Source organism: Lutjanus erythropterus, chromosome 14 (assembly GCF_056507025.1).
Source record: "Lutjanus erythropterus isolate fLutEry1 chromosome 14, fLutEry1.hap2, whole genome shotgun sequence".
NCBI lineage: Eukaryota > Metazoa > Chordata > Actinopteri > Lutjaniformes > Lutjanidae > Lutjanus > Lutjanus erythropterus.
The window spans coordinates 35,452,545-35,507,981 of NC_139330.1; the positions used below are offsets into that span (position 1 = coordinate 35,452,545).

Genomic DNA, 55,437 nt, shown 5'->3' on the forward strand with positions numbered 1-55,437 from the left:
AGACAGTCCCGCAGAGAAGCAATTGTGAACTCAACATGTACCAGTGGTATTATCTGACATGATCTGAGAGTGATTTTCCTCAAATATGGTCTCCCATACATGCTGTTGTTTCCAGCAGTTAAAATTACCCCAACAAGTAGCACTTACTGCATTTTAAAGTCAAGTCAGTGCTTGTGTTTGGGTAATTTTTGTGCAAAACTAATGTCTTTTGCTAGACATGTTAAAATGATGTTCACTGACAATGACCTAATTTTTCATATGATATGTCTGCAGAAGAAGTCACAACCAAGACAACCCCAAAGAGAAGCACTTATGGGTACCAAGAATCATCAGTGTCTCCATTTGAGGTGATCTGGATTTGATTCCAATGACATTTGTCTCAAGTTGCAGCCTTTTGTAGCATTAGTGACGTGCAACCGCCCCAACAAGTAGCACTTACTGAATTCAACAGCCAAGTCAATGCTCAGGTTGGGCCAATAACACAGACTTGCAGTGAGGAAGCTTGCTTTCTTCTGGTGTCCTTCACAGTGTTTATGTTTCTTTCTGATATCTTCAGCGTTGTGTCCCAGTAGCAGTGGAAGTGGTGTTTGTTGCACAGATTTGTCCCAATTTAAATCCTGAATGCCACCATTTGCACAATTCTCCATCTCCTTTGATGACAGTGGTGAGTAAACAATCAAACCATTTGTACTTGATGGATTTTCCTCAAATATGGTCTCCCATACATTCTGTTGTTTCCAGCAGTTAAAATTACCCCAACAAGTAGCACTTACTGCATTTTAAACTCAAGTCAGTGCTTGTGTTTGGGTCATTTTCGTGCAAAACTAATGTCTTTTGCTAGACATGTTGAAATGATGTTCACTGACAATGACCTCATTTTTCATATGATATGTCTGCAGAAGAAGTCACAACCAAGACAACCCCAAAGAGAAGCACTTATGGGTACCAAGAATCATCAGTGTCTCCATTTGAGGTGATCTGGATTTGATTCCAATGGCATATTTCTTCAGTTGTAGTTGCTAACATCTCTCATACAATCACCACAACAAGAAGCACTTCTTAAATTGAACAGTCAAGTAAATTTTGTGAATGGAATCCAGAGTTTCAGAGGTCACCAAAACTACCCCAACAAGTAGCACTTACTGCATTCACAAGTCAAGTTAGGGCTTGTGTTGGGATAATGTTGGTGACAAATTCATGTCTTCAGGTAGATAATAATGTCAACTGAAGTCACTCCATTTTTCAAATGATAAGCCAGTTGAAGAAGCACAACCAAGACAACCCCAATGAGAAGCACTTATGAGCACAAAAATCATCAGTGTTTCTGTTTGAGGTGATCTGAATGTGATTCCAATGACATTTGGAAATGAGTTGCAGCCTTTTGTAGCATTAGTGACGTGCAACCGCCCCAACAAGTAGCACTTACTGAATTCAACAGCCAAGTCAATGCTCAGGTTGGGCCAATAACACAGACTTGCAGTGAGGAAGCTTGCTTTCTTCTGGTGTCCTCCGCAGTGTTGATGTTTCTTTCTGATATCTTCAGCGTTGTGTCCCAGTAGCAGTGGAAGTGGTGTTTGTTGCACAGATTTGTCCAACTTAAATACTGAATGCCACCATTTGCACAATTCTCTGCCTCCTTTTAGGACAGTGGTGAGTAAACAATCAAACCATTTGTACTTGATGATCAGACGACCATCGTCTCATATACATGCATGCCATTAGCAGCCGATGAGTGGCCAAGTAGACTTGAATAAGTTTCAATCTGATCAGATTCACAGGCAACTTAAGCACTGTCATAGACAGTCAGGGAGTTACAAAAGTTCATTTGTATCTGCTGCTAAAATTTGACTCTGATTTTTAGAATCTTCAATCAGCTCTGTGGAGATACTTCCACCAGGGAACTCGTCACAACCGAGACAGTCCCGCAGAGAAGCAATTGTGAACTCAACATGTACCAGTGGTATTATCTGACATGATCTGAGAGTGATTTTCCTCAAATATGGTCTCCCATACATGCTGTTGTTTCCAGCAGTTAAAATTACCCCAACAAGTAGCACTTACTGCATTTTAAACTCAAGTCAGTGCTTGTGTTTGGGTAATTTTTGTGCAAAACTAATGTCTTTTGCTAGACATGTTAAAATGATGTTCACTGACAATGACCTAATTTTTCATATGATATGTCTGCAGAAGAAGTCACAACCAAGACAACCCCAAAGAGAAGCACTTATGGGTACCAAGAATCATCAGTGTCTCCATTTGAGGTGATCTGGATTTGATTCCAATGGCATATTTCTTCAGTTGTAGTTGCTAACATCTCTCATACAATCACCACAACAAGAAGCACTTCTTAAATTGAACAGTCAAGTAAATTTTGTGAATGGAATCCAGAGTTTCAGAGGTCACCAAAACTACCCCAACAAGTAGCACTTACTGCATTCACAAGTCAAGTTAGGGCTTGTGTTGGGATAATGTTGGTGACAAATTCATGTCTTCAGGTAGATAATAATGTCAACTGAAGTCACTCCATTTTTCAAATGATAAGCCAGTTGAAGAAGCACAACCAAGACAACCCCAATGAGAAGCACTTATGAGCACAAAAATCATCAGTGTTTCTGTTTGAGGTGATCTGAATGTGATTCCAATGACATTTGGAAATGAGTTGCAGCCTTTTGTAGCATTAGTGACGTGCAACCGCCCCAACAAGTAGCACTTACTGAATTCAACAGCCAAGTCAATGCTCAGGTTGGGCCAATAACACAGACTTGCAGTGAGGAAGCTTGCTTTCTTCTGGTGTCCTCCGCAGTGTTGATGTTTCTTTCTGATATCTTCAGCGTTGTGTCCCAGTAGCAGTGGAAGTGGTGTTTGTTGCACAGATTTGTCCAACTTAAATACTGAATGCCACCATTTGCACAATTCTCCGCCTCCTTTTAGGACAGTGGTGAGTAAACAATCAAACCATTTGTACTTGATGATCAGACGACCATCGTCTCATATACATGCATGCCATTAGCAGCCGATGAGTGGCCAAGTAGACTTGAATAAGTTTCAATCTGATCAGATTCACAGGCAACTTAAGCACTGTCATAGACAGTCAGGGAGTTACAAAAGTTCATTTGTATCTGCTGCTAAAATTTGACTCTGATTTTTAGAATCTTCAATCAGCTCTGTGGAGATACTTCCACCAGGGAACTCGTCACAACCGAGACAGTCCCGCAGAGAAGCAATTGTGAACTCAACATGTACCAGTGGTATTATCTGACATGATCTGAGAGTGATTTTCCTCAAATATGGTCTCCCATACATGCTGTTGTTTCCAGCAGTTAAAATTACCCCAACAAGTAGCACTTACTGCATTTTAAAGTCAAGTCAGTGCTTGTGTTTGGGTAATTTTTGTGCAAAACTAATGTCTTTTGCTAGACATGTTAAAATGATGTTCACTGACAATGACCTAATTTTTCATATGATATGTCTGCAGAAGAAGTCACAACCAAGACAACCCCAAAGAGAAGCACTTATGGGTACCAAGAATCATCAGTGTCTCCATTTGAGGTGATCTGGATTTGATTCCAATGACATTTGTCTCAAGTTGCAGCCTTTTGTAGCATTAGTGACGTGCAACCGCCCCAACAAGTAGCACTTACTGAATTCAACAGCCAAGTCAATGCTCAGGTTGGGCCAATAACACAGACTTGCAGTGAGGAAGCTTGCTTTCTTCTGGTGTCCTTCACAGTGTTTATGTTTCTTTCTGATATCTTCAGCGTTGTGTCCCAGTAGCAGTGGAAGTGGTGTTTGTTGCACAGATTTGTCCCAATTTAAATCCTGAATGCCACCATTTGCACAATTCTCCATCTCCTTTGATGACAGTGGTGAGTAAACAATCAAACCATTTGTACTTGATGGATTTTCCTCAAATATGGTCTCCCATACATTCTGTTGTTTCCAGCAGTTAAAATTACCCCAACAAGTAGCACTTACTGCATTTTAAACTCAAGTCAGTGCTTGTGTTTGGGTCATTTTCGTGCAAAACTAATGTCTTTTGCTAGACATGTTGAAATGATGTTCACTGACAATGACCTCATTTTTCATATGATATGTCTGCAGAAGAAGTCACAACCAAGACAACCCCAAAGAGAAGCACTTATGGGTACCAAGAATCATCAGTGTCTCCATTTGAGGTGATCTGGATTTGATTCCAATGGCATATTTCTTCAGTTGTAGTTGCTAACATCTCTCATACAATCACCACAACAAGAAGCACTTCTTAAATTGAACAGTCAAGTAAATTTTGTGAATGGAATCCAGAGTTTCAGAGGTCACCAAAACTACCCCAACAAGTAGCACTTACTGCATTCACAAGTCAAGTTAGGGCTTGTGTTGGGATAATGTTGGTGACAAATTCATGTCTTCAGGTAGATAATAATGTCAACTGAAGTCACTCCATTTTTCAAATGATAAGCCAGTTGAAGAAGCACAACCAAGACAACCCCAATGAGAAGCACTTATGAGCACAAAAATCATCAGTGTTTCTGTTTGAGGTGATCTGAATGTGATTCCAATGACATTTGGAAATGAGTTGCAGCCTTTTGTAGCATTAGTGACGTGCAACCGCCCCAACAAGTAGCACTTACTGAATTCAACAGCCAAGTCAATGCTCAGGTTGGGCCAATAACACAGACTTGCAGTGAGGAAGCTTGCTTTCTTCTGGTGTCCTCCGCAGTGTTGATGTTTCTTTCTGATATCTTCAGCGTTGTGTCCCAGTAGCAGTGGAAGTGGTGTTTGTTGCACAGATTTGTCCAACTTAAATACTGAATGCCACCATTTGCACAATTCTCCGCCTCCTTTTAGGACAGTGGTGAGTAAACAATCAAACCATTTGTACTTGATGATCAGACGACCATCGTCTCATATACATGCATGCCATTAGCAGCCGATGAGTGGCCAAGTAGACTTGAATAAGTTTCAATCTGATCAGATTCACAGGCAACTTAAGCACTGTCATAGACAGTCAGGGAGTTACAAAAGTTCATTTGTATCTGCTGCTAAAATTTGACTCTGATTTTTAGAATCTTCAATCAGCTCTGTGGAGATACTTCCACCAGGGAACTCGTCACAACCGAGACAGTCCCGCAGAGAAGCAATTGTGAACTCAACATGTACCAGTGGTATTATCTGACATGATCTGAGAGTGATTTTCCTCAAATATGGTCTCCCATACATGCTGTTGTTTCCAGCAGTTAAAATTACCCCAACAAGTAGCACTTACTGCATTTTAAAGTCAAGTCAGTGCTTGTGTTTGGGTCATTTTTGTGCAAAACTAATGTCTTTTGCTAGACATGTTAAAATGATGTTCACTGACAATGACCTAATTTTTCATATGATATGTCTGCAGAAGAAGTCACAACCAAGACAACCCCAAAGAGAAGCACTTATGGGTACCAAGAATCATCAGTGTCTCCATTTGAGGTGATCTGGATTTGATTCCAATGACATTTGTCTCAAGTTGCAGCCTTTTGTAGCATTAGTGACGTGCAACCGCCCCAACAAGTAGCACTTACTGAATTCAACAGCCAAGTCAATGCTCAGGTTGGGCCAATAACACAGACTTGCAGTGAGGAAGCTTGCTTTCTTCTGGTGTCCTTCACAGTGTTTATGTTTCTTTCTGATATCTTCAGCGTTGTGTCCCAGTAGCAGTGGAAGTGGTGTTTGTTGCACAGATTTGTCCCAATTTAAATCCTGAATGCCACCATTTGCACAATTCTCCATCTCCTTTGATGACAGTGGTGAGTAAACAATCAAACCATTTGTACTTGATGGATTTTCCTCAAATATGGTCTCCCATACATTCTGTTGTTTCCAGCAGTTAAAATTACCCCAACAAGTAGCACTTACTGCATTTTAAACTCAAGTCAGTGCTTGTGTTTGGGTCATTTTCGTGCAAAACTAATGTCTTTTGCTAGACATGTTGAAATGATGTTCACTGACAATGACCTAATTTTTCATATGATATGTCTGCAGAAGAAGTCACAACCAAGACAACCCCAAAGAGAAGCACTTATGGGTACCAAGAATCATCAGTGTCTCCATTTGAGGTGATCTGGATTTGATTCCAATGGCATATTTCTTCAGTTGTAGTTGCTAACATCTCTCATACAATCACCACAACAAGAAGCACTTCTTAAATTGAACAGTCAAGTAAATTTTGTGAATGGAATCCAGAGTTTCAGAGGTCACCAAAACTACCCCAACAAGTAGCACTTACTGCATTCACAAGTCAAGTTAGGGCTTGTGTTGGGATAATGTTGGTGACAAATTCATGTCTTCAGGTAGATAATAATGTCAACTGAAGTCACTCCATTTTTCAAATGATAAGCCAGTTGAAGAAGCACAACCAAGACAACCCCAATGAGAAGCACTTATGAGCACAAAAATCATCAGTGTTTCTGTTTGAGGTGATCTGAATGTGATTCCAATGACATTTGGAAATGAGTTGCAGCCTTTTGTAGCATTAGTGACGTGCAACCGCCCCAACAAGTAGCACTTACTGAATTCAACAGCCAAGTCAATGCTCAGGTTGGGCCAATAACACAGACTTGCAGTGAGGAAGCTTGCTTTCTTCTGGTGTCCTCCGCAGTGTTGATGTTTCTTTCTGATATCTTCAGCGTTGTGTCCCAGTAGCAGTGGAAGTGGTGTTTGTTGCACAGATTTGTCCAACTTAAATACTGAATGCCACCATTTGCACAATTCTCCGCCTCCTTTTAGGACAGTGGTGAGTAAACAATCAAACCATTTGTACTTGATGATCAGACGACCATCGTCTCATATACATGCATGCCATTAGCAGCCGATGAGTGGCCAAGTAGACTTGAATAAGTTTCAATCTGATCAGATTCACAGGCAACTTAAGCACTGTCATAGACAGTCAGGGAGTTACAAAAGTTCATTTGTATCTGCTGCTATAATTTGACTCTGATTTTTAGAATCTTCAATCAGCTCTGTGGAGATACTTCCACCAGGGAACTCGTCACAACCGAGACAATCCTGCAGAGAAGCAATTGTGAACTCAACATGTACCAGTGGTATTATCTGACATGATCTGAGAGTGATTTTCCTCAAATATGGTCTCCCATACATGCTGTTGTTTCCAGCAGTTAAAATTACCCCAACAAGTAGCACTTACTGCATTTTAAACTCAAGTCAGTGCTTGTGTTTGGGTCATTTTTGTGCAAAACTAATGTCTTTTGCTAGACATGTTAAAATGATGTTCACTGACAATGACCTCATTTTCCATATGATATGTCTGCAGAAGAAGTCACAACCAAGACAACCCCAAAGAGAAGCACTTATGGGTACCAAGAATCATCAGTGTCTCCATTTGAGGTGATCTGGATTTGATTCCAATGACATTTGTCTCAAGTTGCAGCCTTTTGTAGCATTAGTGACGTGCAACCGCCCCAACAAGTAGCACTTACTGAATTCAACAGCCAAGTCAATGCTCAGGTTGGGCCAATAACACAGACTTGCAGTGAGGAAGCTTGCTTTCTTCTGGTGTCCTTCACAGTGTTTATGTTTCTTTCTGATATCTTCAGCGTTGTGTCCCAGTAGCAGTGGAAGTGGTGTTTGTTGCACAGATTTGTCCCAATTTAAATCCTGAATGCCACCATTTGCACAATTCTCCATCTCCTTTGTTGACAGTGGTGAGTAAACAATCAAACCATTTGTACTTGATGGATTTTCCTCAAATATGGTCTCCCATACATTCTGTTGTTTCCAGCAGTTAAAATTACCCCAACAAGTAGCACTTACTGCATTTTAAACTCAAGTCAGTGCTTGTGTTTGGGTCATTTTCGTGCAAAACTAATGTCTTTTGCTAGACATGTTGAAATGATGTTCACTGACAATGACCTCATTTTTCATATGATATGTCTGCAGAAGAAGTCACAACCAAGACAACCCCAAAGAGAAGCACTTATGGGTACCAAGAATCATCAGTGTCTCCATTTGAGGTGATCTGGATTTGATTCCAATGGCATATTTCTTCAGTTGTAGTTGCTCCTATTCAATCACCACAACAAGAAGCACTTCTTAAATTGAACAGTCAAGTAAATTTTGTGAATGGAATCCAGAGTTTCAGAGGTCACCAAAACTACCCCAACAAGTAGCACTTACTGCATTCACAAGTCAAGTTAGGGCTTGTGTTGGGATAATGTTGGTGACAAATTCATGTCTTCAGGTAGATAATAATGTCAACTGAAGTCACTCCATTTTTCAAATGATAAGCCAGTTGAAGAAGCACAACCAAGACAACCCCAATGAGAAGCACTTATGAGCACAAAAATCATCAGTGTTTCTGTTTGAGGTGATCTGAATGTGATTCCAATGACATTTGGAAATGAGTTGCAGCCTTTTGTAGCATTAGTGACGTGCAACCGCCCCAACAAGTAGCACTTACTGAATTCAACAGCCAAGTCAATGCTCAGGTTGGGCCAATAACACAGACTTGCAGTGAGGAAGCTTGCTTTCTTCTGGTGTCCTCCGCAGTGTTGATGTTTCTTTCTGATATCTTCAGCGTTGTGTCCCAGTAGCAGTGGAAGTGGTGTTTGTTGCACAGATTTGTCCAACTTAAATACTGAATGCCACCATTTGCACAATTCTCCGCCTCCTTTTAGGACAGTGGTGAGTAAACAATCAAACCATTTGTACTTGATGATCAGACGACCATCGTCTCATATACATGCATGCCATTAGCAGCCGATGAGTGGCCAAGTAGACTTGAATATGTTTCAATCTGATCAGATTCACAGGCAAATCAGGGAGTTACAAAAGTTAATTTGTATCTGCTGCTAAAATTTGACTCTGATTTTTAGAATCTTCAATCAGCTCTGTGGAGATACTTCCACCAGGGAACTCGTCACAACCGAGACAGTCCCGCAGAGAAGCAATTGTGAACTCAACATGTACCAGTGGTATTATCTGACATGACCTGAGAGTGATTTTCCTCAAATATGGTCTCCCATACATGCTGTTGTTTCCAGCAGTTAAAATTACCCCAACAAGTAGCACTTACTGCATTTTAAACTCAAGTCAGTGCTTGTGTTTGGGTCATTTTCGTGCAAAACTAATGTCTTTTGCTAGACATGTTGAAATGATGTTCACTGACAATTACCTCATTTTTCATATGATATGTCTGCAGAAGAAGTCACAACCAAGACAACCCCAAAGAGAAGCACTTATGGGTACCAAGAATCATCAGTGTCTCCATTTGAGGTGATCTGGATTTGATTCCAATGACATTTGTCTCAAGTTGCAGCCTTTTGTAGCATTAGTGACGTGCAACCGCCCCAACAAGTAGCACTTACTGAATTCAACAGCCAAGTCAATGCTCAGGTTGGGCCAATAACACAGACTTGCAGTGAGGAAGCTTGCTTTCTTCTGGTGTCCTTCACAGTGTTTATGTTTCTTTCTGATATCTTCAGCGTTGTGTCCCAGTAGCAGTGGAAGTGGTGTTTGTTGCACAGATTTGTCCCAATTTAAATCCTGAATGCCACCATTTGCACAATTCTCCATCTCCTTTGTTGACAGTGGTGAGTAAACAATCAAACCATTTGTACTTGATGGATTTTCCTCAAATATGGTCTCCCATACATTCTGTTGTTTCCAGCAGTTAAAATTACCCCAACAAGTAGCACTTACTGCATTTTAAACTCAAGTCAGTGCTTGTGTTTGGGTCATTTTCGTGCAAAACTAATGTCTTTTGCTAGACATGTTGAAATGATGTTCACTGACAATGACCTCATTTTTCATATGATATGTCTGCAGAAGAAGTCACAACCAAGACAACCCCAAAGAGAAGCACTTATGGGTACCAAGAATCATCAGTGTCTCCATTTGAGGTGATCTGGATTTGATTCCAATGGCATATTTCTTCAGTTGTAGTTGCTAACATCTCTCATACAATCACCACAACAAGAAGCACTTCTTAAATTGAACAGTCAAGTAAATTTTGTGAATGGAATCCAGAGTTTCAGAGGTCACCAAAACTACCCCAACAAGTAGCACTTACTGCATTCACAAGTCAAGTTAGGGCTTGTGTTGGGATAATGTTGGTGACAAATTCATGTCTTCAGGTAGATAATAATGTCAACTGAAGTCACTCCATTTTTCAAATGATAAGCAAGTTGAAGAAGCACAACCAAGACAACCCCAATGAGAAGCACTTATGAGCACAAAAATCATCAGTGTTTCTGTTTGAGGTGATCTGAATGTGATTCCAATGACATTTGGAAATGAGTTGCAGCCTTTTGTAGCATTAGTGACGTGCAACCGCCCCAACAAGTAGCACTTACTGAATTCAACAGCCAAGTCAATGCTCAGGTTGGGCCAATGACACAGACTTGCAGTGAGGAAGCTTGCTTTCTTCTGGTGTCCTTCACAGTGTTTCTTTCTGATATCTTCAGCGTTGTGTCCCAGTAGCAGTGGAAGTGGTGTTTGTTGCACAGATTTGTCCCAACTTAAATCCTGAATGCCACCATTTGCACAATTCTCCATCTCCTTTGTTGACAGTGGTGAGTAAACAATCAAACCATTTGTACTTGATCGATTTTCCTCAAATATGGTCTCCCATACATTCTGTTGTTTCCAGCAGTTAAAATTACCCCAACAAGTAGCACTTACTGCATTTTAAACTCAAGTCAGTGCTTGTGTTTGGGTCATTTTCGTGCAAAACTAATGTCTTTTGCTAGACATGTTAAAATGATGTTCACTGACAATGAACTCATTTTTCATATGATATGTCTGCAGAAGAAGTAACAACCAAGACAACCCCAAAGAGAAGCACTTATGGGTACCAAGAATCATCAGTGTCTCCATTTGAGGTGATCTGGATTTGATTCCAATGACATTTGTCTCAAGTTGCAGCCTTTTGTAGCATTAGTGACGTGCAACCGCCCCAACAAGTAGCACTTACTGAATTCAACAGCCAAGTCAATGCTCAGGTTGGGCCAATAACACAGACTTGCAGTGAGGAAGCTTGCTTTCTTCTGGTGTCCTTCACAGTGTTTCTTTCTGTTATCTTCAGCGTTGTGTCCCAGTAGCAGTGGAAGTGGTGTTTGTTGCACAGATTTGTCCCAACTTAAATCCTGAATGCCACCATTTGCACAATTCTCCATCTCCTTTGTTGACAGTGGTGAGTAAACAATCAAACCATTTGTACTTGATCAATTTTCCTCAAATATGGTCTCCCATACATTCTGTTGTTTCCAGCAGTTAAAATTACCCCAACAAGTAGCACTTACTGCATTTTAAACTCAAGTCAGTGCTTGTGTTTGGGTCATTTTCGTGCAAAACTAATGTCTTTTGCTAGACATGTTAAAATGATGTTCACTGACAATGAACTCATTTTTCATATGATATGTCTGCAGAAGAAGTCACAACCAAGACAACCCCAAAGAGAAGCACTTATGGGTACCAAGAATCATCAGTGTCTCCATTTGAGGTGATCTGGATTTGATTCCAATGGCATATTTCTTCAGTTGTAGTTGCTCCTATTCAATCACCACAACAAGAAGCACTTCTTAAATTGAACAGTCAAGTAAATTTTGTGAATGGAATCCAGAGTTTCAGAGGTCACCAAAACTACCCCAACACGTAGCACTTACTGCATTCACAAGTCAAGTTAGGGCTTGTGTTGGGATAATGTTGGTGACAAATTCATGTCTTCAGGTAGATAATAATGTCAACTGAAGTCACTCCATTTTTCAAATGATAAGCCAGTTGAAGAAGCACAACCAAGACAACCCCAATGAGAAGCACTTATGAGCACAAAAATCATCAGTGTTTCTGTTTGAGGTGATCTGAATGTGATTCCAATGACATTTGGAAATGAGTTGCAGCCTTTTGTAGCATTAGTGACGTGCAACCGCCCCAACAAGTAGCACTTACTGAATTCAACAGCCAAGTCAATGCTCAGGTTGGGCCAATAACACAGACTTGCAGTGAGGAAGCTTGCTTTCTTCTGGTGTCCTCCGCAGTGTTGATGTTTCTTTCTGATATCTTCAGCGTTGTGTCCCAGTAGCAGTGGAAGTGGTGTTTGTTGCACAGATTTGTCCAACTTAAATACTGAATGCCACCATTTGCACAATTCTCCGCCTCCTTTTAGGACAGTGGTGAGTAAACAATCAAACCATTTGTACTTGATGATCAGACGACCATCGTCTCATATACATGCATGCCATTAGCAGCCGATGAGTGGCCAAGTAGTCTTGAATAAGTTTCAATCTGATCAGATTCACAGGCAAATTAAGCACTGTCATAGACAGTCAGGGAGTTAGAAAAGTTCATTTGTATCTGCTGCTAAAATTTGACTCTGATTTTTAGAATCTTCAATCAGCTCTGTGGAGATACTTCCACCAGGGAACTCGTCACAACCGAGACAGTCCCGCAGAGAAGCAATTGTGAACTCAACATGTACCAGTGGTATTATCTGACATGACCTGAGAGTGATTTTCCTCAAATATGGTCTCCCATACATGCTGTTGTTTCCAGCAGTTAAAATTACCCCAACAAGTAGCACTTACTGCATTTTAAACTCAAGTCAGTGCTTGTGTTTGGGTCATTTTTGTGCAAAACTAATGTCTTTTGCTAGACATGTTAAAATGATGTTCACTGACAATGACCTCATTTTCCATATGATATGTCTGCAGAAGAAGTCACAACCAAGACAACCCCAAAGAGAAGCACTTATGGGTACCAAGAATCATCAGTGTCTCCATTTGAGGTGATCTGGATTTGATTCCAATGACATTTGTCTCAAGTTGCAGCCTTTTGTAGCATTAGTGACGTGCAACCGCCCCAACAAGTAGCACTTACTGAATTCAACAGCCAAGTCAATGCTCAGGTTGGGCCAATAACACAGACTTGCAGTGAGGAAGCTTGCTTTCTTCTGGTGTCCTTCACAGTGTTTATGTTTCTTTCTGATATCTTCAGCGTTGTGTCCCAGTAGCAGTGGAAGTGGTGTTTGTTGCACAGATTTGTCCCAATTTAAATCCTGAATGCCACCATTTGCACAATTCTCCATCTCCTTTGTTGACAGTGGTGAGTAAACAATCAAACCATTTGTACTTGATGGATTTTCCTCAAATATGGTCTCCCATACATTCTGTTGTTTCCAGCAGTTAAAATTACCCCAACAAGTAGCACTTACTGCATTTTAAACTCAAGTCAGTGCTTGTGTTTGGGTCATTTTCGTGCAAAACTAATGTCTTTTGCTAGACATGTTGAAATGATGTTCACTGACAATTACCTCATTTTTCATATGATATGTCTGCAGAAGAAGTCACAACCAAGACAACCCCAAAGAGAAGCACTTATGGGTACCAAGAATCATCAGTGTCTCCATTTGAGGTGATCTGGATTTGATTCCAATGGCATATTTCTTCAGTTGTAGTTGCTCCTATTCAATCACCACAAGAAGAAGCACTTCTTAAATTGAACAGTCAAGTAAATTTTGTGAATGGAATCCAGAGTTTCAGAGGTCACCAAAACTACCCCAACAAGTAGCACTTACTGCATTCACAAGTCAAGTTAGGGCTTGTGTTGGGATAATGTTGGTGACAAATTCATGTCTTCAGGTAGATAATAATGTCAACTGAAGTCACTCCATTTTTCAAATGATAAGCCAGTTGAAGAAGCACAACCAAGACAACCCCAATGAGAAGCACTTATGAGCACAAAAATCATCAGTGTTTCTGTTTGAGGTGATCTGAATGTGATTCCAATGACATTTGGAAATGAGTTGCAGCCTTTTGTAGCATTAGTGACGTGCAACCGCCCCAACAAGTAGCACTTACTGAATTCAACAGCCAAGTCAATGCTCAGGTTGGGCCAATAACACAGACTTGCAGTGAGGAAGCTTGCTTTCTTCTGGTGTCCTCCGCAGTGTTGATGTTTCTTTCTGATATCTTCAGCGTTGTGTCCCAGTAGCAGTGGAAGTGGTGTTTGTTGCACAGATTTGTCCAACTTAAATACTGAATGCCACCATTTGCACAATTCTCCGCCTCCTTTTAGGACAGTGGTGAGTAAACAATCAAACCATTTGTACTTGATGATCAGACGACCATCGTCTCATATACATGCATGCCATTAGCAGCCGATGAGTGGCCAAGTAGACTTGAATAAGTTTCAATCTGATCAGATTCACAGGCAACTTAAGCACTGTCATAGACAGTCAGGGAGTTACAAAAGTTCATTTGTATCTGCTGCTAAAATTTGACTCTGATTTTTAGAATCTTCAATCAGCTCTGTGGAGATACTTCCACCAGGGAACTCGTCACAACCGAGACAGTCCCGCAGAGAAGCAATTGTGAACTCAACATGTACCAGTGGTATTATCTGACATGATCTGAGAGTGATTTTCCTCAAATATGGTCTCCCATACATGCTGTTGTTTCCAGCAGTTAAAATTACCCCAACAAGTAGCACTTACTGCATTTTAAACTCAAGTCAGTGCTTGTGTTTGGGTCATTTTTGTGCAAAACTAATGTCTTTTGCTAGACATGTTAAAATGATGTTCACTGACAATGACCTCATTTTCCATATGATATGTCTGCAGAAGAAGTCACAACCAAGACAACCCCAAAGAGAAGCACTTATGGGTACCAAGAATCATCAGTGTCTCCATTTGAGGTGATCTGGATTTGATTCCAATGACATTTGTCTCAAGTTGCAGCCTTTTGTAGCATTAGTGACGTGCAACCGCCCCAACAAGTAGCACTTACTGAATTCAACAGCCAAGTCAATGCTCAGGTTGGGCCAATAACACAGACTTGCAGTGAGGAAGCTTGCTTTCTTCTGGTGTCCTTCACAGTGTTTATGTTTCTTTCTGATATCTTCAGCGTTGTGTCCCAGTAGCAGTGGAAGTGGTGTTTGTTGCACAGATTTGTCCCAATTTAAATCCTGAATGCCACCATTTGCACAATTCTCCATCTCCTTTGTTGACAGTGGTGAGTAAACAATCAAACCATTTGTACTTGATGGATTTTCCTCAAATATGGTCTCCCATACATTCTGTTGTTTCCAGCAGTTAAAATTACCCCAACAAGTAGCACTTACTGCATTTTAAACTCAAGTCAGTGCTTGTGTTTGGGTCATTTTCGTGCAAAACTAATGTCTTTTGCTAGACATGTTGAAATGATGTTCACTGACAATGACCTAATTTTTCATATGATATGTCTGCAGAAGAAGTCACAACCAAGACAACCCCAAAGAGAAGCACTTATGGGTACCAAGAATCATCAGTGTCTCCATTTGAGGTGATCTGGATTTGATTCCAATGGCATATTTCTTCAGTTGTAGTTGCTAACATCTCTCATACAATCACCACAACAAGAAGCACTTCTTAAATTGAACAGTCAAGTAAATTTTGTGAATGGAATCCAGAGTTTCAGAGGTCACCAAAACTACCCCAACAAGTAGCACTTACTGCATTCACAAGTCAAGTTAGGGCTTGTGTTGGGATAATGTTGGTGACAAATTCATGTCTTCAGGTAGATAATAATGTCAACTGAAGTCACTCCATTTTTCAAATGATAAGCCAGTTGAAGAAGCACAACCAAGACAACCCCAATGAGAAGCACTTATGAGCACAAAAATCATCAGTGTTTCTGTTTGAGGTGATCTGAATGTGATTCCAATGACATTTGGAAATGAGTTGCAGCCTTTTGTAGCATTAGTGACGTGCAACCGCCCCAACAAGTAGCACTTACTGAATTCAACAGCCAAGTCAATGCTCAGGTTGGGCCAATAACACAGACTTGCAGTGAGGAAGCTTGCTTTCTTCTGGTGTCCTCCGCAGTGTTGATGTTTCTTTCTGATATCTTCAGCGTTGTGTCCCAGTAGCAGTGGAAGTGGTGTTTGTTGCACAGATTTGTCCAACTTAAATACTGAATGCCACCATTTGCACAATTCTCCGCCTCCTTTTAGGACAGTGGTGAGTAAACAATCAAACCATTTGTACTTGATGATCAGACGACCATCGTCTCATATACATGCATGCCATTAGCAGCCGATGAGTGGCCAAGTAGACTTGAATAAGTTTCAATCTGATCAGATTCACAGGCAAATTAAGCACTGTCATAGACAGTCAGGGAGTTACAAAAGTTCATTTGTATCTGCTGCTAAAATTTGACTCTGATTTTTAGAATCTTCAATCAGCTCTGTGGAGATACTTCCACCAGGGAACTCGTCACAACCGAGACAGTCCCGCAGAGAAGCAATTGTGAACTCAACATGTACCAGTGGTATTATCTGACATGACCTGAGAGTGATTTTCCTCAAATATGGTCTCCCATACATGCGGTTGTTTCCAGCAGTTAAAATTACCCCAACAAGTAGCACTTACTGCATTTTAAACTCAAGTCAGTGCTTGTGTTTGGGTCATTTTTGTGCAAAACTAATGTCTTTTGCTAGACATGTTAAAATGATGTTCACTGACAATGACCTCATTTTCCATATGATATGTCTGCAGAAGAAGTCACAACCAAGACAACCCCAAAGAGAAGCACTTATGGGTACCAAGAATCATCAGTGTCTCCATTTGAGGTGATCTGGATTTGATTCCAATGGCATATTTCTTCAGTTGTAGTTGCTCCTATTCAATCACCACAACAAGAAGCACTTCTTAAATTGAACAGTCAAGTAAATTTTGTGAATGGAATCCAGAGTTTCAGAGGTCACCAAAACTACCCCAACAAGTAGCACTTACTGCATTCACAAGTCAAGTTAGGGCTTGTGTTGGGATAATGTTGGTGACAAATTCATGTCTTCAGGTAGATAATAATGTCAACTGAAGTCACTCCATTTTTCAAATGATAAGCCAGTTGAAGAAGCACAACCAAGACAACCCCAATGAGAAGCACTTATGAGCACAAAAATCATCAGTGTTTCTGTTTTAGGTGATCTGAATGTGATTCCAATGACATTTGGAAATGAGTTGCAGCCTTTTGTAGCATTAGTGACGTGCAACCGCCCCAACAAGTAGCACTTACTGAATTCAACAGCCAAGTCAATGCTCAGGTTGGGCCAATAACACAGACTTGCAGTGAGGAAGCTTGCTTTCTTCTGGTGTCCTCCGCAGTGTTGATGTTTCTTTCTGATATCTTCAGCGTTGTGTCCCAGTAGCAGTGGAAGTGGTGTTTGTTGCACAGATTTGTCCAACTTAAATACTGAATGCCACCATTTGCACAATTCTCCGCCTCCTTTTAAGACAGTGGTGAGTAAACAATCAAACCATTTGTACTTGATGATCAGACGACCATCGTCTCATATACATGCATGCCATTAGCAGCCGATGAGTGGCCAAGTAGACTTGAATAAGTTTCAATCTGATCAGATTCACAGGCAAATCAGGGAGTTACAAAAGTTCATTTGTATCTGCTGCTAAAATTTGACTCTGATTTTTAGAATCTTCAATCAGCTCTGTGGAGATACTTCCACCAGGGAACTCGTCACAACCGAGACAGTCCCGCAGAGAAGCAATTGTGAACTCAACATGTACCAGTGGTATTATCTGACATGATCTGAGAGTGATTTTCCTCAAATATGGTCTCCCATACATGCTGTTGTTTCCAGCAGTTAAAATTACCCCAACAAGTAGCACTTACTGCATTTTAAACTCAAGTCAGTGCTTGTGTTTGGGTAATTTTTGTGCAAAACTAATGTCTTTTGCTAGACATGTTAAAATGATGTTCACTGACAATGACCTAATTTTTCATATGATATGTCTGCAGAAGAAGTCACAACCAAGACAACCCCAAAGAGAAGCACTTATGGGTACCAAGAATCATCAGTGTCTCCATTTGAGGTGATCTGGATTTGATTCCAATGACATTTGTCTCAAGTTGCAGCCTTTTGTAGCATTAGTGACGTGCAACCGCCCCAACAAGTAGCACTTACTGAATTCAACAGCCAAGTCAATGCTCAGGTTGGGCCAATAACACAGACTTGCAGTGAGGAAGCTTGCTTTCTTCTGGTGTCCTTCACAGTGTTTATGTTTCTTTCTGATATCTTCAGCGTTGTGTCCCAGTAGCAGTGGAAGTGGTGTTTGTTGCACAGATTTGTCCCAATTTAAATCCTGAATGCCACTATTTGCACAATTCTCCATCTCCTTTGTTGACAGTGGTGAGTAAACAATCAAACCATTTGTACTTGATGGATTTTCCTCAAATATGGTCTCCCATACATTCTGTTGTTTCCAGCAGTTAAAATTACCCCAACAAGTAGCACTTACTGCATTTTAAACTCAAGTCAGTGCTTGTGTTTGGGTCATTTTCGTGCAAAACTAATGTCTTTTGCTAGACATGTTGAAATGATGTTCACTGACAATGACCTCATTTTTCATATGATATGTCTGCAGAAGAAGTCACAACCAAGACAACCCCAAAGAGAAGCACTTATGGGTACCAAGAATCATCAGTGTCTCCATTTGAGGTGATCTGGATTTGATTCCAATGGCATATTTCTTCAGTTGTAGTTGCTAACATCTCTCATACAATCACCACAACAAGAAGCACTTCTTAAATTGAACAGTCAAGTAAATTTTGTGAATGGAATCCAGAGTTTCAGAGGTCACCAAAACTACCCCAACAAGTAGCACTTACTGCATTCACAAGTCAAGTTAGGGCTTGTGTTGGGATAATGTTGGTGACAAATTCATGTCTTCAGGTAGATAATAATGTCAACTGAAGTCACTCCATTTTTCAAATGATAAGCCAGTTGAAGAAGCACAACCAAGACAACCCCAATGAGAAGCACTTATGAGCACAAAAATCATCAGTGTTTCTGTTTGAGGTGATCTGAATGTGATTCCAATGACATTTGGAAATGAGTTGCAGCCTTTTGTAGCATTAGTGACGTGCAACCGCCCCAACAAGTAGCACTTACTGAATTCAACAGCCAAGTCAATGCTCAGGTTGGGCCAATAACACAGACTTGCAGTGAGGAAGCTTGCTTTCTTCTGGTGTCCTCCGCAGTGTTGATGTTTCTTTCTGATATCTTCAGCGTTGTGTCCCAGTAGCAGTGGAAGTGGTGTTTGTTGCACAGATTTGTCCAACTTAAATACTGAATGCCACCATTTGCACAATTCTCCGCCTCCTTTTAGGACAGTGGTGAGTAAACAATCAAACCATTTGTACTTGATGATCAGACGACCATCGTCTCATATACATGCATGCCATTAGCAGCCGATGAGTGGCCAAGTAGACTTGAATAAGTTTCAATCTGATCAGATTCACAGGCAACTTAAGCACTGTCATAGACAGTCAGGGAGTTACAAAAGTTCATTTGTATCTGCTGCTAAAATTTGACTCTGATTTTTAGAATCTTCAATCAGCTCTGTGGAGATACTTCCACCAGGGAACTCGTCACAACCGAGACAGTCCCGCAGAGAAGCAATTGTGAACTCAACATGTACCAGTGGTATTATCTGACATGATCTGAGAGTGATTTTCCTCAAATATGGTCTCCCATACATGCTGTTGTTTCCAGCAGTTAAAATTACCCCAACAAGTAGCACTTACTGCATTTTAAACTCAAGTCAGTGCTTGTGTTTGGGTCATTTTTGTGCAAAACTAATGTCTTTTGCTAGACATGTTAAAATGATGTTCACTGACAATGACCTCATTTTCCATATGATATGTCTGCAGAAGAAGTCACAACCAAGACAACCCCAAAGAGAAGCACTTATGGGTACCAAGAATCATCAGTGTCTCCATTTGAGGTGATCTGGATTTGATTCCAATGACATTTGTCTCAAGTTGCAGCCTTTTGTAGCATTAGTGACGTGCAACCGCCCCAACAAGTAGCACTTACTGAATTCAACAGCCAAGTCAATGCTCAGGTTGGGCCAATAACACAGACTTGCAGTGAGGAAGCTTGCTTTCTTCTGGTGTCCTTCACAGTGTTTATGTTTCTTTCTGATATCTTCAGCGTTGTGTCCCAGTAGCAGTGGAAGTGGTGTTTGTTGCACAGATTTGTCCCAATTTAAATCCTGAATGCCACCATTTGCACAATTCTCCATCTCCTTTGTTGACAGTGGTGAGTAAACAATCAAACCATTTGTACTTGATGGATTTTCCTCAAATATGGTCTCCCATACATTCTGTTGTTTCCAGCAGTTAAAATTACCCCAACAAGTAGCACTTACTGCATTTTAAACTCAAGTCAGTGCTTGTGTTTGGGTCATTTTCGTGCAAAACTAATGTCTTTTGCTAGACATGTTGAAATGATGTTCACTGACAATGACCTCATTTTTCATATGATATGTCTGCAGAAGAAGTCACAACCAAGACAACCCCAAAGAGAAGCACTTATGGGTACCAAGAATCATCAGTGTCTCCATTTGAGGTGATCTGGATTTGATTCCAATGGCATATTTCTTCAGTTGTAGTTGCTCCTATTCAATCACCACAACAAGAAGCACTTCTTAAATTGAACAGTCAAGTAAATTTTGTGAATGGAATCCAGAGTTTCAGAGGTCACCAAAACTACCCCAACAAGTAGCACTTACTGCATTCACAAGTCAAGTTAGGGCTTGTGTTGGGATAATGTTGGTGACAAATTCATGTCTTCAGGTAGATAATAATGTCAACTGAAGTCACTCCATTTTTCAAATGATAAGCAAGTTGAAGAAGCACAACCAAGACAACCCCAATGAGAAGCACTTATGAGCACAAAAATCATCAGTGTTTCTGTTTGAGGTGATCTGAATGTGATTCCAATGACATTTGGAAATGAGTTGCAGCCTTTTGTAGCATTAGTGACGTGCAACCGCCCCAACAAGTAGCACTTACTGAATTCAACAGCCAAGTCAATGCTCAGGTTGGGCCAATGACACAGACTTGCAGTGAGGAAGCTTGCTTTCTTCTGGTGTCCTTCACAGTGTTTCTTTCTGATATCTTCAGCGTTGTGTCCCAGTAGCAGTGGAAGTGGTGTTTGTTGCACAGATTTGTCCCAACTTAAATCCTGAATGCCACCATTTGCACAATTCTCCATCTCCTTTGTTGACAGTGGTGAGTAAACAATCAAACCATTTGTACTTGATCGATTTTCCTCAAATATGGTCTCCCATACATTCTGTTGTTTCCAGCAGTTAAAATTACCCCAACAAGTAGCACTTACTGCATTTTAAACTCAAGTCAGTGCTTGTGTTTGGGTCATTTTCGTGCAAAACTAATGTCTTTTGCTAGACATGTTAAAATGATGTTCACTGACAATGAACTCATTTTTCATATGATATGTCTGCAGAAGAAGTAACAACCAAGACAACCCCAAAGAGAAGCACTTATGGGTACCAAGAATCATCAGTGTCTCCATTTGAGGTGATCTGGATTTGATTCCAATGACATTTGTCTCAAGTTGCAGCCTTTTGTAGCATTAGTGACGTGCAACCGCCCCAACAAGTAGCACTTACTGAATTCAACAGCCAAGTCAATGCTCAGGTTGGGCCAATAACACAGACTTGCAGTGAGGAAGCTTGCTTTCTTCTGGTGTCCTTCACAGTGTTTCTTTCTGTTATCTTCAGCGTTGTGTCCCAGTAGCAGTGGAAGTGGTGTTTGTTGCACAGATTTGTCCCAACTTAAATCCTGAATGCCACCATTTGCACAATTCTCCATCTCCTTTGTTGACAGTGGTGAGTAAACAATCAAACCATTTGTACTTGATCAATTTTCCTCAAATATGGTCTCCCATACATTCTGTTGTTTCCAGCAGTTAAAATTACCCCAACAAGTAGCACTTACTGCATTTTAAACTCAAGTCAGTGCTTGTGTTTGGGTCATTTTCGTGCAAAACTAATGTCTTTTGCTAGACATGTTAAAATGATGTTCACTGACAATGAACTCATTTTTCATATGATATGTCTGCAGAAGAAGTCACAACCAAGACAACCCCAAAGAGAAGCACTTATGGGTACCAAGAATCATCAGTGTCTCCATTTGAGGTGATCTGGATTTGATTCCAATGGCATATTTCTTCAGTTGTAGTTGCTCCTATTCAATCACCACAACAAGAAGCACTTCTTAAATTGAACAGTCAAGTAAATTTTGTGAATGGAATCCAGAGTTTCAGAGGTCACCAAAACTACCCCAACACGTAGCACTTACTGCATTCACAAGTCAAGTTAGGGCTTGTGTTGGGATAATGTTGGTGACAAATTCATGTCTTCAGGTAGATAATAATGTCAACTGAAGTCACTCCATTTTTCAAATGATAAGCCAGTTGAAGAAGCACAACCAAGACAACCCCAATGAGAAGCACTTATGAGCACAAAAATCATCAGTGTTTCTGTTTGAGGTGATCTGAATGTGATTCCAATGACATTTGGAAATGAGTTGCAGCCTTTTGTAGCATTAGTGACGTGCAACCGCCCCAACAAGTAGCACTTACTGAATTCAACAGCCAAGTCAATGCTCAGGTTGGGCCAATAACACAGACTTGCAGTGAGGAAGCTTGCTTTCTTCTGGTGTCCTCCGCAGTGTTGATGTTTCTTTCTGATATCTTCAGCGTTGTGTCCCAGTAGCAGTGGAAGTGGTGTTTGTTGCACAGATTTGTCCAACTTAAATACTGAATGCCACCATTTGCACAATTCTCCGCCTCCTTTTAGGACAGTGGTGAGTAAACAATCAAACCATTTGTACTTGATGATCAGACGACCATCGTCTCATATACATGCATGCCATTAGCAGCCGATGAGTGGCCAAGTAGTCTTGAATAAGTTTCAATCTGATCAGATTCACAGGCAAATTAAGCACTGTCATAGACAGTCAGGGAGTTAGAAAAGTTCATTTGTATCTGCTGCTAAAATTTGACTCTGATTTTTAGAATCTTCAATCAGCTCTGTGGAGATACTTCCACCAGGGAACTCGTCACAACCGAGACAGTCCCGCAGAGAAGCAATTGTGAACTCAACATGTACCAGTGGTATTATCTGACATGACCTGAGAGTGATTTTCCTCAAATATGGTCTCCCATACATGCTGTTGTTTCCAGCAGTTAAAATTACCCCAACAAGTAGCACTTACTGCATTTTAAACTCAAGTCAGTGCTTGTGTTTGGGTCATTTTTGTGCAAAACTAATGTCTTTTGCTAGACATGTTAAAATGATGTTCACTGACAATGACCTCATTTTCCATATGATATGTCTGCAGAAGAAGTCACAACCAAGACAACCCCAAAGAGAAGCACTTATGGGTACCAAGAATCATCAGTGTCTCCATTTGAGGTGATCTGGATTTGATTCCAATGACATTTGTCTCAAGTTGCAGCCTTTTGTAGCATTAGTGACGTGCAACCGCCCCAACAAGTAGCACTTACTGAATTCAACAGCCAAGTCAATGCTCAGGTTGGGCCAATAACACAGACTTGCAGTGAGGAAGCTTGCTTTCTTCTGGTGTCCTTCACAGTGTTTATGTTTCTTTCTGATATCTTCAGCGTTGTGTCCCAGTAGCAGTGGAAGTGGTGTTTGTTGCACAGATTTGTCCCAATTTAAATCCTGAATGCCACCATTTGCACAATTCTCCATCTCCTTTGTTGACAGTGGTGAGTAAACAATCAAACCATTTGTACTTGATGGATTTTCCTCAAATATGGTCTCCCATACATTCTGTTGTTTCCAGCAGTTAAAATTACCCCAACAAGTAGCACTTACTGCATTTTAAACTCAAGTCAGTGCTTGTGTTTGGGTCATTTTCGTGCAAAACTAATGTCTTTTGCTAGACATGTTGAAATGATGTTCACTGACAATTACCTCATTTTTCATATGATATGTCTGCAGAAGAAGTCACAACCAAGACAACCCCAAAGAGAAGCACTTATGGGTACCAAGAATCATCAGTGTCTCCATTTGAGGTGATCTGGATTTGATTCCAATGGCATATTTCTTCAGTTGTAGTTGCTCCTATTCAATCACCACAAGAAGAAGCACTTCTTAAATTGAACAGTCAAGTAAATTTTGTGAATGGAATCCAGAGTTTCAGAGGTCACCAAAACTACCCCAACAAGTAGCACTTACTGCATTCACAAGTCAAGTTAGGGCTTGTGTTGGGATAATGTTGGTGACAAATTCATGTCTTCAGGTAGATAATAATGTCAACTGAAGTCACTCCATTTTTCAAATGATAAGCCAGTTGAAGAAGCACAACCAAGACAACCCCAATGAGAAGCACTTATGAGCACAAAAATCATCAGTGTTTCTGTTTGAGGTGATCTGAATGTGATTCCAATGACATTTGGAAATGAGTTGCAGCCTTTTGTAGCATTAGTGACGTGCAACCGCCCCAACAAGTAGCACTTACTGAATTCAACAGCCAAGTCAATGCTCAGGTTGGGCCAATAACACAGACTTGCAGTGAGGAAGCTTGCTTTCTTCTGGTGTCCTCCGCAGTGTTGATGTTTCTTTCTGATATCTTCAGCGTTGTGTCCCAGTAGCAGTGGAAGTGGTGTTTGTTGCACAGATTTGTCCAACTTAAATACTGAATGCCACCATTTGCACAATTCTCCGCCTCCTTTTAGGACAGTGGTGAGTAAACAATCAAACCATTTGTACTTGATGATCAGACGACCATCGTCTCATATACATGCATGCCATTAGCAGCCGATGAGTGGCCAAGTAGACTTGAATAAGTTTCAATCTGATCAGATTCACAGGCAACTTAAGCACTGTCATAGACAGTCAGGGAGTTACAAAAGTTCATTTGTATCTGCTGCTAAAATTTGACTCTGATTTTTAGAATCTTCAATCAGCTCTGTGGAGATACTTCCACCAGGGAACTCGTCACAACCGAGACAGTCCCGCAGAGAAGCAATTGTGAACTCAACATGTACCAGTGGTATTATCTGACATGATCTGAGAGTGATTTTCCTCAAATATGGTCTCCCATACATGCTGTTGTTTCCAGCAGTTAAAATTACCCCAACAAGTAGCACTTACTGCATTTTAAACTCAAGTCAGTGCTTGTGTTTGGGTCATTTTTGTGCAAAACTAATGTCTTTTGCTAGACATGTTAAAATGATGTTCACTGACAATGACCTCATTTTCCATATGATATGTCTGCAGAAGAAGTCACAACCAAGACAACCCCAAAGAGAAGCACTTATGGGTACCAAGAATCATCAGTGTCTCCATTTGAGGTGATCTGGATTTGATTCCAATGACATTTGTCTCAAGTTGCAGCCTTTTGTAGCATTAGTGACGTGCAACCGCCCCAACAAGTAGCACTTACTGAATTCAACAGCCAAGTCAATGCTCAGGTTGGGCCAATAACACAGACTTGCAGTGAGGAAGCTTGCTTTCTTCTGGTGTCCTTCACAGTGTTTATGTTTCTTTCTGATATCTTCAGCGTTGTGTCCCAGTAGCAGTGGAAGTGGTGTTTGTTGCACAGATTTGTCCCAATTTAAATCCTGAATGCCACCATTTGCACAATTCTCCATCTCCTTTGTTGACAGTGGTGAGTAAACAATCAAACCATTTGTACTTGATGGATTTTCCTCAAATATGGTCTCCCATACATTCTGTTGTTTCCAGCAGTTAAAATTACCCCAACAAGTAGCACTTACTGCATTTTAAACTCAAGTCAGTGCTTGTGTTTGGGTCATTTTCGTGCAAAACTAATGTCTTTTGCTAGACATGTTGAAATGATGTTCACTGACAATGACCTAATTTTTCATATGATATGTCTGCAGAAGAAGTCACAACCAAGACAACCCCAAAGAGAAGCACTTATGGGTACCAAGAATCATCAGTGTCTCCATTTGAGGTGATCTGGATTTGATTCCAATGGCATATTTCTTCAGTTGTAGTTGCTAACATCTCTCATACAATCACCACAACAAGAAGCACTTCTTAAATTGAACAGTCAAGTAAATTTTGTGAATGGAATCCAGAGTTTCAGAGGTCACCAAAACTACCCCAACAAGTAGCACTTACTGCATTCACAAGTCAAGTTAGGGCTTGTGTTGGGATAATGTTGGTGACAAATTCATGTCTTCAGGTAGATAATAATGTCAACTGAAGTCACTCCATTTTTCAAATGATAAGCCAGTTGAAGAAGCACAACCAAGACAACCCCAATGAGAAGCACTTATGAGCACAAAAATCATCAGTGTTTCTGTTTGAGGTGATCTGAATGTGATTCCAATGACATTTGGAAATGAGTTGCAGCCTTTTGTAGCATTAGTGACGTGCAACCGCCCCAACAAGTAGCACTTACTGAATTCAACAGCCAAGTCAATGCTCAGGTTGGGCCAATAACACAGACTTGCAGTGAGGAAGCTTGCTTTCTTCTGGTGTCCTCCGCAGTGTTGATGTTTCTTTCTGATATCTTCAGCGTTGTGTCCCAGTAGCAGTGGAAGTGGTGTTTGTTGCACAGATTTGTCCAACTTAAATACTGAATGCCACCATTTGCACAATTCTCCGCCTCCTTTTAGGACAGTGGTGAGTAAACAATCAAACCATTTGTACTTGATGATCAGACGACCATCGTCTCATATACATGCATGCCATTAGCAGCCGATGAGTGGCCAAGTAGACTTGAATAAGTTTCAATCTGATCAGATTCACAGGCAAATTAAGCACTGTCATAGACAGTCAGGGAGTTACAAAAGTTCATTTGTATCTGCTGCTAAAATTTGACTCTGATTTTTAGAATCTTCAATCAGCTCTGTGGAGATACTTCCACCAGGGAACTCGTCACAACCGAGACAGTCCCGCAGAGAAGCAATTGTGAACTCAACATGTACCAGTGGTATTATCTGACATGACCTGAGAGTGATTTTCCTCAAATATGGTCTCCCATACATGCGGTTGTTTCCAGCAGTTAAAATTACCCCAACAAGTAGCACTTACTGCATTTTAAACTCAAGTCAGTGCTTGTGTTTGGGTCATTTTTGTGCAAAACTAATGTCTTTTGCTAGACATGTTAAAATGATGTTCACTGACAATGACCTCATTTTCCATATGATATGTCTGCAGAAGAAGTCACAACCAAGACAACCCCAAAGAGAAGCACTTATGGGTACCAAGAATCATCAGTGTCTCCATTTGAGGTGATCTGGATTTGATTCCAATGGCATATTTCTTCAGTTGTAGTTGCTAACATCTCTCATACAATCACCACAACAAGAAGCACTTCTTAAATTGAACAGTCAAGTAAATTTTGTGAATGGAATCCAGAGTTTCAGAGGTCACCAAAACTACCCCAACAAGTAGCACTTACTGCATTCACAAGTCAAGTTAGGGCTTGTGTTGGGATAATGTTGGTGACAAATTCATGTCTTCAGGTAGATAATAATGTCAACTGAAGTCACTCCATTTTTCAAATGATAAGCCAGTTGAAGAAGCACAACCAAGACAACCCCAATGAGAAGCACTTATGAGCACAAAAATCATCAGTGTTTCTGTTTGAGGTGATCTGAATGTGATTCCAATGACATTTGGAAATGAGTTGCAGCCTTTTGTAGCATTAGTGACGTGCAACCGCCCCAACAAGTAGCACTTACTGAATTCAACAGCCAAGTCAATGCTCAGGTTGGGCCAATAACACAGACTTGCAGTGAGGAAGCTTGCTTTCTTCTGGTGTCCTCCGCAGTGTTGATGTTTCTTTCTGATATCTTCAGCGTTGTGTCCCAGTAGCAGTGGAAGTGGTGTTTGTTGCACAGATTTGTCCAACTTAAATACTGAATGCCACCATTTGCACAATTCTCCGCCTCCTTTTAGGACAGTGGTGAGTAAACAATCAAACCATTTGTACTTGATGATCAGACGACCATCGTCTCATATACATGCATGCCATTAGCAGCCGATGAGTGGCCAAGTAGACTTGAATAAGTTTCAATCTGATCAGATTCACAGGCAACTTAAGCACTGTCATAGACAGTCAGGGAGTTACAAAAGTTCATTTGTATCTGCTGCTAAAATTTGACTCTGATTTTTAGAATCTTCAATCAGCTCTGTGGAGATACTTCCACCAGGGAACTCGTCACAACCGAGACAGTCCCGCAGAGAAGCAATTGTGAACTCAACATGTACCAGTGGTATTATCTGACATGATCTGAGAGTGATTTTCCTCAAATATGGTCTCCCATACATGCTGTTGTTTCCAGCAGTTAAAATTACCCCAACAAGTAGCACTTACTGCATTTTAAACTCAAGTCAGTGCTTGTGTTTGGGTCATTTTTGTGCAAAACTAATGTCTTTTGCTAGACATGTTAAAATGATGTTCACTGACAATGACCTCATTTTCCATATGATATGTCTGCAGAAGAAGTCACAACCAAGACAACCCCAAAGAGAAGCACTTATGGGTACCAAGAATCATCAGTGTCTCCATTTGAGGTGATCTGGATTTGATTCCAATGACATTTGTCTCAAGTTGCAGCCTTTTGTAGCATTAGTGACGTGCAACCGCCCCAACAAGTAGCACTTACTGAATTCAACAGCCAAGTCAATGCTCAGGTTGGGCCAATAACACAGACTTGCAGTGAGGAAGCTTGCTTTCTTCTGGTGTCCTTCACAGTGTTTATGTTTCTTTCTGATATCTTCAGCGTTGTGTCCCAGTAGCAGTGGAAGTGGTGTTTGTTGCACAGATTTGTCCCAATTTAAATCCTGAATGCCACCATTTGCACAATTCTCCATCTCCTTTGTTGACAGTGGTGAGTAAACAATCAAACCATTTGTACTTGATGGATTTTCCTCAAATATGGTCTCCCATACATTCTGTTGTTTCCAGCAGTTAAAATTACCCCAACAAGTAGCACTTACTGCATTTTAAACTCAAGTCAGTGCTTGTGTTTGGGTCATTTTCGTGCAAAACTAATGTCTTTTGCTAGACATGTTGAAATGATGTTCACTGACAATGACCTCATTTTTCATATGATATGTCTGCAGAAGAAGTCACAACCAAGACAACCCCAAAGAGAAGCACTTATGGGTACCAAGAATCATCAGTGTCTCCATTTGAGGTGATCTGGATTTGATTCCAATGGCATATTTCTTCAGTTGTAGTTGCTCCTATTCAATCACCACAACAAGAAGCACTTCTTAAATTGAACAGTCAAGTAAATTTTGTGAATGGAATCCAGAGTTTCAGAGGTCACCAAAACTACCCCAACAAGTAGCACTTACTGCATTCACAAGTCAAGTTAGGGCTTGTGTTGGGATAATGTTGGTGACAAATTCATGTCTTCAGGTAGATAATAATGTCAACTGAAGTCACTCCATTTTTCAAATGATAAGCCAGTTGAAGAAGCACAACCAAGACAACCCCAATGAGAAGCACTTATGAGCACAAAAATCATCAGTGTTTCTGTTTGAGGTGATCTGAATGTGATTCCAATGACATTTGGAAATGAGTTGCAGCCTTTTGTAGCATTAGTGACGTGCAACCGCCCCAACAAGTAGCACTTACTGAATTCAACAGCCAAGTCAATGCTCAGGTTGGGCCAATAACACAGACTTGCAGTGAGGAAGCTTGCTTTCTTCTGGTGTCCTCCGCAGTGTTGATGTTTCTTTCTGATATCTTCAGCGTTGTGTCCCAGTAGCAGTGGAAGTGGTGTTTGTTGCACAGATTTGTCCAACTTAAATACTGAATGCCACCATTTGCACAATTCTCCGCCTCCTTTTAGGACAGTGGTGAGTAAACAATCAAACCATTTGTACTTGATGATCAGACGACCATCGTCTCATATACATGCATGCCATTAGCAGCCGATGAGTGGCCAAGTAGACTTGAATAAGTTTCAATCTGATCAGATTCACAGGCAACTTAAGCACTGTCATAGACAGTCAGGGAGTTACAAAAGTTCATTTGTATCTGCTGCTAAAATTTGACTCTGATTTTTAGAATCTTCAATCAGCTCTGTGGAGATACTTCCACCAGGGAACTCGTCACAACCGAGACAGTCCCGCAGAGAAGCAATTGTGAACTCAACATGTACCAGTGGTATTATCTGACATGATCTGAGAGTGATTTTCCTCAAATATGGTCTCCCATACATGCTGTTGTTTCCAGCAGTTAAAATTACCCCAACAAGTAGCACTTACTGCATTTTAAACTCAAGTCAGTGCTTGTGTTTGGGTCATTTTTGTGCAAAACTAATGTCTTTTGCTAGACATGTTAAAATGATGTTCACTGACAATGACCTCATTTTCCATATGATATGTCTGCAGAAGAAGTCACAACCAAGACAACCCCAAAGAGAAGCACTTATGGGTACCAAGAATCATCAGTGTCTCCATTTGAGGTGATCTGGATTTGATTCCAATGACATTTGTCTCAAGTTGCAGCCTTTTGTAGCATTAGTGACGTGCAACCGCCCCAACAAGTAGCACTTACTGAATTCAACAGCCAAGTCAATGCTCAGGTTGGGCCAATAACACAGACTTGCAGTGAGGAAGCTTGCTTTCTTCTGGTGTCCTTCACAGTGTTTATGTTTCTTTCTGATATCTTCAGCGTTGTGTCCCAGTAGCAGTGGAAGTGGTGTTTGTTGCACAGATTTGTCCCAATTTAAATCCTGAATGCCACTATTTGCACAATTCTCCATCTCCTTTGTTGACAGTGGTGAGTAAACAATCAAACCATTTGTACTTGATGGATTTTCCTCAAATATGGTCTCCCATACATTCTGTTGTTTCCAGCAGTTAAAATTACCCCAACAAGTAGCACTTACTGCATTTTAAACTCAAGTCAGTGCTTGTGTTTGGGTAATTTTCGTGCAAAACTAATGTCTTTTGCTAGACATGTTGAAATGATGTTCACTGACAATGACCTCATTTTTCATATGATATGTCTGCAGAAGAAGTCACAACCAAGACAACCCCAAAGAGAAGCACTTATGGGTACCAAGAATCATCTGTGTCTCCATTTGAGGTGATCTGGATTTGATTCCAATGGCATATTTCTTCAGTTGTAGTTGCTAACATCTCTCATACAATCACCACAACAAGAAGCACTTCTTAAATTGAACAGTCAAGTAAATTTTGTGAATGGAATCCAGAGTTTCAGAGGTCACCAAAACTACCCCAACAAGTAGCACTTACTGCATTCACAAGTCAAGTTAGGGCTTGTGTTGGGATAATGTTGGTGACAAATTCATGTCTTCAGGTAGATAATAATGTCAACTGAAGTCACTCCATTTTTCAAATGATAAGCCAGTTGAAGAAGCACAACCAAGACAACCCCAATGAGAAGCACTTATGAGCACAAAAATCATCAGTGTTTCTGTTTGAGGTGATCTGAATGTGATTCCAATGACATTTGTCTCAAGTTGCAGCCTTTTGTAGCATTAATGAGCAACCGCCCCAACAAGTAGCACTTACTGAATTCAACAGCCAAGTCAATGCTCAGGTTGGGCCAATAACACAGACTTGCAGTGAGGAAGCTTGCTTTCTTCTGGTGTCCTTTGCAGTGTTGATGTTTCTTTCTGATATCTTCAGCGTTGTGTCCCAGTAGCAGTGGAAGTGGTGTTTGTTGCACAGATTTGTCCAACTTAAATACTGAATGCCACCATTTGCACAATTCTCCGCCTCCTTTTTGGACAGTGGTGAGTAAACAATCAAACCATTTGTACTTGATGATCAGACGACCATCGTCTCATATACATGCATGCCATTAGCAGCCGATGAGTGGCCAAGTAGACTTGAATAAGTTTCAATCTGATCAGATTCACAGGCAACTTAAGCACTGTCATAGACAGTCAGGGAGTTACAAAAGTTCATTTGTATCTGCTGCTAAAATTTGACTCTGATTTTTAGAATCTTCAATCAGCTCTGTGGAGATACTTCCACCAGGGAACTCGTCACAACCGAGACAGTCCCGCAGAGAAGCAATTGTGAACTCAACATGTACCAGTGGTATTATCTGACATGATCTGAGAGTGATTTTCCTCAAATATGGTCTCCCATACATGCTGTTGTTTCCAGCAGTTAAAATTACCCCAACAAGTAGCACTTACTGCATTTTAAACTCAAGTCAGTGCTTGTGTTTGGGTCATTTTTGTGCAAAACTAATGTCTTTTGCTAGACATGTTAAAATGATGTTCACTGACAATGACCTCATTTTCCATATGATATGTCTGCAGAAGAAGTCACAACCAAGACAACCCCAAAGAGAAGCACTTATGGGTACCAAGAATCATCAGTGTCTCCATTTGAGGTGATCTGGATTTGATTCCAATGACATTTGTCTCAAGTTGCAGCCTTTTGTAGCATTAGTGACGTGCAACCGCCCCAACAAGTAGCACTTACTGAATTCAACAGCCAAGTCAATGCTCAGGTTGGGCCAATAACACAGACTTGCAGTGAGGAAGCTTGCTTTCTTCTGGTGTCCTTCACAGTGTTTATGTTTCTTTCTGATATCTTCAGCGTTGTGTCCCAGTAGCAGTGGAAGTGGTGTTTGTTGCACAGATTTGTCCCAATTTAAATCCTGAATGCCACCATTTGCACAATTCTCCACCTCCTTTGTTGACAGTGGTGAGTAAACAATCAAACCATTTGTACTTGATCGATTTTCCTCAAATATGGTCTCCCATACATTCTGTTGTTTCCAGCAGTTAAAATTACCCCAACAAGTAGCACTTACTGCATTTTAAACTCAAGTCAGTGCTTGTGTTTGGGTCATTTTCGTGCAAAACTAATGTAATTTGCTAGACATGTTGAAATGATGTTCACTGACAATGAACTCATTTTTCATATGATATGTCTGCAGAAGAAGTCACAACCAAGACAACCCCAAAGAGAAGCACTTATGGGTACCATGAATCATCAGTGTCTCCATTTGAGGTGATCTGGATTTGATTCCAATGGCATATTTCTTCAGTTGTAGTTGCTAACATCTCTCATACAATCACCACAACAAGAAGCACTTCTTAAATTGAACAGTCAAGTAAATTTTGTGAATGGAATCCAGAGTTTCAGAGGTCACCAAAACTACCCCAACAAGTAGCACTTACTGCATTCACAAGTCAAGTTAGGGCTTGTGTTGGGATAATGTTGGTGACAAATTCATGTCTTCAGGTAGATAATAATGTCAACTGAAGTCACTCCATTTTTCAAATGATAAGCCAGTTGAAGAAGCACAACCAAGACAACCCCAATGAGAAGCACTTATGAGCACAAAAATCATCAGTGTTTCTGTTTGAGGTGATCTGAATGTGATTCCAATGACATTTGTCTCAAGTTGCAGCCTTTTGTAGCATTAGTGACGTGCAACCGCCCCAACAAGTAGCACTTACTGAATTCAACAGCCAAGTCAATGCTCAGGTTGGGCCAATAACACAGACTTGCAGTGAGGAAGCTTGCTTTCTTCTGGTGTCCTCCACAGTGTTGATGTTTCTTTCTGATATCTTCAGCGTTGTGTCCCAGTAGCAGTGGAAGTGGTGTTTGTTGCACAGATTTGTCCAACTTAAATACTGAATGCCACCATTTGCACAATTCTCCGCCTCCTTTTAGGACAGTGGTGAGTAAACAATCAAACCATTTGTACTTGATGATCAGACGACCATCGTCTCATATACATGCATGCCATTAGCAGCCGATGAGTGGCCAAGTAGACTTGAATGAGTTTCAATCTGATCAGATTCACAGGCAAATTAAGCACTGTCATAGACAGTCAGGGAGTTACAAAAGTTCATTTGTATCTGCTGCTAAAATTTGACTCTGATTTTTAGAATCTTCAATCAGCTCTGTGGAGATACTTCCACCAGGGAACTCGTCACAACCGAGACAGTCCCGCAGAGAAGCAATTGTGAAATCAACATGTACCAGTGGTATTATCTGACATGACCTGAGAGTGATTTTCCTCAAATATGGTCTCCCATACATGCTGTTGTTTCCAGCAGTTAAAATTACCCCAACAAGTAGCACTTACTGCATTTTAAACTCAAGTCAGTGCTTGTGTTTGGGTCATTTTTGTGCAAAACTAATGTCTTTTGCTAGACATGTTAAAATGATGTTCACTGACAATGACCGCATTTTCCATATGATATGTCTGCAGAAGAAGTCACAACCAAGACAACCCCAAAGAGAAGCACTTATGGGTACCAAGAATCATCAGTGTCTCCATTTGAGGTGATCTGGATTTGATTCCAATGGCATATTTCTTCAGTTGTAGTTGCTCCTATTCAATCACCACAACAAGAAGCACTTCTTAAATTGAACAGTCAAGTAAATTTTGTGAATGGAATCCAGAGTTTCAGAGGTCACCAAAACTACCCCAACAAGTAGCACTTACTGCATTCACAAGTCAAGTTAGGGCTTGTGTTGGGATAATGTTGGTGACAAATTCATGTCTTCAGGTAGATAATAATGTCAACTGAAGTCACTCCATTTTTCAAATGATAAGCCAGTTGAAGAAGCACAACCAAGACAACCCCAATGAGAAGCACTTATGAGCACAAAAATCATCAGTGTTTCTGTTTGAGGTGATCTGAATGTGATTCCAATGACATTTGGAAATGAGTTGCAGCCTTTTGTAGCATTAGTGACGTGCAACCGCCCCAACAAGTAGCACTTACTGAATTCAACAGCCAAGTCAATGCTCAGGTTGGGCCAATAACACAGACTTGCAGTGAGGAAGCTTGCTTTCTTCTTGGTGTCCTCCGCAGTGTTGATGTTTCTTTCTGATATCTTCAGCGTTGTGTCCCAGTAGCAGTGGAAGTGGTGTTTGTTGCACAGATTTGTCCAACTTAAATACTGAATGCCACCATTTGCACAATTCTCCGCCTCCTTTTAGGACAGTGGTGAGTAAACAATCAAACCATTTGTACTTGATGATCAGACGACCATCGTCTCATGTACATGCATGCCATTAGCAGCCGATGAGTGGCCAAGTAGACTTGAATAAGTTTCAATCTGATCAGATTCACAGGCAAATCAGGGAGTTACAAAAGTTCATTTGTATCTGCTGCTAAAATTTGACTCTGATTTTTAGAATCTTCAATCAGCTCTGTGGAGATACTTCCACCAGGGAACTCGTCACAACCGAGACAGTCCCGCAGAGAAGCAATTGTGAACTCAACATGTACCAGTGGTATTATCTGACATGATCTGAGAGTGATTTTCCTCAAATATGGTCTCCCATACATGCTGTTGTTTCCAGCAGTTAAAATTACCCCAACAAGTAGCACTTACTGCATTTTAAACTCAAGTCAGTGCTTGTGTTTGGGTCATTTTTGTGCAAAACTAATGTCTTTTGCTAGACATGTTAAAATGATGTTCACTGACAATGACCTCATTTTCCATATGATATGTCTGCAGAAGAAGTCACAACCAAGACAACCCCAAAGAGAAGCACTTATGGGTACCAAGAATCATCAGTGTCTCCATTTGAGGTGATCTGGATTTGATTCCAATGACATTTGTCTCAAGTTGCAGCCTTTTGTAGCATTAGTGACGTGCAACTGCCCCAACAAGTAGCACTTACTGAATTCAACAGCCAAGTCAATGCTCAGGTTGGGCCAATAACACAGACTTGCAGTGAGGAAGCTTGCTTTCTTCTGGTGTCCTTCACAGTGTTTATGTTTCTTTCTGATATCTTCAGCGTTGTGTCCCAGTAGCAGTGGAAGTGGTGTTTGTTGCACAGATTTGTCCCAATTTAAATCCTGAATGCCACCATTTGCACAATTCTCCATCTCCTTTGTTGACAGTGGTGAGTAAACAATCAAACCATTTGTACTTGATCGATTTTCCTCAAATATGGTCTCCCATACATTCTGTTGTTTCCAGCAGTTAAAATTACCCCAACAAGTAGCACTTACTGCATTTTAAACTCAAGTCAGTGCTTGTGTTTGGGTCATTTTCGTGCAAAACTAATGTCCTTTGGTAGACATGTTGAAATGATGTTCACTGACAATTACCTCATTTTTCATATGATATGTCTGCAGAAGAAGTCACAACCAAGACAACCCCAAAGAGAAGCACTTATGGGTACCAAGAATCATCAGTGTCTCCATTTGAGGTGATCTGGATTTGATTCCAATGGCATATTTCTTCAGTTGTAGTTGCTCCTATTCAATCACCACAACAAGAAGCACTTCTTAAATTGAACAGTCAAGTAAATTTTGTGAATGGAATCCAGAGTTTCAGAGGTCACCAAAACTACCCCAACAAGTAGCACTTACTGCATTCACAAGTCAAGTTAGGGCTTGTGTTGGGATAATGTTGGTGACAAATTCATGTCTTCAGGTAGATAATAATGTCAACTGAAGTCACTCCATTTTTCAAATGATAAGCCAGTTGAAAAAGCACAACCAAGACAACCCCAATGAGAAGCACTTATGAGCACAAAAATCATCAGTGTTTCTGTTTGAGGTGATCTGAATGTGATTCCAATGACATTTGGAAATGAGTTGCAGCCTTTTGTAGCATTAGTGACGTGCAACCGCCCCAACAAGTAGCACTTACTGAATTCAACAGCCAAGTCAATGCTCAGGTTGGGCCAATAACACAGACTTGCAGTGAGGAAGCTTGCTTTCTTCTGATGTCCTCCGCAGTGTTGATGTTTCTTTCTGATATCTTCAGCGTTGTGTCCCAGTAGCAGTGGAAGTGGTGTTTGTTGCACAGATTTGTCCAACTTAAATACTGAATGCCACCATTTGCACAATTCTCCGCCTCCTTTTTGGACAGTGGTGAGTAAACAATCAAACCATTTGTACTTGATGATCAGACGACCATCGTCTCATATACATGCATGCCATTAGCAGCCGATGAGTGGCCAAGTAGACTTGAATAAGTTTCAATCTGATCAGATTCACAGGCAAATTAAGCACTGTCATAGACAGTCAGGGAGTTACAAAAGTTCATTTGTATCTGCTGCTAAAATTTGACTCTGATTTTTAGAATCTTCAATCAGCTCTGTGGAGATACTTTCACCAGGGAACTCGTCACAACCGAGACAGTCCCGCAGAGAAGCAATTGTGAACTCAACATGTACCAGTGGTATTATCTGACATGACCTGAGAGTGATTTTCCTCAAATATGGTCTCCCATACATGCTGTTGTTTCCAGCAGTTAAAATTACCTCAACATGTAGCACTTACTGCATTTTAAACTCAAGTCAGTGCTTGTGTTTGGGTAATTTTCGTGCAAAACTAATGTCTTTTGCTAGACATGTTAAAATGATGTTCACTGACAATGACCTCATTTTTCATACGATATGTCTGCAGAAGAAGTCACAACCAAGACAACCCCAAAGAGAAGCACTTATGGGTACCAAGAATCATCAATGTCTCCATTTGAGGTGATCTGGACTTGATTCCAATGGCATATTTCTTCAGTTGTAGTTGCTAACATCTCTCATACAATCACCACAACAAGAAGCACTTCTTAAATTGTACAGTCAAGTAAATTTTGTGAATGGAATCCAGAGTTTCAGAGGTCACCAAAACTACCCCAAAAAGTAGCACTTACTGCATTCACAAGTCAAGTTAGGGCTTGTGTTGGGATAATGTTGGTGACAAATTCATGTCTTCAGGTAGATAATAATGTCAACTGAAGTCACTCCATTTTTCAAATGATAAGCCAGTTGAAGAAGCACAACCAAGACAACCCCAATGAAAAGCACTTATGAGCACAAAAATCATCAGTGTTTCTGTTTGAGGTGTGTAGCACCCAATAATGTAATAATTTAATAATGCTTAATTAATGTAATAATGCCTGAAAATGTAATAAAAATTGCACTTAACTCAATCGAAAATGTAATAAAACCCAATAATGTAATAACTTGACCAATAATGTAATAAAATATTCTGACTGATATTGTAATAACATTTTTACCGATAATGTAATACCGTATTACATTTTTGGACATTTATTACATTTTCAGGTGTGTCTTTTTTTTAAAAAAAAAAAAGATCATGTAAAACTTGACAGATAATGTAATATAGAGTTCTACATTTTGTGTTTTGAGAATCTAAGACTGTTATATAGCCTATACTGGATTTGAAACAACAGAATGACTGAATTGCAGACCTATACCATACAGCTATATGCACATTCAGATACTCAGGGACATCCTGGTCCTGCTGAGTGTGTGATGGACTTACCTCCTTTGGTGACCAGAATTTTTTGCACTGGAGACCCCAGGTAATTTCCCTAAACGTAACTCTTCACTTCACAGTTTTCCAACATATCATTACCTCATGAAAACAAGTCAGTGACACTTCATTTGTAAAGATATAACATAAGCATTCTTAACACCCACATACACATTACGTGACACCTGACATAAATATAGGCCTCACTCATTAATGGTCTCATGAATGGTCTCACTTTTAATCAGTAGGATGTCAAGTGACAAAGTGGTCAGTCATAAAGTATATTATGAGATTTACCTGTAGGCTTCAAATAAAGATTAAATTATCTTGAAAACTGAGCGGGCACTGCTCTATTAAGTGTAAAGTCAACAGGTGATTGCACAGGACAAACAATTCTAGAAATAGTCTAGTAACATACTAAGGTGATCAGATTTCTTAAGTGCCCTGCTCACAGACCCATAGTATAAAATTCAAAAAATCGAACCAAGATATATTTTTTCAGGCAATCTCCATTTATTAACAAACACGTTAATGATGTAAACAACAGTGAATATAATAGTCTATAACATATAACATATAACCAATCCTGAAACAGTCATTTAACAGGGTGTTTCCATCAAAGGACCCAAGAAAAGATTAAAGTGCAGCTTCACAAAAAAAACAAAAAAAAAAAACAAAACAAAACAAAAAAAAACTGACCAGAGACAGAGAAAGAGACGGACGAAACATCACAACAGTCAAACATTCCAACATCTTAACGGCTTCAGTGGGTTGCCATTGTCCTGACCACAGAGAGTATCTGACACAACACGCCACAGGACAAATGATAGACTGGAGCAAGACCCACATTAATAGTCCTTTTGTGAACATTTAGTGTCCTTCTGTGTTTATTTTTTGTCCCTCTCATGTCATGTAGTTTTAATAATGTTATATAATAATGTATAATATATGTAAACCCCAAAAATATATATAAACCCCAAAAGTTAAAAAATAACCAGTCAGTTGTCATTATGTTTTGTCATTTTTATGCTGACATTTTTATTAAACCTGTACTTATAGAGGTAAATCTCACTGTATGTCAGCTGTCACACACTGATGACAGAAGAGCTGCCATGCAAGACGTTAATCACGACCCATCAGGAGCGGTTAGGGGTTCGGTGTCTTGCTCAGGGACACCTCAACATAAACTCTGGAGGCCAGGATCGAACCAGCAACGGTTACAAGACGGCCACTCTACCCACTGAGCCATGCCGCCCCGTCATTCAAAGTGATATAATAACCATTTATGAGAGGATATATTTATGTCAAATTTTAAATAATGTGTTGGTGTTATGAATAGTTATGCATACCCTTGTCAAATGAAGTGTTACTTAAATTTGTTTTGTTGGTTTGTGGTTGTTTTCACGAGATAGTGATTCGTTGGAAAACTGTGGAGACCAAAGTATGTTTTGGGAAGCAATAGTTATTCTCTTGTTTCAAAGTCAGTGTATTTAACAGTCTTAGATTCTCAAAACACAAAATATAGACCTCTATATTACATTATCTGTCAAGTTTTACATTATAATTAAAAAAAAAAAAAAACACCTGAAAATGTAATAAATGTCCAATAATGTAATAAGGTATTACATTATCGGTAAAAATGTTATTACAATATCAGTCAGAATATTTTATTACATTATTGGTCAAGTTATTACATTATTGGGTTTTATTACATTTTCGATTTAATTAAGTGCAAATTTTATTACATTTTCAGGCGTTATTACATTTTCAGTAAATAATTACATTATTGGGTGCTACATACAAATTTGACAGCCCATAAACTGGAGCGCACCGTAAGGAAGTTAGCTCACTGGCTTCATTTCGGGTGGTGACAAGAGCCCCTAACGCCACCAACAGTGTGTTGAACACGTCCTTCCAAGGTTTGCCTTATGTCTCGCTGGTTTTCCCTCCTTATCTCAACCACGGAGGACAGTAAAGTGTGACAGGTTAAAATAGATGATGAGATTAAAAAGACTGCACATTTATAAATAACATTCATAAGGGTTTACTAAAGCCATAAATGATGTAAAACTGTTAAAATGCATTGCATGATTTAAAAAATGTTTAAAAAGTGGTTATTTCAAATTGTTACTTTGTTCTTTGCTGTAAAACCCAGGAACTGCGCAGTATTAATCAGTAATCTACACAGTAGTTCTGATCTGAGAGTCTGAGATCGATTGCTTTTGTCTCCGCCCACACATCGGGGGGATTCGCGGTATTTTCCTCATTACACTCAAGCTGTCGCTGAGGAAACGCCACTATCACTCTAGTGATTATTTCTCCCCCTTTTTCAGGTATGTTGTGGGCATAACGTGGTGTTAGCAAGATGCTAAGATGGTTATGAGCACCTAGGCAGTGTGTTTTAAATATTTTGGATAAGTTAGAGAAAGTTTTGCTGATAACAGTTAAGTCTGTGTGAAGCCGAGTTTCAGCTCGTTAAGCTAGAGGTGCGCTGACAGTAGCCGCCATTTCATGTCTAATGTAAACATTTTATGTCATTCATTTGTTCAGTCTCATACATAGTGCCTTATATTTTGTGGCACATCTCCTGTTGTGTTTAATGCACATTTCAAAGGGGTTATTGTATATGTTGAAAACTGTTTATATTCCTCTTACCTTCCCATGTAAATGTTTTTATTTGTGCTTAATTAAATTACACTCAAGCTGTCGCTGAGGAAACGCCACTATCACTCTAGTGATTATTTCTCCCCCTTTTTCAGGGGCGTAACAAAAGCAAAGCCTCGTGGAGAATGCGGGCATCAATCCCGCTATCTCTCGCATGCTAAGCGAGCGCTCTACCATTTGAGCTAATTCCCCTGCGAACAAGGGCGTCCTGCATTGCAAGAAAGGTTGGCTTAGCTGGCTTCAACTTTGTTTGCGCTCATTAGAATTGGCTGGGTGGTCACTTGGAAGCCAAAGGCGCCAAACGACGAGGTGGCCGAGTGGTTAAGGCGATGGACTGCTAATCCATTGTGCTCTGCACGCGTGGGTTAGAATCCCATCTTCGTCGCAGCTTGGTGGCTTTAATCTCCCCTCTTTTCATGTTGATAAGCAAACATGCTCTTGCTAACTTTCCGCACTTGTCCCAAACAAGCACCTCCTGAAGGAAACCTTTGTTGACGGGGCCGTCTGTCTTTCCAATTCGTGTCTCTTTTTCAGGCAAGCACAATGACGGCCCTGTGGCCAAACTTGCTGGATTATGGCAAACGGCCAGCGGCCTTGGCTTCCAGACTTCAACCGTACACTGGGTGGTTTAGGTCACCCGAGAAAAGGGACTGAATTCACTCCTGGGGCGGACAGTCTGAAGAGAAGCGACCTGGCCTCCACAGCGTCGCCAGCTGAGTTCCACGCTGTTGCTGTGTGGTTGTGGCGATCCTCGTACGGCTTTGTGATGTGCAAAGGAGGCCAAAGAAGGCAGGAATGACAGCCATTCTCGCACGATGGTCTCGTTACCACAGCAAGGGACCAGGCGCTATGAATGGCTTTGATGACGCGCCGCAGAGGTTAAATCCCTGGGACGCCCCACCAGTCCTTTACAGCTGACGAAGTCCCATGGATGAGAGGAAGAACCACTGTCAAGGATCCACACTCAAGTCGAGGCAAGTTGCCCTCCCTCGAAGCTTCTTTGGAAATTTGACAGCCCATAAACTGGAGCGCACCGTAAGGAAGTTAGCTCACTGGCTTCATTTCGGGTGGTGACAGGAGCACCTAACGCCACCAACAGTGTGTTGAACACGTCCTTCCAAGGTTTGTCTTGTGTCTCGCTGGATTTCCCTCCGTATCTCCACCACGGAGGACAGTAAAGCAAAGCCTCGTGCAGAATGCAGGCATCAATCCCGCTATCTCTCGCATGCTAAGCGAGCGCTCTACCATTTGAGCTAATTCCCCTGTGAACAAGGGCGTCCTGCATTGCAAGAAAGGTTGGCTTAGCTGGCTTCAACTTTGTTTGCGCTCATTAGAACTGGCTGGGTGGTCACTTGGAAGCAAAGGCGCCAAAGACGAGGTGGCCGAGTGGTTAAGGCGATGGACTGCTAATCCATTGTGCTCTGCACGCGTGGGTTTGAATCCCATCCTCGTCGCAGCTTGGTGGTTTTAATCTCCCCTCTTTTCATGTTGATAAGCAAACATGCTCTTGCTAACTTCCCGCACTTGTCCCAAACAAGCACCTCCTGAATGAAACCTTTGTTGACGGGGCCGTCTGTCTTTCCAATTCGTGTCTCTTTTTCAGACAAGCACAGTGACGGCCCTGTGGCCAAACTTGCTGGATTATGGCAAACGGCCAGTGGCCTTGGCTTCCAGACTTCGACCGTACACTGGGTGGTTTAGGTCACCCGAGAAAAGGGACTGAATTCACTCCTGGGGCGGACAGTCTGAAGAGAAGCGACCTGGCCTCCACAGCGTCGCCAACTGAGTTCCATGCTGTTGCTGTGTGGTTGTGGCGATCCTCGTATGGCTTTGTGATGTGCAAAGGAGGCCAAAGAAGGCAGGAATGACAGCCATTCTCGCACAATATTCTCGTTACCACAGCAAGGGACCGGGCGCTATGAATGGCTTCAATGATGCGCCGCAGAGGTTAAATCCCTGGGACGCCCCACCAGTCCTTTACAGCTGACGAAGTCCCATGGATGAGAGGAAGGACTCATTCTTCCCTCTTGCTCCTGTGCCGACAAGCACACATGGACTGGAAATGAAGAACCACTGCGACGTTTCCTCTCTCCCCTTCAACAACACTTCTGTTGGTCTACTCAGGTGATGTCTTTGTCCTGTGCAATTTGGGGTTGATGTTTGGATTATGGTCTCACCTTGTTTTAGGAGGATTAGCTATAGCACAAGAGAAGAGAAAGTGTCAGAAGAGTGAGCATGAGCGACAGGAACTAGAGAAAATGAGGGAGTGTGAGCAACAGCAAAAGGAAAAAGAGCAGGAGCATGAGAAAATGAAGCTTGCTTTTAGATTGCAGACATCAGGACAGCAAGAAATGTTTGATGTAAATAAGTTTTTGTCTTTGTTCTATTCTTTGAGATGTTTAAGAAGATTGCTGTGCAGCATGACTGGCCTAGAGAGGACTGGGTAACCTGCATGAAGGGTTCCCTAACAGGGAAGGCCCAGGAAGTGTATGGTATGGTGGTTTGACAGGCAGTGCTGAAAGCATATGACTTAGTCCCAGTACAACTGGGACAGACTTATTTGCATTTTGCACAACAGCAACAAGTAGCTTTTGAGAAGTGGCTGACCCGTAATTTACACCAGGCATGGCTGCGCCGCTGTTTTGCTTCGTCATGCACATGACTTCAATTTACACCAGCAGCATGTCAGAAGCGTTTCAGCAGTGGAGTGTTTTGCCCATCTGATTATATTTACTTGCTCTGATTTTGTTTATTAAGTCTTCTTTCCTTGCTCTTTGTGCTTCTACCATGCATAAGCAGGCTACGTAGTTAAATTGTTTATTTTCTGTCTGTCTTTATGATCTCGAGTCAGCACGGGGTCTTTTATTTTGAAAATCAACCGTATTCTCCCCTGTTTTCTGTGCCTGACTTCCTACTCGTTCGACCTGCTCTGTGCCAATTGATGCGTCATTTGTCAAAAATAGACTCACTGTGTATTCTCCGCTGAGCAGAGCACCGAGCCGCTTCTGGGACGCTGCTGAGACACTGCTGAGACGCGCCGCGGCGCTTCTGGTGTAAATTACAGCATTGACTTGAATGGCAGCATATGTCTCCGAGTGCCGCGGCACAGCCCCGCCTGGTGTAAATTAGGGGCGAGAACTTGCAAATGTATGATTTTAAGGAACTGACTGAATTAATTGTTTTGGAGCACTTTAAGCACAGCCTGCCAAAGTGAATGACACTTATGTTAAAACTGTGGTTGAGGCTGCTGAGGCAGCTGATAGCTGTGTCCTCATTTATGAAGACTCATGGAGGGACAAATCCTAAGGGACAAAGTGTACATGAATCAGCTAAATAACATAAATTAAATATTGTGCTTCTTTCAGAGGGGGGAACAATGTTAGAAGAAACACTAAACTGTCATGGTTTGAGGTTTTTGTTGCCACCTCCAGTCCTGGTTGGGCTGCAGCTACCTCCAGTCCTGGCTGAGTTGTCTCTGCCGCAGCCTCCTCCTGCTCCAACTGGACCACAATCACCTCCTGCCAATCCTGAGCTGCAGCTGCCTACAGTCTCCCTGACTGACCTGATGGATGCTCTGTCGCCTCAGCGCTCGCCCCCTTTTCACCATTGTCATCAGCCTCCAGAGGGGTCTCGCCAGAGGAGTCCTGCCTTTGCCTGATACTGGAGGAGTCCTGTCGTCGTCACCAGCATCTGGAGAGTTTTTGTCTACACCTTTGGCCTCCTGTAGAAATCCACCTTCATCTTCACCACTGTTGCCAGCCTCCAGAGGGATCCCGGCTTTGTTTTTGTTGTCTTATGTCTGCTGGAGGGGTCCCATCCTCGTTGCTGGCATCTAGAGACGTCTCATGTTCACCTTTAGTCTCTTGCTCAACCACCCAAGGGATCACATTTTCGTGTCTGGCTTACTGCTCCTCTGCTAGAGGGTTCCTGTGTTCATCTACACCAATGCCGCTGACCAACATAGGGGTCCTGCCATCATTTTCACCAGTGCCACCGTTCGCCAAAGGGGTCCCACCTTCATTTTCACCAGTGCTGTGGCCACCAGAGGGCTGCCACCACCTTTGTCTTTGCCGTCAGTTGCCACAGGGGTCCTGTCATCTTCGCTTCGTTAGCAGCCTCCTGATCACTGCTGCCTTCGTCACCAACCTCCAGAGGGGTTCCAAAGTCTCCCACGCTGACCTCCAGAGGTGTTTCGTCCTTCATCCTTGCCACCTGGTCACCCTCCAGATATGCTCTGCTCTCTTGGGTTGACCTCAGGCCATCCGACTGAGGTTTCTAACTCTGCTTCTACCCTGCCTCCTGGATGTCACTCTGAGGTCTCCAGCTCTGCCTCTATCCTGACCCCAGGTCATCCACCTGAGATTATCTGCTCAGCCTGTGTCCTGCCCCGAGGCCACCCTCTGGGGCAGTTCACCCCGGATTTATGACTCTTTTTGGCACTCCCAACAAGTTCAGTTTTCACAATCTATGACTTCTATCTGCATTAGAAGCATAAGCACATCATCAGTAGCCCCCTTTGTGATATTACTTGCCACCTTACTGTAAATTGTGTGGATGAAGAGGAGAAAACAATAAACTTTGTTGAAAAAAACTCATTGTTGTGCTGTAGCTTTCAAAGGTAAGGTTTGTGTTGCATTACTTCTCTATTTATATGCATAATGTAATACATGGAAGCCACAAACAGAACAAAGGAATGCAAATGACTATGCAAACTTTGACATGCTGACACCTCAGGGCTGTAGGTTTACAGTACTGCAGTCCAGCCAGTTGCCTGTTTAATCCCCCACACACACCTTTGTTTGTTGTTTAATTTAAAGTTAAACGTAATGTACCTGACTGCGTAGCAACGTAATAGATTATAAATACTAAATATAAAACTTAATAGCTAAGACATGCAAAAAGACACTGGGTGGGTGTAGGGTGATCAACATGCCTTAATTGTAGGAATCAAGGACAAACTTTCCCAAGGCCATTCACATCACCTCTGGATCCTAAAAACAGACCCCGAGATCCTGCAAAGAAAAGCCCTGAACACATCACAGATTTAAATGAGAATTGATCAAGTTCAGGAGACAATCATCCCTCACACTGCAAGGTGGGAAGTAGCAAAGTACAAATGCTTTGTTACTGTACTTAAATACATTTTTCAGGTATGTGCACTTTACTTGATTTTCTGACAACTTTTTACTTTTACAAATATCTATTTTCTCCACCTTACATTTTAAAAACAGACTCTGTCAGGAATCCCAACTCTTAGTTTGTTTTCATCTGGTTTTGTTTTTATGTCTCATCACTAACTCTCCTGTTATTTCAGATCACACCCCCCTCTCAGCTCATGCATTTGTTCATTGCCTGCACCTGGTTTTCCCTGCCCATCTCTGCTGATTTGTCTGATTTTCTGGTTTTGACTCTGCCTGAACTCATTTAGTAAAGTGAACTCTGTTGCCTTTGTCGTGCATTTGGGTTTTAACCTGTACTGGTTGTTCTCACAGAATCATTATTCCACTTTTGAAGCATTTGAAGAGATTTATTGAATATTTTTATTTTGCATCATCCCAACATCAAGACTGTTTTCAACTTGAATGGAACAGTAACACATAGAAAAGACGATTCCTTGGTGCATCCATCGATGCCACACACAACAAACACAACAAAAGAAAACTACATGAACGACCTCAGGGACAATAAAAGGTCGTAACAACAAAAAAGACATAAAAGATGCAACTTCATAAAAGACATACGACCAACTGCCATAAACATGTTAGTATTAAAGTGGAAGCCCCACCACAAACTCCTGAGTTCTGTGTGGATCCTATCATTATTAGACATCATCTCTATGGAACTCTCTATTGCTCGAGCCAGTGGTGCAAAGAGACAAACAACTGACACCTTGTCCAACCCTCTGAAGAAAGTTGAGTCAGGCTACATAAACCAGATGGTGAAATGAAGCTCAGCATAAGTTCAATCAGGAAGACCTTCTTCATGCTTCATGCCTTCACAATCTTCTGTGACGGCCCACCCATGTGTCTTGTTTTGTTCACCCAGAGACTGGGTGGGTCGTCAGTGAGACTGGTTGCACCTGAGAGTTGGGAGGAGCCAGAGGGCATAAAAGGGCTGCTCTCCCTAGACTCTTTCTCTCTCTGGCTGGGCTGCTGCCACCATTCCTCATGGCTGTCTTGCCATATTAGTTTGGGTTTGAATCCTTATTTTCAGCACTCATACATACACCCATTTCCACCCACACATTTCCACATTTCCCGCTCCTACCTGTTGTGGAATTTGCCTCACTTGCCTCACTAGCTCTTAGATTGTTCCCTGAGTCTCTCTTTATATGGGTGACGATGCAGTCATGAAGGGTCCAGTCATAGGTCATCTAACCTGAACAGGCACACTAGTAGTTGGTCACTCTGCACAACTACAGTCCACAGCTGCACAAGTAGGAGAGTAGTGCATCCCCCAGATACTTTCTCCTGAGGTCCCAAGGTTATGGCTTATCGGGCAGACAGACTGTCTCCACATTCTCTAGCAGGGCACAATACATGAGCAAGGCCGACAGATACAGTGATTTAGAGCAAAGAGGTGCATAGCTTCTTGTTTTGCACTTATGCCCAATAGAATTTGTGTACACATAGATAGACACATCAGGCCCATACATGGTGGCGTGTCAAATTCCAGTGAATGTCAGGGGACAGTTAAATACCTTCACTCGAGAAGTAACCTTCAGAATTGGGTTGGCAGTCACAATATTCAAAGTGTATTGCTAATCTGAATTCTCCTCGATCGAGCTTCATTAAATACTCCTGTGTAAGTCATCTGGGACTCCCGAACTCTTCTTCAGTGTCTGAGTGAACCATTCTTCAGAATTTCCACTACAATTTGGCGTTGTCGGCAGGATTCCAACAGAACAACAAACTGGTAAGTGCAAATCAATTTCTTTGCCTTACCATGTTTGAGTTTGACGGAATCTAAAATTAATGCGTAGCAAATTCGGCTATAACTAAAATAGAATTAAAGCAAATTTAAAGCATTGGTTCAACTCATGTAAAAAACAAATATGTGTAAAAGTGGAATTTTAAAGTAATATCTGTGGTCGGTAAAAAAGAGACTGATATCAAGTGTTTGGTTCCGGGACAGCTGCGGGCTGAGCCCGTCTTAGATAAGAGTGCACAGTGAAGTTAACCCTTGGGAAGACGTTCTGGGGTAGGATGAAATAGGCTTATTTCGGTTAACCAATATCTGTGAGTGCATCTATGACCTGTGGGAACAAAGAGGCTCTGCTAAGTTCTGCTTCAGAGGCCTAGGCGCCGAATTGTGTACACAAAATAAAGAAATTTGAAATCTTTAAAGTCTCATACCGCAACCACTTTGCCAAATTTAAATACTAATGAAAATACAAGAGTGTGAAGTCCCATGATGCAGCTGAAGTATTTTGTGATGTGTTGCTTGTATATGCTGTGCTGTATATGTGTTTGAATTGTTGATCTGAATATTGCAATGGGTAATAATCAGTCCACAGCAGAGCCCAGACACAGACCTATGGTCAGTTCTCCAAGAACCACTCGCTATAATGTTTCCACCTCACCCAGACCAATCTTAAAAACCACTCGCAATGTTGACTCTACCTCCCCCAAACCAGTCTTAAAGTCCCATGAGCTAACTGCTAAAGCAACCTCACCAGCTATGTCAAAAAGAACGCCAGATCACACTAGTAAGACGATTGCTGAAAATTTTTTTCCCCCACACACCCCCGGTGGAATTGTTGGTAGAAAGGAAGGTTGGAAGTGTGTGATCCCATTTTCCTCTTTGATGACTGAATGGACTAAGGGTGAATGGCCATGTGGAGGGTCGTTTGAGAGTGAAAAATTACAGTTGGCAAGAGAGCAACTGAGTTTTGATAAGGGAGATCCGGAGTGGGATCTCCGTTACATGTCGGAATGTTTGAGAGTGTGGTTGAGAGTGGCAGAGCAGTGTGAAAGGGAGAAAGCAAGTGGCAGCCGGTGTGAATGGGGTTCAGATGAACTGAGAGACACCATTGATCGGTGTGTTAAGTACGTTGCCTTGTGTCACATGCCTATGTTGCAAACTGTATTGAGAACCAGAGCGACTGAAATGGCTAAAATTAAAGAGCGACATGGTAATGACGCTGCTGCGTGTGCCAAAGCTATGATGTATGGTTGGGCTAGGCGCCAAGGAAGAGCGCCATCCCCACAGTGTTTGTTGACTACTCTAGCTAATGTGAACCTTCCCTTTCCCCGTGAAATTTTTGAACAGCATACTGTCTCTGCGTATCCTAAGCGAGTTGATAACAGCGAGGAGGGAGCCCATGTAGGGAAAAATCAGACAGAAGAAGACCTTATTTTGCTCACAGCTGCGGCGCTGAACATAGAGCAAGATAGGAAGAGGAGAGATAGAGAGGCTAGAGAAGCACAGGAGCAGGGAGAGGCAGCTGCCTTGCTTGACGGTGCTAGGGCAAATGATTCAGATGAGGAGAAGCAGGGAGGGCCACTAGAGGAGGAGGAGTTAACACACACACACACAGACACTGACACAGATGCTGACATGTATTCTCAGGCAGCAGCAGCACTAAGGGAGGACACAGAGACTGAAAGCAAAATACTTCGACGTGTGAAAGGCCCAGGTCCTGTCAGGGCTACTAGCACAGAAATAGAGAGATTATTGCGTGACAAAGTAGAGAAACCTAAATCTGCTACTAGGAGACCACAGAGTGCAGTCAGGGAGAGACCTGACACCGATAAAACAATAAATGCCCCTAAAATTATGGTAGGTGAGACTCCTGTGTGTAGACCATGGACTCCCTCAGAAGTCCTAGACATGACTAGGAAAGCTCCAAATCCCATAAGTCGACCCAAGGACTATTACCAGTGGCTCTTTCAAACATGTACAGTGTATGATTGTTTGATTCCAGATGTCCGTCAGCTGTTAACCTTCACCTATGGGAGCGAGTGGACTTTGTGTAAAGACGAGTTCCAGTTCCCACAACCAGAAAATGGAGGCCAGTGGCCTAACCATAGATCTCTAAACATCTGGTTAGAAAATGATGCTAAAGCAGCAATTACAAAATGCGCGCGTACGCATAGTGATTTCTCAAAAGTTATGCATTGCATACAAGAGCCCAAAGAAGCTTTACCAGATTTCATACAGCGGTTCATCGGGGTGTGGGACAATAGTGCCGGTATTACACGGGAAGAAAATGCAGCCTTTGCAATACAAACACTTCTGCATAACGTGAAGGCACACATAGCATCGGGATACAAATTGTCCTGCCATGACTGGCAAACCAAGAACTGGCAGGACACAGTTCATACTCTGCTAAATATGCACCGAAATCAAATTTTCGCTCAAAGTGGCTCTAATAACAGCAAACAAATGATGCAGTCAATAAACAACCCCGCCAATACCCAGCAGAAGGAAAACAAACAACAAACAAATAAAAACAAAAGAAAAGGTAACTGCCGCAACTGTGGCAGACCTGGACACTGGGCCTCTGAATGTAGAAGCGCGAGGCGCCCACGTGATCAATATTTGGATTACTACCCACATGATCGATACCCTGATTACCGCCATCCCATCGATCGAAATGCAGACTATCCATACCCAGCGTTACCTGGCCCTGCACCGCGTTTAGCAATTAAGGGGCCAGATGCAGATCAGCGTAAAAATGAATAGGGCGGCCATGGAGGAACAGGATCAGAACAGCCATCACAATTTTTCAAAGAAGCAACACAAATCCGTCTCTCAACCTGTCCTGCAGAAGACCCTACAATACCAGTAGAGGTTAATGGTACTATTGTTGATATTTTGGTAGATAGTGGTGCAACTTTATCTACTGTAAGAGCAGCTGAGCATGTGTGTGCACCAACATCTCATTTTGTCACTACAGTGGGTGTCTCAGGCGTCCCTATTGCAGAGCCAGTGTCATCCAAATCCAATGTAAATGTTGAAGGGTCACAGATACAACACTCATTCCTCATCTCTGAAAACAGCCCTATAAATTTGATGGGCAGAGATCTATTATGTAAACTACATGCTACTATTCAATGTACTCCAGATGGATTGTTTTTGTCCATCCCTGACGATAGAGCTGTACAAGCTGTTCAGTTTCTACAAAATGTGAACGATTGTTTGTATCAATGGGCACTGCCTGATTTTAACATGCTGACCACTTTCACCTTGACGAATATCCAACAGGTGGCTAAGTCATCGCCAGCCTGTGCAACATTGATGTCTGCAATGAGGCCCGTCCTCCAATGTCAGTGCACTGCCGCACACAACCCCTCCTCAGAATACAAACTGAATGCTGATACCCTGTTGAACACACAACAGTGGTTGCAATGTGAGCCAATTTTGTTTGTGGGACCCCAAGGGTGCGCTTTACCAATCCAATTATCTGATCAACAAAGTCAATTGTATAATGTGCAAGATATTCCACCTCATGTCATCATTGCTGTTGCACCGGGACATGAACCTGACAGTGTTGCTGAAATGACAGCACGAGCTCTGTTGTTAAGAACAGCAAAGGCAGATTCTCACTCACAGTTAATAACGCCTTTAGGTGAGGATCTGTACATGTTGAACTTAAACGATCAAATCTTACTACCGCAAAGCACATTTCTATGTCAACAGCCACCCACTCCAATTCAATATGGTCCCCCTTCAGAGCTCTCAGAGGTACCTTCCTCGCTATGGGCTAAACATAAGAATCATGTGGGATTTGTAAAATCTGCACAGCCTCATAAAGTAACTTTGAAGCCAAATGCTAAGTTGCCAATGATCAAACAGTACCATTTACCTCCAAAGTCAATTGCAGGCATTGAACCTGTAATCCAATCATTGCTTGATCAAGGGGTACTGGTAGAAACCACCAGTCCATGTAACACTCCCATTTTACCCATCCAAAAGCCTAATCGTCCAAACGAATGGCGATTTGTGCAAGACTTGCAAGCTATCAACAACATTGTTGTGCCAATGACTCCAGTGGTACCAGATACTAATTCTATTTTAGCCTCATTGCCACCTGATTCGACACACTACACAGTCATTGATTTGAGTTCGGCTTTCTTTTCAGTTCCATTGCATCCAGATAGCCAGTACCTGTTTGCATTTACCTTTAAAGGCAGACAACTCACATGGACTACCTTGAGTCAGGGCTATGTTGAAAGTCCGGGAGTGTACGCTGCAGCGGTTAAACGTGATCTCGATGATTTGGAATTGCCGGGTGGTAGCACGCTTCTACAGTATGCAGATGACCTGTTGATCGCTTCCCCATCGAAGGAGTCATGTAAGACGGACTCTATAAGGCTGATGAAAAGACTTGCTGAGTGTGGCCACAGAGCTTCGCTGACAAAGTTGCAGTTTTGTCTGCCAGAGGTGACATACCTGGGACATGTCCTGAGAAATGGACAACGACTGTTGTCACCAGAGAGAGTGAAACTCCTCTCTGAAATGCCTCCCCCAAAGACTCGAAAGGATTTGTTATCTTTCCTGGGGATGGCTAACTTTTGCAGACATTGGGTTCATGACTATGCGGCTATGGACTCCGTATTGCGACCGGCCACTCTTCAGGCAGCCTCTTCTGTCGTGCAATGGACTGATGAGATGCACAGAGCTTTTGTGGACATTAAAAAGGCTCTCATGTCAGCCCCTGCCCTAGGCCTGCCGGATTACAATCAGCCTTTCCACTTGCATGTTCACGAGATGGACGGTTTTGCCACTGGCATCCTGGTACAAAAACACGGGTCACATTATCGCCCTGTAGCGTACTACTCTGCTAAGCTAGACCCAGTGGCTCGAGGTATGCCGGGTTGTCTAAGGTCAGTGGCCGCTGTTGCCACAATGATAGACAAATCATCTCCCATAGTGCTCGGTCATGACTGTGTAGTGCATGTCCCTCACTCTGTCTTGCATATCTTGGACACATCTGCTACTCAGCATATGACAGCTGCTCGTCGCTCAGGTTATGAGGCTGTCATTCTTTCCAGCTCCCACATCACCTTGAAACGCTCACCTCCGTTAAACCCAGCCACTCTCTTACCTCGAGTGGACATGGATGATGATCATGATTGTGTTACCACTATTGACACGTGCACCTCCCCAAGGCCAGACTTGTTGCAGACACCAATAGCTAATTCTGACATGATTTTGTACACGGATGGCTCAGCGTGCAGACCCTCTGATCATCAACACCTTGCTGGCTATGCAGTAGTGAGTGACTGGGAAGTATTAGAGGCACGTGCATTACCTAATGGCACCTCTGCACAGGCCGCTGAGTTGTACGCCCTTACAAAGGCCTGTATTCTAGCTAAAGACAAGGTGGCCACTATCTACACTGATTCTAGATATGCGTTTGGGGTTGCGCATGACTTTGGTCAATTATGGAAATTAAGAGGCTTCTTGACTTCCTCAGGTAAACCAATACAACATCATTCTCTGGTAGCAGACCTACTAGAGGCTATTTTGCTTCCATCCCAACTTGCGATAGTAAAATGTGCTGCTCATACACATGGTTCTGATCCAGTAACACGTGGGAATGCGCGGGCTGATGCTGCAGCCAAACAAGCAGCCATTTCCTCTTCCTCCATAGTACGTCAGTGTACCTCCACACAACCTCCTACGCCGACATGCGTACCTTCCTTCAATGATGTCGTAGCTTTGCAAAGCCACGCTGATGATAGGGAAAAATACATATGGTCTCGTAAAGGTTGTGCACCACATCCGGAGTCTGGCTTGCGGCTCCACCCCGATGGCCGTCCCGTCTGTCCCCGATCTCTCTTGCATGTGTTGGCTCGTGTGGCGCACGGTCCCACACATGTAGGAAAAGGGGGTATAAATGATGTCATTCGATCACAATGGTTTGCGCCTGGCATAACACAAGTTTCACAAACACTGGTAGATACATGCATGACATGTCAACTAACCAGAAAAAAAGGAAGCGCTGTAAAACATGACCATTTGGAACCGCCATCAGGTCCTTTTGTAAATATGCAAATCGATTTTGTACATATGCCAAATTGTCAAAGCTACAAGTACTTGTTAGTAATTGTAGACAGGTTCTCTAAATGGGTAGAAGCATACCCCACTAGGAGAGAAGATGCAGAGACAGTTGTGAAGTGCTTGCTCAAAGATGTGATTCCTAGGTTTGGAGTACCAAAAGGGATCGACAGTGATAAAGGGCCAGCATTCAGGGCCAAACTGACTCAGGCTTTATCTAAAGTGCTAGGGTTCCAGTGGCAGCTACATGTCCCCTATCACCCGCAGAGTTCAGGCCAGGTAGAAAGGATGAATTCCACAATAAAAGAAAAACTGACCAAAACAATGATGGCCACTAATATGAAGTGGGTTGATGCGTTGCCACTAGTTTTGTACTCTATCCGTAGCACACCAAGTGCAACCACAGGTTTGAGCCCACATGAAGTGTTGATGGGGAGGCCCATGTCCACAGGGACAAGCCCACCTTTAACTCCCCACAAAGTAACTCTGCTTTGGACTGATGATTACATGACAGAGTATGTGATGAGACTAACAGAAACATTGAGAAGGTTTCATAAACAGGTGGCGGACAGGCTCCCGAAACCCTTGGAGGGACCTATTCATCCTTTTAAAGTTGGAGATTTTGTACTAATTAAGTCCCTGGACAAAGTTTCTTTATCTTCCAGGTGGAAAGGTCCATTCCAGGTGCTAGTGGTGACGAGAACGGCCCTAAAGGTCGAGGGCCTAGCAGAATGGGTCCACGCCACCAGGTGCAGGGCTGCACCTCCAGGTCCCACTGAGAGAGCAACAACGCAGGGCGATTAGGCCAATGGCTCCTCCTGTCCCTCCTCGTGCTACTGGGATCTTGGGCAGAGCCTGCCTTCAGCAGCCAAAGTGCCTCGAGTGACCTCCTCCTCCACGACGCAGAAGGAACCGCAGACCAGGTGCCCCCTCAGGAGAGAGGGCACCCACCGCCACGGCCCATGCCCCTCATCCCAGGGAGTGACCGCTCCAGACAGAGCCCCTTGCCACGCACCCCTGCTTGGCTAAGCAGGGAACCAGGTCCAGGCCTCAAAACCCAAAACAATGGGTGCCGGAGTGCCTGTCTCCATGGACGAGGTGACAGTCACGTCACTATGCGCCGAAAGAGACTGATGGACAAGCACCAACGTGCCTACAACAAAGTAAGGTTGTTCACCACACAAACATTAACTGAGAATAACCACCTGCAGGCTCCCTGGAACATTACTAAACCCACCTATGAGAGTCTAAACCGGACCAGGAGAGAGGTGGATCCAATCATATTCGAATGTCCTAATGACCGATGTAAATTGAATGATTGTTTGATTGCAAACCCTGATTTCAAGGCTAGAAATAGATGGTGGTGGAATGTACTAGACGCAGAACAAATTGAGCTTTCTCAAACCTCAAAGAATGCTGTGAGAGTCAAGTACACTCCAGCCACCATCCGAAATATAGAGTTATGGTGTTTTACTAATCTACAACTGGAGACCAGCCCCGATTGTAAAGTATGGGAAGTGAATTTTCAGAGCGTGCCAGGGAAGGTAAGAAGTTGTGAAAATCGTGAACATGATGAACATGATGAATACTTGCATGAAATGCTCTTTTCCTCTATACTCCAGATAGGTTCTAAAGCGGCATCCTCTCACACATCGACAGCTCAGAGTGCTCAGATACCTAAAATGGCCAAAA

General features: G+C 42.0%; 2 non-coding genes across 2 annotated transcripts; both read left to right on the plus strand.

Annotated features, from left to right (window-relative positions):
• Positions 1-41,040: 41,040 nt before the first annotated feature.
• On the plus strand, positions 41,041-41,122 carry trnas-gcu (transfer RNA serine (anticodon GCU)). The gene has a single exon. It is a non-coding gene; the product is annotated as a tRNA-Ser (tRNA).
• A 987-nt stretch (positions 41,123-42,109) lies between these two features.
• trnas-gcu (transfer RNA serine (anticodon GCU)) lies at positions 42,110-42,191 on the plus strand. The gene has a single exon. It is a non-coding gene; the product is annotated as a tRNA-Ser (tRNA).
• Positions 42,192-55,437: the final 13,246 nt, after the last annotated feature.